This window comes from Microchirus variegatus (genome assembly GCF_963457635.1).
Source record: "Microchirus variegatus genome assembly, chromosome: 10".
Taxonomy (NCBI): domain Eukaryota; kingdom Metazoa; phylum Chordata; class Actinopteri; order Pleuronectiformes; family Soleidae; genus Microchirus; species Microchirus variegatus.
In genome coordinates, this window is record NC_139811.1 from 22631621 (window position 1) to 22692837 (window position 61217).

Sequence of the window (61217 nt, forward strand, 5' to 3'; positions counted from 1 at the left end):
CAATCAATTTGTGGCTTCTTAGGTCAGTTCAGGTCTGAATCCTTTATTTAATGGTTTTCTATAATGTGAGCTATATGCCATAACCATTAAGACAGACAAAAAAAGTTTGGAATATTTTGTTATGTGCAGTGAAAGGTAGACTATTAAAGTTCAACTTTTTGAATTATAAATGCACTGAATCTTTTCCAAATAGTAATCCTAACAAAGTCTCATTGTTCTTGTGGGCACCAGGAAAATGGTCCTCACAATGTCTAGTTTTAATTCTACTATAGTTGATAGACATTTGGTTCTTACTCACTCACATTTGCTCTCTTGCATTCTTTCTTCGTTTCTTTTTTTTTTTAGCCTGGAACAAACATGGTGGAGTATCTTCATGAGGCCAGATCCAGACCCTACACCTATGTCCTGACACTGGGGAATGACAATCACAATCCATCTCAGGCTTTTACTATTGTTGCCGGAGAGGCTTTGGAGCATGATTCAGGCCATTGATGTCTGCTTTAAGGCAATTTCATCTTCGACATTGAATATCCAAAGCAGTGTAAGCATGTGTGGAAATTCCTACAGAGCGCAGTCTATAAAATGCCAGGAGGGGAGTCCAAACAGGTGAAGTTCCTTCAGACAAGAGTACTTGCGTGCAAGTAGAGCTAACTACCTTTTCTAATTTAAAAGCTGTTCTTGAGGCCAACAGGTGTTGATTGTTGACTTATTTTATTGTTTGTGTTCCAGTGACCTGAAATATGCTGAATTTGATATTATATTGTAGATAATTTTCAATAAATGTTTTCCAAGATTCCAGTATTGTTTAAGTGTTTATTGCATAATATATGCTTTGCGTGACCAAACTCTGACCAGCTTAACCAGCTATACCACTGTGACCGGCTATACCACTGTGACCAGCTTAACCAGCAATGGTGCCCAGCTAGACCACTCTGACCAGCTTAACCAGGTATGGTGACCAGCTATACCACTGTGACCAGCTTAACCAGCAATGGTGACCAGCTAGACCACTGTGACCAGCTTAACCAGGTATGGTGACCAGCTAGACCACTGTGACCAGCTTAACCAGCTAAAGTGTCCAAAACCCCTCTAAACCAGCAAACATCCCATCTTAGGCTGGTCAGGCTGGCAGACCAGCCTAAGCTGGGATGGTTTGCTGGTTTAGAGGGGTTTTGGACACTTTAGCTGGTTAAGCTGGTCACAGTGGTCAGCAAACCATCCCAGCTTAGGCTGGTCAGGCTGGTCTGCCAGCCTGACCAGCCTAAGCTGGACCATTGTGACCAGCTTAACCAGCTAAAGTGTCCAAAACCCCTCTAAACCAGCTTAGGCTGGTCAATCTAAGCTGTTTTTTTCAGCAGGGTCATACGTACAATTGTCTGTAAAAAAAAAAAATGAACAACTGCAAACATTTTTTAATGGTGTGTTAAGAAAAATAATAATAATGAAGCTTGTTCAAATACAAACATATCTCTGGACAACGTTCTGAACATTCTCTTTTACTTGGAAACCACGGTGTGTGGACCACAGGAGAACGTTTCAGTTTTTTATTCCCTCAATGTTTAGGCAACATTAGGCTCCTACCTAACCCTGAGGGAATGTTCTCTAAATGTTCATTTTTGGTTTGGTTGTAACCAACCTTAGAAGAACCTTAGGGGAACATCAGTCTATTATGTTTGTCTGTTAACATTTTATAGTAGTTTAAGTCCTTATCCACACAGAAACAGAAATTATTTTCTGTTTCAAGAAATGTCTTCATCCACATAAAATCCCATCAAAACAACTCTGAAACACTGCAGTACATATGCCGGGCCTGTGATGGTGCTTTAACACTGCTACACCAAAAATGGAGAAGATGTTGAGCATGAGCATAAAGCTTGCTCTTGCTCTTTCTTTTTCTTTTTTGTTAAACAAAGCTTTATTAAAATACAAAAATCACATAAATAGAGAAAGAAAGAATAAAGACAGTTTGACAAATAAACTAATAAAATAAATGTTATCATAAAGCGAATAGACCAAACAATCGGCAAACACTAGAAGAAGATGATGACAAAGATGGCAACAGCGAATGCAAGGGAGAGAGGTGGGATTGTGGCTTAATGTAGTGTATTGGTTGTATTGATCCCATTTCTCCCAAAAACTTACTTAAAGGTGAAGTAAGTAGTTTATAGTGCCATCTAGAGGAGAGGCTGAAATTTACAACAAAGAACTGCTCCTCTGCTCACCCCCTCCCTTCCCTGAGCGATACTGTATCCTTAGCTGGTCAAATGTCGTCCTCGTTGTCTTTCTCCGTGTCAGCAGATGAGGTTCGTGAGATGAGGGAGAGGGCGAGCTACCACGGCCGTAGCAGACGAAGCGGAGAGAGAGGAGGCGGGACTTCCGCTACAAGTAAAGCGACGCTTGATTTGTTCTCTCGCGTTTGTCCTTACAGGCTCCGGTAGAAACATGGCTTCTCGCTGCTAACAGTGGCAATGCAGTAGCAGCCCGCGACCATGTTATTTTACATGACATTTTGAAACACTACGAAAATGAAACAAAAACTATTATACATCGACTAGACAATGCAGGAGCACATAATATGTATAAAAAAGTGGATTTGGGGTCATATAAACCCATAAATACTACACACTGTCACTTTAAAGCTCCCATAGAGTGGTCTTATCACACATATATGTGCGTTATGTCTACTTACATACATTAACACAGTCCCTTTTTACGACTCTGACCCGGAGTCAGACCCAGAATCAGAAGACACTATCGCAAGTGAAACACCTCCACAACGGATGTTATTCTTCTTCTGCTGTACAATGTACGCAACCGGATGTGTCGGACTAGTGCCCGGAGCAGGAGGATCTGCTGTTCAGAAGAACTGCTGTTTACGTAACGAGAACGTTTTTTTTCAGAGATCTCACTGAGCCAGACTGAGAGATCACAATACAACATAGTGTCTCAGCAGTGGCTGAACTGTGTGTTTCGAACCTTCAGGACTTCATAAACGAGGTAATGGCGCAAATACACACCATAAAAACAGCGTAACTTGGAACTTCCGTTCTATGGCCGCTTTAAGTGGATTCTCCTGAACTAATGTTCATGTGTCCAGCCTGTAAGTTCATGGTTTTGTAACAGAATTTCAAATACTTATTTTCACTATTGTTGTCTCTGATTAGCAGTGCTTTTCAGAAGCTAACATCTACAGAGAAGACAATCAACACTGAGTTTACACTTATCTCTGTAACAACTAACAAGAAAGCTCATATGCTTATTTTTCCTCAAAATGTTGACCTATTTCTTGAAAGTCTTTAAAGTTGTAAACGCAGAATTTATCATTTTTATGTGATCAAATTTTTTTCCAGCTTAGTAAAAACTGGGATCCACAGCTGGAAAAACAATTATGAATGTTTTGTTTATTATCATGATCATATCATTATCATAATTGCTATTCAAATCAAGGGAACGTTGTTATGACAGACGGACTAAGAATTAATAAATGAGGCCAATCAGGGGTTTGCCACATGGCATATATTGAATGTACCACCTGTCAGGAAATCCAGCATCATTACAGACTCCACCAAACACGCACACACCTTCTTTTCAGACTGTCCAACCTGGTCAGCTGAGGGAATCCGTCTCTGTTTGTTTCTAGATTTAATTCCTGGCACCGGACTTGGCCTGGCTCCAGCCGAGCAGCTTCCACCCTGCAGAGCCGCGGTTTATCCCGTGTGGCGAGTCTAACTGTGCTGATCCTCTCATATTAAATGGATTAGCCGAGTCCTTGTTCTACTGTTGGGGAGCCTGTGAAAATAATAGGGGTTTATATCCTGCTGGCGTTCAAATTTCAGAGTGTGCATGTGTGAAATTGTGCGTTTTCCAAACCTGCTCACACTGGCTTTTGAAAACAAGTCAATCAAATATTATATTTTTAAAGTATTTCTTCAGACGGGTGCCAGAAACATGATTCTCTGCTGAACTCTCTGAGTATCAGCCACTTTTAGCTCTTGTAGTATCCGTGGGAAACTGTAGCATTAGCAGCATTTAGCTGCTCACAAGCCTTTTGATTTCCCGCGGGAGGCGTCCGTGATAGGAGCAGGAGAGGTTTATGATCCAAATGTTGTGCGGTGTGTGTGTGTGTGTGTGTGTGTGTGTGTGTGTGTGTGTGTGTGATTGGGTTAGAAGAGATTGTGTTACAGATATCAGTGAGTGAAGAGTGTGTGTGAGGCTCATATTATGCCAGACTGCGTTTACTCTCAGACACATCTAAGTGGTGCATACCTCATAAGCATGAGCGCAGACTTTATCATGTGATTAAATGTCTCTTCCACCTCTGGACGACTGCACTTTAAACACAGTTATCATCACAGATCTCGTGCTCTGCCAGTCTTTGAATAGACACACGGCAGGTGCTCGCTCCACCCAGTCGGCTCCCGTCTATTAATCTCCTTCAGAGCGCGGCCGACCCTTCATCCTAACAGGCTCCCATACAGGCGCCACGCTAATCACACTGTTAAATAAGTGGCCGTCTGTGGCCGAGCCCTTACACCACACACAGATGTGCAGAGATCAGGGTGGGCACAAACAGTCCTGACCCTGGGTCAGTTCCCTGTCCCTGTTTCAGGACCAGGTCAGCCACAGATTACGCTTGTGCCGCCTGTTACTGACCACAGACCTGGATCTGTATTAGCTCTAAAGACTGCAGCCTGAACGCTTTTCTCAGGCAGCTTTATTTGGTGGTTTGTGTGTTTTTTCATGCTGTAATGTGAGTTATTTTGTCACTGCGTAGTCACAAATCTTTAAAATATGCCTTCAGAAATTGTTAAATCGTGGGCAGGAAGATGCATCTGCAGAGGTCTGAAACAAGAAAACTGTTATCTGTGCTCAGATTAAATCTCACTTTAAGACATGTTTGTATTCACAGCTGGTTTTTGGAGCCAGTATTTAACAGAAATATGAAAGATAAGACACTCTCGGGATTTGACTGCAATAATCAAGTTAATATGTATATATATTTAGAGATAAAATCATACCAGACATCAAATATTATGAAAAGCAGAGGATTATTAATGTTTCTAAATGTCCACAGACATGTGGTAGAAGGAAAGTTAGGTTGTTTCCACATAAAATTGTGTTGGTGCAAACTTATATAAGATTTGAATAAATCTCCATTTGTGATATTTTTTTATGCTGCACATTGCAGATGATAGAAAAACTACTAAAATGACTAACTACTATTGATAAAGCAAATATTGACTTGAACCTTCTTTTTCCTTCTTTTTTCCTTGCACGTGAGTGTGTGATAGGTTGCAGGTGTGTGTGCTTGATTGAATGACGTGTGTGTGTGTGAGTGTGGAGGTGGATCCTGGAAGCTGATTGGTCCAGCATAGGAGGTTCCAGTATAAGAGGCCTGGTCGTCACAGCTGCAGTGAGTGCACTTCTTTTGCGCCACTCGTACACATTTTCGGGTTGTTTTTTATTAAATGTTTAAAATAGGTTGTGTAATGTATTACTGGAAGTTTATTGGGAGTAGGGAATAGGGAGGTTTTCCTGTCGGCCTGGGTCGTAACAACTTATAAAGTAGAAGATTCTGCCTGTAAGATCTAATGTATGTGTTCTCTACATCATATGATCATTAGAGTGTGGAGAAACCCTTCTCCCAGCTCTGCTGGACTCAGCAGGAGCAGCCTCAGCCAGGCCACGCCCACTCACTGGCCCTTTCCCACAACCTCCAGGCACCTTGGAGGAAGTCATCCATGCATAACTGTGCTCCTTAATCAAAGCCTGAATGCGGAGGTTGTCCCGGAGGTTGGCTCGCTGCAAGTGCGGCATTAGCAAAGCACATGCTCTCCTTTCACGCAGAAACAATGCGCGCCATTGTGTCCAACCACAAGTGTCTATTTTGATGTAAACGGGGATCTCAAAAGGGCCCGGGAGACAATGAAGAGGGGATTCCAGGAATATCACACAGGATGCATTGAAGAGTGCACACCACCGGCGAGATTATCAAGCCCCGCGGCGCGTCAGCATCGTCCTCGAGATAAAGACAATGCATGTTTTACTGCAGCAGCACAAAGAACGTCCACCACTACAGCCCACAGATATCAGAGAAGTTAAGATAATATCAGCCGCCCAAGCTGAGGAGCATTTCCCTCTGTAGCTGCTCTGACAGGTTATCTGTTTTCTAGCTGATGTAAAAGGCTCCACTGGGCCTCTTAGACATGTCAAAATAAAAGCTTAGTATGACATATGGAGTCCTCCTGATCTGTGGATTCACTCTGATAAGAGCAGTCGACTGGTCTTGAATAAGTGCGAACCTGACACACCAAAAAGACCTGAAACATAAATCATAACTTCACAATAAAAAATGACATATCCTGAGTCCTCATCCCACTGGTTTATAAATAGTAAACCTGTCTTTAAATAGGACATTGTTTTGTCTATTGTCTTTCCATCCCTGTGCTGTCCTAATAGCTGATGCTGAAACGGTGCAGTAAACATCCTCTGAGTGACCCTCCTCACACTCCACTCCCATGGATGGAACTTAATCCTCTGTTACACTGTCCAGGCTGAAAAACAGTGTTATGAACATGTAGCCAAAACAGCTGCGTTAGTCATGAACTGTTTAAGTCCAGAGTTGAGCAGTGACGTGTTTTATTTCTATGATTTCACAATTTTCTTTGGCAGAGTTTTGAGGAATATGTTGTCTTTTTTGCACATTTTTAAATGATTTATGGTAGCCTTTACACACCAAAAAAGATGTTCTCAATTGTGTGTTGTAGCTTCAGCTTCAAAATGCAAAATGCATGTTCTGGCTGGTTTGTCCATTTGGGCTGCCGTAGAAACATGGCTTCACAATATGTTGGCTGCCTTTAAGAATGTATAGAATGTGTATTCTATTGTGTTTATGCTTTATTCACATAGAACCAATTTGAATGTGTGTTTCTAATGTGACATTAAAAAGTCATCATCAGACAGTTTGACGGACATCCAAAAGTCCATCCTGAAATGGCAAAGTGGTCAAGTTTAAGCGACTGAACCAAGCGATCCCTTCACTCTTCTTCAGTGTTGGCTGTCCACAGCTGTTTCTTTACTCTTTCTTTTTATTGTCTAAAACAACTGAGCACCAACTCATCGGCTTGATGAGGCTTCTCCTACTAAAGCCCAATTTATACTCCTGCATAAAGTGGTTCTGCGTCGACGCAGAGGCTGTCAAAGAGCCTCTGCGATTGGTCCTCAGGACAGGCCGAGCGAAGCTGCTCTGTGCCGGCTCACAGTGCACACCGAGCGTCCACAGAGGCGGAGCTGATCATCGCCGACAACGTCGCTGCCAAACTATAAATACGTCATATCTTAATACACAAACCACGTTTAGACTCTAAATGGCCAATTTCTCGCCTCAAAATTATCTTAAAACTGCGTTCCGTGACACAGAAAAGTGACAAACGGCCACTGTTTCAACAACAGTCTTTCTCTCTCTTTCTCTCTCGGACGCCATTGCTCACTGTAGCCAAAAGCACAACAAGTCGGAGAAGTATAATGTGGCCTTTAGTCGGACTAAGATACTTGGATAATGCGAGTCATAGTCCGATTACTGCTTCATGGTTAGACGGACCGGTCTTTGACTCAGACGTAGAAGGAGACAACATATAAACTGAGGCGCCATCTTTCTTCAGACAACACGGCAACCACAAGAGCCATTCTCAATCTAATTAGTATCACATTAACATGTAAATAGGTCTAAAACATACAGAGCCATGGCACGATCCATCTCACCACTCACTGTTTGTTTTTTGAGTGACATGAATGTCAACAGGAAACCATTTCAATATGCATTAGCTTATAGAGAGATACAACACCACCTATTGAGGCGGAATCAACGTACACGGCCAATAAATCGATTTTCTCCTCCGCATGTATACACGGACTCGGCAAATTGTCTGATTGCCTGTCTTAGTTGGACTAAGGCCTTAGTTTGATTAAACTGTGCATGCTTTTTTTCTCTCCACTGATGCCTAGCGTTTGCTCATTGTGTGAACTGTTTCTCTCTATAATATTGTCAAAGATTCTGCCTTATTATGTACAGTGAGATAATGTATGCTGGGATTTGGCGCTCTACAAATCAAATTTAATTGTGAGTGTTCTCATTAAAAAATGCCTTGTAAAATTGTTGAGAGCATTAATTAAATCTTTGGTTTGGACATTCCAACGTGATTAGGCTCAGCATCAGACTGTTTAAGAGGAGCCATTTAAAAGGATGTGTAGGGGCCTGGCTGGAGCAGGGGGTGTGCTGGAGTGGTGGCTCCCCATTCTTCCCATTATGATGCTTTCCATGTCCATTGGAATGAAGGCCATCTATCAGGAGCCCCTATGAGTCCTTTCAGAGCTGAATAAAAGGATCACTGTGAACAGACCTGTCTGTGGGTTTGCTCAGACACCGAAGACAACAGATGTGTTAAACACAGCCAGCTCCCTCACACAAAAAAAAAGCCCAGAGAGCCAGGGCCGCATGCTCCCTAATGGACAGGCAGCTTAACGTTAATTGGTGAAAGGACTCAGAGCTTGTGGTGAGCTCACTCAAGGAATCCCAACATCATAAAGGACACTTCACAGACTTCCCTCCATTTTCAGGAGAGGACAAGAGCAGAGGCTGTAAAACAGTTATGAGACCTTTTAACCAAACTGCACCTACAGATCACACAAAGACACACTATGCAACTTTATGTGTGTGTAAAACTGCAACTGAACCTTAAAAGTAGGAGTGAGCTGATTGGATCAATATTATTTATACTTTATACTACTGATACTATAATGTTAATCAATACCTAGAAACCTGGTCTTGGTACCAGACAATATCATCAAATCAACTTCTCTTATATGGTGAAATAATTTCACCATACTCATTTATTGCAAAGGAATTACAAAAAAATAGGGACTATTTTAGAAGAAGTGTAAGAAGAACAATAACAACAATTACCAGGTGAAATAAAGTAGTATAACAATCTACATACAAAATGTAACATTATACTGTTGTATCAGTGAGATGACTGGATTATTCCAGCCAAAAATAATTTACAACTTCAAAAAGATTGTGTGAGACCGGAAGCTCTTGAAAATAATACAATACCAACTCCTAAAAACAGATGTTAAAATACAGGAAATATCAAAATACATGTAATAGCACATGATTGTGAGCAGTGGTGACCAACTTGATAAAGTGCACACATGACAAATAAAAAATAAAAAAATCCACTGAAACCTAAAATAAACAAGAAAATACTATATATGAAATATAAATATAAAAAGTACCTTGAATATGTGCTGTAAAATTTAACTTTGACGAGAAATGAGTTATTTTCTATTGAATAACTTGGACGAAGTAGCATTCAACTCACTTAGCAACTATAGCTGTGATTCTGGCTCTGGTATTTAATTAAAACTTCAGTTTTCTGCTACCATGCACCCTTAATTTCTTAATTTTGTTGCTGACTTTCTTGTTTGTGAACAACAGAAACATCAAACATGAGCTTCTGCTCTGACAGCCGGCGGTGAGACGCTGTTGCAGTCTGGCTGCCGGGGCCAAGCTTATGTCCTGTATTCCTGTGGGAATCAGGCTAATCCACAGCTCAGAGATCACAGCACAAATATCTCCTTTTTGTTTTTAGCCGTGATGTTCTATATGGAATTAAAAGCTTTTTACAGATTAGACACCAAGCTCTGCAGCTTATTTAACGGACAGAAATGTTAGATATTTGTTTATAACACTACAGTCAGTGAAGCAGAATTCAACTTTTTCACCCTTGGTGTCCTCTTGTGACACTGGAGGAGGAGGAGGAGGAGGAGCAAAGGTCCCTTCATCAAACCCCAGAGCCTAAACAATGGGGGCGCTTGGCTTGGACGGCCCTGAGGCGAAGCCATCTGCCGCTCAGAGAGTGCAGTCCCTTTGTCAGCTATTGTGGAATGTGGAAGCAGATTGATGAGGGTCTGGGTGATTCCTTTAGGGCCGTGTGAGGCAGCAGGCAGCACGGCGAGGTCGAGGACGCGTCACAGGGAACACGTTTCGTCTCCACGTCCAGCTGTCACGTGATGCAGAAGCTATAACCTGAGAGAAGTTTATTGCAGAAAAGAGCCAAACGCATCCTTAATGAGACTGGTTATTCTCAAAATACCAGTTCAGATTTTGATGATTTGCTTTGTTGCAAAATAATGAGTCAGTTTCAGTTCTTCAAAAGACAGGAAAGACAATGTTATTCATTTCAGAATGATTTTCAAAATAAAAGCTGTTATTTTTAACCTATTTATCTTTAATGCTGCTGTTTTTTTGAATTTCCCCTATGGAGTATCAATAAAAATATATATTATCATGTCTGTAAGGGTGTATATGTGTACAAATATCGGAAATACTGATACTACTAGTACTACTACTAATAATGTGAAAATATTGATGTGACCGAAACAATTTCTTCTACCAATTTGAATTAATTGGAAAAAGCTTAATACGTAAAACTTTCTCTATTTCAAATAAAACAATGTGTGATCCTTCTCATTAAAAATGTGGAACAGGGTGAGAGGAATTCCTTTTCTTTTCTCTGTGTCTTTCTCAAAAAGGTATAAGCATTTCTATAGCAGAGTGTGATGCAGGCTAGAGGTCGCTTGGACGCTGACCTCTAACCCTCTCAGCAGGTGTGTGTGGATGGTCTTTATTGAGAGGAGCCAGTCCAGAAGCTCTCTGGCTTTTGGAGTGGGTGGGTCACAGGGAGAGCAGGGTGTGTCGGGGGGGGGGGGGGGGGGGGGGGGGGGGGGGGGGGAGAAGAACAGGGCAGATGTTGTATGAGAAGTCCCCGGGGGAAAGTGTGCCGCCACACAGGGAAGGGGTCAGGGCAAAAGGGCGGATCTCTGACACAACCAACACAACAGATAAACTCTGGTTTCCATGGCAGCTTGCTGCATCACTGAGCCGTCTGTTCTCTGGGACATGAAACAGGACTTCAGGCTCTGCGAGCGCTGACAAAACCAGGCTTTATTCAGCCTCTGATCGCAAAAGGAATGACAAAATCAGAGCCAGGATCAGATTTACCTTTCATGAGACAAGATATACCAAATGTCATTCATTTTAGAAGCTAAAAAATCATAACGCGATGCACTTAATCTATTATACAATTTACTGCTCTAAAGTTGTCAACAGAGTCAACAGTTTCATATTAGACTGAAATTGTACCCTAAAAATACATCTTCCTATCATTGTCACATGTTTTACATGTCTGCTCTGAGTTCTTAGCAGTCACTTGGACATCAGACACGAGGGCCTGATTGAATCAATAAATGCAAGATTAAAGAAAAAGTGAAAAACTCATAAACATAACTGTTCTTGTTCCTCTTTCTTATTCACTCCCTCAGATATATCTTGTGACCCATTGAAAAGACTCATGCCCGATGATGAGAATCACCAGACTAAACTACTTAATTGTGCATTAATTTGTTCCTGTGTTTATATTTTACAGCAACCAAATACATATTCGTAATTGATCTGATTCTTCTTCTGGACTTTCACTTGTGTCAAACCCACATGCATAAAAGTGGCCATTCGGTGGATGATGTATTCAATAAAGTACAAAATATCAAATGTAAAAGAAGTCATTTCTTTCTTGCAGTGTTTTACACCCAGACAATACAAACAGAATCCTAAATCTTGACCAGTACACAATGACTATAATAAGAGACTTTAATGTTCTGCGGATGGTTTGGCTGTGGAGCCTCAAAGCCACAGGGTGCAGCATAAAATAAAGACAAAGATAAAAAGCACAGCTTGTTGTCCTGGCTGTTTATACTGTATCTGGACTGTGACTCATTTCCTTTGAGGTGACGGCTGCAGAGGAATGTGTCTCTCTCTGCCCGAGTCTTTGATCAAACCCCAACATTCTTGTATTTGCCATCTTATCTCAGACGTCTGTGCAATAAACAGCCAACACAACTGTGACCCCAGTTAATTAGAATGAGTTTGTCACATCCTTATGCCAGTAAAAATGTCATGTGGTGGTGAGACAGCGTGTGGTTTCGTCCAAAATGAATTATTGCTGGATTGAAATACACAGTATGGACATCAGCCAATCACATGGCAGCACCTTAAGAATCAAGGCATAGATATGGTCAAGATGACCTGCTGAATTTGAAACTGGGAATCAGAACAAGGTAGAAATGTGGTGCCACCAAAGAGACATACAACAGCCAGATTATTAGGTACACCTTGTCAGTACCATGTTGGACCTTCTTTTGCCATCAGTACTGCTTTAATTCTTAATGTCATAGATTCATAGATTGTGAAAACATTCCTCATATGTTTTGGTTGCTATTGGGATGATAGCATCACACAGTTACAGACTGGCTGTTGTATGTCACTTTGGAAAATGGCCAGATTTTAGCACTGCATTGTACCCATCTTCAGATGAATACTTCCAGCAGGATAACAGCCCCTGTCATAATGATGATCTTAAACTGGTACTTAAATGGCTTTTTACTTTTTATTCTTTGTCATTGTGTATTGTATGTTTTGAGTAACATCTACTGCACGTCTGTCCGTCCAGGGAGTGGATCCCTCACCTGTGGTTCTCCCTAAGGTTTCTACTCTTTTCCCTGTTACAAGGGTTTTTTCCCCTGGTAGTTTTTCCTTACCCTGGTCGAAGGTCTAAGGACAGAGGATGTTACCAACCCTGTGAAGTTCCGTGAGACAAACTATGTTTTGTAAACTTTGGGCTATACAAATAAAGATTGATTGATTGATCTGTGTGATGCTATCGTATGAACACCTTGTTGAATCTATGCCATGAAGAATTAAAGCAGTTCTGATGGCAAAAGAAGGTCCAACATGGTACTTACACGGTGTACCTAATAAACTGGCTGCTGTGTGTGTCACTTTGGTGACATCATGCAATGATGATTCTTAATGTTGTTTAACACCGAGAGCTCAACACCTTGGCCATCAAAGTAATCATAAAGGGTGTGTTACAATATGACATTTCAACACATAGGACTTTGCTCCTCTGAAGTATGAGGCAGGTTGAGTCATAAATAGCTTGAAGAAAAATGACAAGAATGACAAATCAATCTGCAGAAGGACTTTTAAGTCTCATTCAGAGCAAAACCATTGTCCATATTTTTGGTGTTTTTTGTTATTCTGCCTGACCTTGACCGTAAAAACACCATTGTGCTTTTTGGCAGGGGTCTCTGTCCATCAACAAAAGGGTCCTCTGACAATGCTCGCAGGCCAAACGCTCGCCTCTCATACACGAGTTGTCAGTCCTGTGACATGACATTTGTATAACATTACCGGGGTCACAGCCCACGGTCAAGACGACCACGAGTGAATGAAAGGAAGTGGCTCAGAGCAGTGGACGAATCTTGAACTTCGGCCAACATGAGAAATGCAAAGGTCAAATCATACTTAGATATGCATCTTCAGTCAGCCACGGGCAACAATTTTTTTTTTTAAAAAGACCCGCTCAAAGTTCTTCTATGGAGCCATTGTCACAGAAAATGAAGGAGAAGCTCAAGTGGACAAAAAGAGTTTCGTATCATATGAGCGTGGGATGTTGATCAAAGGATTCAAGAGACAATGAACATGTTGAACAAAGTTTGTGTGATCTTGTAGCTTTGTGAGGACCAAAAATAGACAATCTTTGGTCCATGAATCGTAAGGAGTGAGGACATTTTGGGAAAGTGGGGACATTTTGGCTGGTCCTCACATCTTTAAAGGGCTTCTCAGGGTTAATACCTGGGTTTAGGGTTAGGGTTAGAATTGGTTTATGGTTAGGCATTTAGTGATAGTATTCTTCACGTTTTTGAAAAAGTGAAGCCCAGGAAGTGGGATAAAAGAAACAGTTCAACTATAACCAACTCCGATGGTTGTAAACAACGTGGTTGAATGGAAGTCTATGGGGAAATGAGCTTCTCAGTTGATTTGTAACAACATTTTCCTAAGTTAAAGGTGCATTATGTAATAAATCTAAATCAACTGGCCATAAAATCCTCCTAATATGTCACAGAGACTCAGGAATAATGTTCATATAACAAACTGAACTCACCAACAACAACAGTACAGACAAAATTTGCATTAAAAATATATATTTTGCAGACTGCAAATCATGTTTATGTTTTGAAATTATGTTTTGGCATGTGGCGCCACCTACCGCTGTCTACCAATCACTGCAGTCAGTAGAGTCTCAGCTGCCGAGCAACCACGGGTTGCCAGTTAAGTCAAAAAACGAAACAGTTTTTGGCCACATTCTTACATATGGCACCTTTAAGTCTCAATCACAAGTTTCAAGTCTTTTTCAAGACGCACAAGGTCAAATTTCAAAAATATGCTCCCATTTAATGGATACTCCAAAAACAGTCAAATCTTGAATCTTCAGGCTTTCTAACATTGGTGTCCATTGGTATATGCACTCTTTAAAGTATTACTGTCATTCACAATAGAAACATGGAAGCAATATATTCCGTTCCAAACACCTACTAAACCATTTCCCTTGGTCATATTCAAAGCTAGCTCAAATCAACTAAAGCTAAAAGCTAGCTCACAACAACATTGCTATCATGTGGAGATTTTACTTATCAGCTCAAAAGCACAGCAGACACAGATTGTGCTGGTATGAAGACACCAGTCTTAAAATTTGTCATAAAAAGAACAAACACATTTCTTATCAATTTAATTTCCCCTGAAAACTGTCAGTGAAACACCAAAAACAGTAAGATCCATCCTCCGGGGACCACAAACGCCAGCGAGGTCAATCCATCCTGTTGTTGTAAAAGATATTTCAGTCTCAGTGAAAGTATCAATAAAGGATGTTACACACATTTGACTGATGAATCGTTCCACTTTGTCTTTTCCATCCTGTTTTCTGACACCAAGAATAAAGGCACCTTCGTACCATCACGCGCCAACACAAACACGGAGACGTCATCGCTGCCCGAGCAGAGGTTCAGGGGAGGAGTCCCTTCCTCTCCAAGAATCTCCGTCTGATTAACAGGAAGGGGTCATCGTCCTCTTGACATCTCTTTGTCTCTGTAGTATTGACGGAAGCGATCCTGATTTCCCAGGTCATCCCTGCTGCTGCTGATTCGTCCCGTCGCTGCCAGAATTCGCTCGGCCCGCTCCTTCAACGTGACAACGTGAGCATAACCATGACTCCAGGAAGAGTTCCTCATTGTGAGTTTGCCTTTGTAGTACGCAAGCCATAAATACCATACTGGAATTTGTCCTACAATATCACCAAAATACTGTATAAATAAATACACAGTCCTGTGTGTCAAGGAGGCACTAGTGATGGGATCGGCAGTTCATTTGAGTGCAGGAGCCCAGTGCCGTGCTATGTGACTCTGCTCTGTGTGTCAGTTCGTTCGCGAGATTCACATCCACTGCCACAGTTCACCAGTTCTCTGTGTGTCAGTTCGTTCGCAAGATTCACGTCCACAGCCACATTTCACCAGCTCTCTGTGTGTCAGTTCGTTTGCGACGCGAACGAGATTCACGGCCACAGCCACAGTTCTACCAGTTCTCTGTGTGTCAGTTCGTTCGTGAAACATGAGTGAGTCACAGCAGCACGGCAGACACAGTTCTTCTTACCAGTCACTCCCTCTCCGTTCGACGCACGTTGGCTGGCGTCGTTTGCCGAAGATTCACGAGTGAGTGACGGTGTCGGCGAACGAGTGATTCACAGAACGTGGCAGTTCCACTCCCGGCCGCCACGCTCGCTGCTGAGCTCAACTGAACTAAGAAAGGAACGAATTAGTTCATGAAGTGATCCTAGTCAGTTCGTTCTTTCGAACAAATCACTAGACACAACACTAGGAGGCACTGCTAAATACGGTCTTACTCTGGTTAAACCATGAAAATCGCCAGTTTTAGCCTCAGATAGATAAATTCAGCAGAAGCCTGGGAATAAAATGATAAAAACACCTACAAATAAATCACAGAGGGGGTACATCATAGCCTATGGAAACAACAAACATCAGTGGTAGAGTCTTTAAATGCTTTTTTTCTTGACAATACAAGCTACCATCTTTCGTAGATGTCAAATGTCTGCTGCTTTTGTTCATCTGAAAACTGCCTCTGTCTATCTACTACTAACATGTCTGTTATTAAATCTTCTGGTTTATTGCGCGTCATTTCATTCTCTTATATTCATGTTTAGTTGAGCAGCAGAGAGGTTCCTTTTAGAAGATCCCCCAAAACATTATCCCAGATCAGTGTATCGGCAGAAATAACAGGACAAATAGTGAGTAGGATGTGAGCCACCCAACTCTGACCTCCATCTGCACAGCTTCCTCTCCAGTCTCCCTGGGTGGGAACTCTCCCCAGGCCACTAGAACTCACTCACTCACTCACACACCCATATCTACTGTTCCCCAATTTTTCCTCCAATTATAGAGCACTGTGGCTCTGGCTTTAGTGTTTTAGCTCTTGGTGCTGAGCTCTGGGACCCTCACAGTCGAGGGTTTGTTGCAGTTGGGTTGGTGCCACCCATGATATGAATCTGCAGTCATGGGGCAGGAAATCAAAAATAAGCTGCTGAAATGAGGTGAATTAGAGTGAAAACAGCTCGGCTTAATCCACACAAAAAAAATAAAGCAATAAGCGTGTTTCTCAGACATCATCATTAATCCTAGTGAGGGAAATTGTCACGTAACATAGTGGGAAAGTGAGCTATGATTGTGTTTTAACATTTGCTTCAAGTGAAATTCGGTCAGAATGACGCTTGAATTAGAGTTTGAACACCATGGCCCTACTACTGTTAATGAACTTCAAAATGTAAAAGTTGTCCTAACAAATGATTGCAATGACAGACGCATTCAAAACAAAGTTCAAACTCGCTTAGAAAAGTGAGTGAACCTGTTTAGAAAGAAATATAACATCACAAAAGCATCATTTACAAATGACCCGGGAGTGGATGCTGATTAGCGCTCACATAGAGTGGTCCTGTTGCACATATGTTAGTTATGGAGGTCTAATTACATACATTAACTTGTTTTTATGGTCAAAAACCTCATAGTTGCTGTAAACGAGCCGATAGAAATCCTCTTTTCTGACGCTGTTCCTCAGCCGCGATATTTCAGACTGAAATGTCACACCCAGAAGACAGAGTGTGTTGTGATTGGACAGCCAGCGTAGAGCCTTCCCAACTGTCTTGTGATTGCGGGTGTGACATAATGATGCACTGCTACTCATTATCAAAACATTGTTTTAACAGTGTTATAAAAAATAGCATATTCACGACTCCCCACCGCAGTCCCTTTTATGACTTTGACCCAGAGTCCGAAGACACTGTCGCTCGTGAAACACCTCCACAACGGACGTTATTCTTCTTCTGCGGTTCAATGTACGCAACCGGATGTGCCCGGACTAGTGGCAGGACGATCTGCTGTTCCGGAGAACCGGTGTTTACGTAACCGGGCCGGGTTTTTTCAGAGATCTCGCTGAGCCCGAGATTACAATAAAACACAGCGTTCTCAGCAGTGGCTGAACTGTTTGTTTTGAAAATTCAGGGCTTCGTAAACAAGGTAATGACGCAGATACACAGTAAAAAACAGCGTTAATTGGAACTTATGGTCTAGGTCCGCTTTAAACACTTCCCCACTGCTCCATGTTTGTTTCCCCTCGCACTGCCGCTCGCGTATACTCTCTCATGAGAGTGTGATGCATTTAATTCTCTTCAGCTTGTCGATGTACCTCTGTGGATGGAGGCAGCAGTGGATCAACAACTCATGTGAGCTGTGATGTTATAAATCACTGATTTTCTCTATGGACTTTGGTGTGGGAGAGTGAGAGGTTCCCAAACGTCAGTTTCCTTTTGGAATAGTCTGTTGAACAGTGAGATAAGGTTTGTCTAACAATGAGATAAAGATGTGAACATGTTCTTAAGATGTGGTAAACTTTAGCAGGTGGGTCTTTGTTTTACTTTTCTAACAAGGAGGTTCATTTTGGAAACCACTCACTCTCCCACACCAAACTCTGTAGAGAAAATCAGCAATGTAGGCTGGTTTTACACGACAACACTCCCAGGTGAAACCCACAAAATAAATTATCAGATGTGCTTTTCGTTTAGACAGCGACAGCTTTTTGGGGCTTAAAAATATAAAAAAATTAACCCACCCTCCATTGTGGAAATCTTAAAAATGCTCCACTGTCACGTTCCTGTCTAAAGGGTTAAAAAAGGAAAAGTGTGCTCTGAGCTGCTCACGCTGGCTATCCTCCCGTACGCGTTGATGTCAGATCCATGTGCAGTACAGACAAACAACACCAAACATGTCGGATTATATCCATCAGTCGGACATTCAAGTTGCCTTAGCTGCTCTGATACCGATCCAGGAGTTGTTTCAGAAATTTAGCCGAGTTGATGTTTTGGTTTTCGACTGTGGGCTACTCAGCGCTACTAGAGAGAAGTAGAAGGAAGTGTCGATGCATGCGCGCGCTCCTGGTGTTGTTGACAATATGAATGGCAGGTGGCTAGGTGGCACTGTGAAGCACTGCCATGCATACTACATCAAATTTCACACACTTTTGAGTCACCGTGTGCATGCAGATTTCCACACAAAGACGCTTGTCTAAACGCGAACAATCAAACCGCAACACTTTTGCGGTTTGTGTTCGGATCGTGTCGTGTAAAGCTAGTCTTAGGGGTTTAGGTGAATACGCATAGTGTTTTTGTTGGAGAGGTGTTCCGGCCACATGGAAACAGCCTTTTAAGGGACCTGAAACAGACACAGAAACGGCAAGTAAATGTATACAAACAGACCTTAATTCTTTCCCCTGGCTCAGTTCATATCTGTAATTTTGATGTAGCTTTACAGCGCAACTTACAGTCCAGGCATATGTACTGCGGCGCTTTGAGTCATTTGAGGGGGTTTTCCGTGGGTGGAGATATTTCCTGAAATGATGCCTTGTATATGGGGAACTTTTTGAACGTTTTCGTCTGGATGTGGCCTTAAGGTCACAGGGACACAGGAGCTGATGTCTACTGCTGCTGGACTAAAACCAGTTGCTAAGTGTGTACTCCAAGTCTTTTCAAAATCAGTAAAGTCTGTGAAAGTTGTGTAGTGTGTCCCCAGCTCTAGAGGGGTAATGTCCACAATAACAATTTTTGAATTCTGTGATGTACATGAGATTGCAGTGACATCATGGCCTGCTGAGTGTTTGGTTTTGATCTATGTAAAGGCCACATTCTCTGACTGCGTAATGCGTTATCCGACTGCGTAACCACGGAGACCCCTTGAGCCTTCATACTTCTCCGTCGTGGTGACGGATACACACTGCAATTTCCCACCCGATCAGTAAGAGTCGCGACGCAAGGTTGTTGTGCTTTTGGCTACAGTGAGCAATGGCGTCCACTCAACCAGTGGCCGCGTCTCACTTTTCTGTGTCACGGAACGCAGTTTTAAGATAATCTCAGGTGAGAAATTGGCCATTTAGAGTCTAAACATGTTCTGTGTGTGTTAAGATATGACATATTTATAGTTTGGCAGCGGCGTTGTCGGCGGTGATCAGCTCCGCCTCTGTGACCCTCAGTGCGCACTGTGGCCGGCACAGAGTAGCATTAGCTCGGCCTGTCCTGAGGACCAATCGCAGTCCTTGCCGTCTCTGTTGTCCCTTCACGGAGTGACGGACACTTAAAAAATATTTTGTGCAGTCGGAGACGAGCACTTTACGCAGGAGCATAAATTGGGCCCCCCACGTGCCTCCTGCCTTGAGCCCCTATACGCCTTTGACACGTCTTTGAATAAGAGAACATTCTGCTCTCTAAAAGTTCTGTACATAACCTAGCATCATGAATGTCATTAACATAAGAACTTTATGGAATATCTGATACAATAAAAGCACTACTTTCAGTAGGCTTGCATGCTTAAAACAAACACACAGATTTTTATGAATAACATCTTGAGAGCATGGGGGGGTGGGGGGGTGTAGCGTGATAAGCATGTGGCTTGAATTTGCTCGCTTGACCCGTTTGCCTGTCGGGTGAAACGCCTCCAGTCCTCGTAGAGATCGGGGTTCAGCCTGATGCATCGCTCAATCCCCTCAGGAAGTGTGTGCACCAGTGCAAGAGGAGGAAGTTTACTCTGCTGCTCAACAGATCGCTGTTTATGTTGGGGCCACTTCGTGAGGATCCAGAGCAACTTTGATTTTTTTTTTTCTTTTTTTTTTTTTGTCATTAAATGAGTCACTTTTTTCCACATGATAAGTGAAAAGCAAACAAATGTGATTCTGTTGTTACTGGTGGAGAGCAGGATGTTGCTCTTGGATGAGCCACTGAGAAAGGTTGGATGTGTGTAACCCTTCCTTTGTTACTTCAGCAGTGTCACATAGCTGTGTTGAGGCAATTTGTTGTCATTAGTGCAGCGATACGTTGATACTCACAGACGGCTGCTGAATATCCAGCGTGCATGTTAAAACATTATTACGCAGCGTGCCATGTAGGATTAGTTTGAGTGCTAAAGTAACGGAGTGAACCAGTTGCTGTCACAGCTCATTCAGTGTGTCATTCATTCTCTGGCTGCTTTGCCAAGTGCAATGATTTCAGACCCTTGTTACCACCACCTGCCCAGTGTTAATCCCAGCCTTTCCCGCCTTTTCAATCACCTGATTCCCCATGCAAGCTGTTTCCCTTTCCCTTATTAGCTCCCTTAATGTACGGGACCACTTACACTGTGCCAGATTGTCTATTGTACAAGTCCAAGCTGTGGCAAGTCCAGCTTTGTTGAATTCATCAGATGTTGACAAAGGAACATAGGATGATTTTGGAAAAGAAATAACAGTATGTGTTGTCCAATCATGTTCATATTAAAGCAGAAATATGGGGAGAATAAAAGAGGTCAACTAAACTGAATTCCACTAAAAACTACTGCTTTACAAAACATGACATTAACTCGACCGAATGAGAGGGGAAAACGAAACACACAATGACGACAACGCAATCCAAATAAACACAGATCCCCCCCTCATGCAGTGCTTGAAGTGGGTTATCATTCCATTTCATTGTTAAGTCTAGTGTTTGTTATAGTGTCTAGTTTTTATCAGGGAGATGATCTGCTGTGACGCCTCCTAAAGAGAGAAGCTGAAAGAGGTAAAAGAAGCAGAATATCTATTAAAAGTGTTTAAAGGTGCATTATGTAATAAATCTAAAGCAACTGGCCATAAAATCCTCCTAATATGTCACAGAGACTCATGAATAATGTTCATATAACAAACTGAACTCACTAACAACAACAGTACAGCCAAAATATTTGCATTAAAAAATATTTTGCAGACTGCAAATCATGTTTATGTTTTGAAATCATGTTTTGGCATGTGGCGCCACCTACCGCCGTCTACCAATCATTGCAGTCAGTAGCGTCTCAGCTGCCGCGCAACCACGGGTTGCCAGTTACGTCAGAAAACGAAACCTAAAAGACCTCTGTGTTTTGAATTTAAATGTATTAACCGTTTTTGGCCACATTCTTACATATGGCACCTTTAAATGTTATGTTCACTGACTTTTTGCCACACTTGTGTCCTGGAGGAACAGCATAATAACAATGTGAAATGTGAATCATTGTTGGAAATATTTAAGACAACCTAAATATAGGTTGGAAAATATGTAACACATTCCAGTATTTAGTTGTTGTTGTTTTTAAAAAATGAGATTTTAAGGTTTTCATAACTCAGTAATACAGATAGACATGCATGCATCATATGGCTAAATGGAGGACTGGCACCTATATTTTTCTAAATCCTGGGCCTCTGTATTTACCCTGGCTCCGCCCTCAAAAACAGAGAAAACATGAATTATTGCAACAACAACCATGCAGTGACAAAGCAGAGTGACCTGAATGTACATGTGTCATGTAGAATACAGTGGTGCCATGTCAGATGTAGAAATAAAGACAGTTTAAACCAAAACGAGTGATCAAGCACCTGCTCTTTTGGCCTCTGATTAAAAAAAGTTATATATTGATTGTTTATCCCCAATATATGTATTGCGTGTAAATCATCTTGGTAGAGGGCTTGACAATAAAGTCAAAGATACATATCTTTATATATCACACTATTATCTGACACATCCAGATTATATGAGATATCCAGTCAGTATCATATTACCATGTCTGTGTCACTGATCTATTGCACTGTCCTTTATATAACAGATGTCTAATGATATATACAGTACAGTACATAGGGGATACAGGAAATTGTCCTTTCTATTATAGAATAAGAGTAAAAAGATACACATTCACTTGAACATACATGACAAGACTTGTGTGGAGCGGGAAGAAGGAGTTTCAGGGAAATATCAACAGAGACTTTTATTGACATTTGCTTTCTCACGTTCATACAGAGCTCCGGACAATTTCAGGAACATGAACCTCAGACTTCAGAACACGTGTGAAAGCAACTGTTGTCACGCTGGACAGATAAATCATCTGTATGAAGAAGATCTATTTTTAAATTCAGCAAAATCCTTCACAGGACTGATGAGTACTTTATAATGCAGTTGAGAGAAAATGGGGATTTTTCAATTTGTGGCATTATTTAAGGGTGTAGTAAGTCTGTACGCCCACTTTTTCTTATGTGTTTTTTTTTTCCACATTACAAAATACCATGATACATTACAGGCTCATGCAACGATAACATTACACAATATCACAGTGTCCACTTGTTGTGTTATGGTGGTCTTACAGATGTAATCTGTCTGCAGATAAGAACGATTTGGTGTTTGTTTTAGTTGAGGAAAAATGTAAGATTTGTCGTTTCTTTTTTGCCGTTATCTCCATCTTGTTCTACACAGTGCAGTGTAGCATCCAGACACACAATGGCACGGGGTTATCAGCTCAGTCACTTCAGCTTCGGGGGGGGAGGGGGTCACAGAGAGGGGGATTTACCCCACAGTTTGTTTTTCCTGCAGAAAAGTCCTGGCAGCCACGGCCATAACTTCCACCGAGGACATCAAGGTCACGATCTCGGCTTGTTTTTAATAGAAATGCACATTGCAGGTTTTCACGCAAAGACACCATTGAAGTCAAGAAATGATCAACATGTGGAAGGAAAATCTTAATAAAAGCTTGATTGCAGAAATGTATTTAACATGACACATTCATTCTGTTGTTCACAATGAGGAAAATATCAAAATGTGCCAATAAATGGACAAACAACTTTCCCCCGACTTCAAATAATTTGTTGTAAAGAGGAAACCGTTCTTTGACAATGAAGTGGTGTGTTTTCTTACCGTTTTAAATATTAAAAAAGCAAAGAAAATCCAACGTTGTACCTGAGACATTTGTAAGTTTATTATTTCCGTTCAGTGAGGAAGTTTGAGGATTCACTTAACTTTGAAAATATCAGTTTTCTCAGTTTAATCAAACTTATATTTGAGCTTTTGGAAAGAAAAAAGGGGGGAAATAAAAAAAAAAAAAACCTTCAACATTACACATTAGTTGGTGTGCTTTTCTGCCAGAAAACACAGAAAGTCAGTATATTCCTGTCTCATAATGTGCTACTTTGTAACTCTTCGACTTAAAAACTACCACTTTATGAAGAAGAAACCTTTTCGTTGTCGTATAATCCAACTTCGTAACAACATGTTTGTCCCTAAATGGCAGTTTCCCTTTTTCTGTCAGTGGGAAAGTTTTACTATTCACTTGACATTAGGAAAATCCCTGTATTCTTAATTTAGTCCGGCCTACATTGAGCCTTTTCCAAACTGAGAAATTCATCTAATCCTATGATTACATAAATTATTTTAAAATTACACTTTCAGGGTGTGTTGTTGTTGGAAAGCGGGCAAGGATAATCTTTTTCCACATTTCCTGAACTGTGAATCATTAAGTTCATACGTCGAAAGTGACGTGAACCTGTATTAAATTAAAGAAAGCTTCCCTTTTATACAGTTTCACATCCTCTTTGAAGCTGCAGAAGTGGAAACGTTGACTGTAAAGTGACCTTCAATGAGGCCTCATCTATAGAAAAGCTCATGTGAAAAGCATATATGCTGCTTCTCCTCACATTGTCCGAGGACTTAAAGGACTTTCCTGTCTCTGGACTCCGTATTGATTGTCGCGACAAAGGCGACACAGTTTTGAGTCGCTCACACGGTAATTGGGTGTGCTCTTCCATTTGATCTCTTTTGTTCACCTCTTCAGCCGCGGTTTAGTGAAGCAAGAAGATACTGTGCACTTTCTGCTCATTTGGAAACTGGTAATGAAAAACATCATTGTGAAACTTCGCCCTCACTTCCTTCCCTTTCATTTCATCACTGCACAAGCACGACAGGACTTCAAATATATATCATCCTGAAACTGCGCTGCCCCGAGGACTGAAGCGACAAATGTGATATATGATCCGTATACGTTTTCCTCCACATAAAACCCAACAAGTATGGACAGAGCGGTCTTCATCTTCATTCTTTCTCATGTTGTTAAACATGATTTAACCTTTACCACTAGACTTTAGGTCATAAGTTATGTCACTTCTGTGAACAGATGTTTCAAATCTTCTTTTGTCCTTCAGGGAACTATGTCAAATGTCAAAAGTGGGTAGCAAGGAAGAAATTTCTGGTTCTTTTTGTGGCATCAACCCAGAAGCGTTTTATAGCCCCAATGCAGGTGATGCAGACCTGCTCAGGCTTTGACATGGGTGTCATTCACACTGTATGTTGATGTGGCATCAAAATAATCATTATTTGAAGGTTCAAACCCTAGAGTACATTGTGTAGCTTTAAAGGTGCCATATGTAAGAATGTGGCCAAATTCAAAATACCTGTATCGTCCAATAGGAGCCTGGTTGCAGGTGATGCCCTCTAAACTTGCATTTGCAAAACCTAAACATGGCACCAGCTAAATTCTGAAAGGCTCAAAAATGGGACTACAGAGTCTTATAACCCATGAAAAGTTCCAGAAATTAAAGGTGCCATATGTAAGAATGTGGCCAAAAACTGTTACTGCATTCAAATTCAAAATACCGAGGTCTTTTAGGTTTCGTTTTCTGACGTAACTGACAACCCGTGGTTGCTCGGCAGCTGAGACTCTACTGACTGCAATGATTGGTAGACGGCGGTAGGTGGCGCCACATGCCAAATACACAATTTCAAAACATAAACATGATTTGCAGTCTGCAAAATATATTTTTTTTTATGCAAATATTTTGGCTGTACTGTTATTGTTGGTGAGTTCAGTTTGTTATATGAACATTATTCCTGCGTCTCTGTGACATTTTCACTTTTTCAATTTATGGCCAGTTGCTTTAGATTTGTTACATAATGCACCTTTAAAAGATGACATTTTGATGCCACTGTAAAGTTTAAAATCATATTCTTGTTTCGTATTATATTGAAATTCATATACAGTAGCTTTGCTTACTCTACAGCAGGGATCACCAACGTGGGCTACCAGGTGCCCGCAGGCCAAAACGGTGCCCGCGGGCTCACCTCACCTGCATGTTCACATATGACCACTCAGTAAAATATCATTGATATTGTTTATAAAAACTGATAATCATTAGGATGAATGTGTATGCAGTTGAATGCATAATATTAATCATTTAAATGATAAAAAAAACAAAAATGGTTCATAAAATGTTAATGTGGTAGCTCCATTTTATTCTTTACCCTTCAGGTAGCTCTCGGTCTCAAAAAGGTATGGGAACTGACCAAACAATCATGACAAATCAAGCTTTAAGAGAGCAAGTTACATCATATGAGCGAGGGGGGTTGTTGTAGAATCCATGCAGAGCTCACATGAGGAGCCCATACCATGATTATGTCAAATGAAATGTTTGCCAAAGTGTGCGCTGTCGGCTGAGACAACACTGTGTGCAGCATCTGACTCATGTTTTGAAGCTTTCAGGTTATTCGTACTGATCATTATCGATAAAGGTAACAATGGGTATCTGTACTGGTTTCCAGGTATTGTAATGGCACCAAATAAATTCCAATGGCAATGACAACCAACTACTATAACAAACATATCCAGTTTAAACGTGTAAAAAGCGATATTATATCTCTCTTGCTGGAGATATCAACTTTTATTTTGAGGTCCTTTCACTATATCATCATGCTGTCATATAGGGCCACGTGGCGGTACAGTGGCTGAGCATTGTTGCCTCACAGCAGAAAAGTCACCAGTTTGGAACACAGTTCATCCAAAAGCCTTTCTGTTTGGAATTTGTGTTTATGTGTGAGCACGTCCTACAGTCAAAAAACATGCAGATTAGGTCGACTGAAGACTAAATTGACTATATGAGTGAATGTGAGAGTGACTCCAGCTCCCCTCGAGCCTCATGTGTGGAGGGTAAAGTGGTAGAAAAGTCATAAATGCTCAACAGCAGCTGAAACTGCAACAAACACACTATTCATTTCCACTTCCACACAAGGTTTCATTGAGCTGCAAACAAAGTGAAAGCTGATCTTCAGTTTGGCTCAAAGTTATAATGGAGCATGAGTGTTTTTTGACAGAGCAGGTCACGTTCCCATCCACAGCGACCGGCCGATGCTGAGGAGGTGCTGGTCTAAGATAAAGCGGAGGAAGAGTGTAATGAACGACGCAGCGAGGCTCAGTGAGAACTGGGCCACTGTGACGATATCTGACTGAGACGGTGGGAACCGAGGTCACGCAAGAACTGTATGGTGTTTTCTCAGCGGAGGAAAAAGAAAAGAAAAGAAACAAACAATACCAACAACAACAGTATTCTTCTCAACACTGTGGTTTGGTTAAGGAGGTTGTGAGAATTCCAAAATGCAACCAACTGTGTTTACGCAAGGCAACAAATTTATGGTCTTGCAGTTTATGAACTCTCAGTGGAAGAGGGACAGCGTTCTCACAGTGTGATGGAGAAAGGCAAGACAATGGGGCATAAATTAACTCATTAAATGTCATTGTTAATGGCTAATATGGGTTCAAGATTTTACATGACATCACTTTATTATTCTATTCTATTCTAACAGGATATTCCTGCTTTAATCAAATATCCAGAGGGGAAAGAGTATTGAAATATGTAAAAGTACCACTATTTAAAGGTGCCATATGTAAGAATGTGGCCAAACCCAGTTAATACATTCAAATTCAAAATACTGAGGTCTTTTAGGTTTCGTTTTCTGACGTAACTGGCAACCCGTGGTTGCTCGGCAGCTGAGACTCTACTGACTGCAATGATTGGTAGACGGCGGTAGGTGGCGCCACATGCCAAAACATGATTTGCAGTCTGCAAACTATATTTTTTAATGCAAATATTTTGTCTGTACTGTTGTTGTTGGTGAGTTCAGTTTGTTATATGAACATTATTCCTGAGTCTCTGTGACATATTAGGAGGATTTCATGGCCAGTTGCTTTAGATTTATTACATAATGCACATTTAAGTACAAGTTGTGTACTCAGAGAAAAAGTTACTTAGTTACTTTTTTAACAAGGTTCTATCTTGTGTCGTGCAAAAAGGACAAGGCGACACAAATCTCACTTTAATTTTTTTCAATTAAAGGCAAAACTTTTCAAATTAAAGTGCTGACAAAAAAAAATATGTAAACACATAATGTATCAGTCAACATGGGTCAAAGGTCACAAATGCTATAACTTTCTCACTCACTCAGGGACCTTGATTAGCGCCAATTCACCTGTTTATCCTCATCAATCAATATGAATTTATTTATTTTTGAATTAAAAAAAGTGAATTACAGTATTTACTTAAGTAAAGTAAAAAGTACACAAAAGCCCTACTCAATTACAGTAACGCAAGTAAATGTAATTCATTACTTTCCACCTCTGCAAATATCGCTTTGAAAACACAAATCACTACAATCTATGCCATAAATAAAAACAGTGCAGTAGCTGTTTGCAGGTCGCGATGGGAAACGAGATCCAACCAGACGAGTCGAGATGGAGAGATCGATTACGCTGAGGTTTTCCCAGGATCCCGCCTCTCTCCAGGGAGAACGAGCCTCTGCTCCGGCGCTGTGTGGGTCTCTCTACTGTCATTACCAGCGATGGGAGCCACAATAGGTCAGGGAGATGAGATAACATTGTGAACAGTGGAGCAGCAGGTGAGAGGCTCAACACGGCACGATTAGATATCCGGGTCCCAGGGTGTAGCATTGCCTGGGGCCTCGGGGGCCTCGGCCTCCGCCATCTGCCGGGGTGAATTCCTCCTGCTGGAGAGGAACTGCTCAGGAGCAGCACAAACTGTTGCTGTGGGGCGTCGCTTTGAGTTTCTCCTGTTACCTTTTATGGCGAGAAAGTGTTACACTTTGCATCTCTTTTGTTACATAGTCCCAAACGCGAGCTTTAAAGAATGCAAAAATATAAAGGCTCAGATGCAGACAAAGGACTGAAACTTGTGGTATTTGTGTGGTAATTCTCTGTTGTTGTTGTTGTTGTTGTTGTTTACTGTCATTAATATCAACGCGTAACTTTTAAATAGAAACTAATGTAAGTTAAATTCAAATCATTGCCAAATGAGGTTACACAATGGTGATTTAGCCTAAGAGCTCCAAATAAGAGCTCTCTGTGTTTGGATCTCATGTCACTGGGTGATATTCCTGCGCTGCACACAGGAAGTGATCCGTTTTATGACAAGACACATGGAGCATTGCGTGAGTAAAGCGAGGCGGCTGTAAACGACCATTAGCACTATTCAGACAGGATTATTTTGTGTAGGTGGTGAAGGAATGAATGTAATTTTACCACAGGTCATCTGATATTAACTGACCATAACTAAAATGCCCAAACCACAAAGGAGAACATTGGTTTCAGTTTGAGACCATTTGCCAAGAGATTAATTAACCTAAAGCAATCAGTGTTTCCTTTGTTCCTTGTTCTTTTGGTTCCAAACGGTGTTCGTCATTGGCCCAAAACACCAGAGAGATGCTTCTTCAAGTGCCTCCATGCGGGCAAATCCACGGAAAAAGTACTTGTAAACAGGATATAAATAATATAAATATTTACACACACATTTACTGCTCGTCTGTTTGCACAGGATTAGTTTAACCTGGGGTCATTTTTCCAGACAGTTTTACCAAAGGTAAAAGTCACCGTAATCTTTACTGACATTGTCCAGTAATAATTACTGACATGGCACATTCAGATGGGACTAAAACTACTAAGATGCACTGGTAATAATGACTTTACCCCACCTCTCCATATAAAACTAATCCCATCCAAATAGACTGTTATAGACTGTTTATAAAGTGGATACAGTCTTCCGGTTCTAACAAAAACACCAATGAAGAAGTAAAAATATACTCTGAAATATACCTGATTTATAATGTCAGCAATTGTCAAAAAGTTAATGGTCTCAACCAGTGTTTCACATATTCTTGAATAGAGTATAATTGTACATAATGTACAGGAAAACAGACGATCGAGTATGGCACATGAGTGGACACCAGTGTGACTGACAGCTGGTATCGTCCAATAGGAGCCTGGTTGCAGGTGACGCCCTCTAAACCTGCATTTGCAAAACCTAAACATGGCACCAGCTAAATTCTGAAAGGCTTAAAAATGGGACTTCAGAGTCTTATAACCAATGAAAAGTTCCAGAAATTAATTAAAACTGCTCATGAAAAACACCTCTTGGCCCCGCCCACCTGTGCTCTGCTGCTGTATACACTAAAAACGCTGATAGTATGCGTTACATCCTGTCAGTTCACCAATAAAAAGCACCAAAAGTTGCTCAGTGCAGCTTCAGAACAGTATGTTAACTAACTGCAATGCTTTTTTGCAGTAAGAACCACGGTCCTCAAATTCTCAGTGTTTCGCAAGCTTCCCCTGGTGGAGGAAAATACTGTGCTGCTGTGTAAATCACAGTGTATGTGATCATACACATGATCTTAGAAAAATGAAAGAAATAACAAAATGATAATAGTGAGAGTCACCTTATCCCTCACTCTATGTTAATCTATTGTCACTATACCAGTGTGTAAAATATGTGTGAGGAAGATGAGGATGATGAGAGAGCAAATTATCTTATTGGGAATAAATCTGTTTAAAAATCTGTAGCTGACATTGCTCGGACATATTTACACCACTGTATCTTAACGTTGGTATAAAAAAAAGTGTTACGATTGAGAACCGAAACGAGTTAGAACAAAGTGTTCAATAAATGTAAAACAGGTGAAGCCCCAGTTATTGGACATGCTAGAAACTCAGTCCAGATCCCGCTCGCTCTCTGGACTTGCAGGTTTTCCTTGGGTCTCCAAGTGTGAGGCCATCACTCAGCGAGAGCACACCCCCGGGGAAACTTTGGTGACAGCCGTGCTGGATGGTTCACACATGACCCAGGAGCACTCCAGGCACGCAACGCCCCACCGTCCTGTGACCCGCTGGCACCAGGCCGCCACGCTTTGATCTGACAAACCCTGCTGCAAAAATCGGAGATGCCCGCCACGCTCGCACATGCCAGACATACACTCTGTCACGCAGGCAGGCGTGAACACGGCCCGAACATGAGAATATTGAATTAGGAGCTGTCGTGCAAATATAGAATGTGGTTGCAGGGATCTTGGATTACCAGACAAGGCCAGGTGAGGGTCAATCAATCACGCTTTTGTAATCGATAGGCTTTGATATGAGGCTCTTCAGGAGTCGACCAGCAGCGATGAAACCTCACCCGTTGGATCAGTTTCATTCACATGTGCATAAGAGCCGGCAGTTTAAATGGTCGCTGTTTTCAGTCTCTGCAGTGTTGATGAGACTGAAGAAGATCCACATCTGGTAAATCATTTAAAAATCTGTTAACGGTGCTGCTGCAGACATCAGACACTGATCACTGTGACCAGAACCTTTAACCTGACAGTTATAGATCTCGACATGCTCATTATCCACCAGAACATATACACTTTCACCCTGACAGTAAACTAATCCAGCCGTAATATATATAATAAAAAAAAGCCTTTATAGTACAAACTGTGGTTTGAATCCATGGCCATTAAAAAAAAGAGCTTAATATGATGCATGTTTTTAACAACAGGATGTTTTCACACAGACGTCGGTGTTTGGTTCATATGAACAGTGTGTGTCTTTGTGCAGATCTGGAGCCGATGATGACATGCCCAGATGTGGACGGTGACCCTGTGCCGACCCTAGATGGAGGCCACAGTGCTCCTGTGGGGTGAGATGATGAACACTGATGGGTTTATGCTGCAGTTAAACAAAAACAAGCCAGAGGAAAATGGAAAATGACGTAAAAAAGGTTTTTATTTAAAAAGCTAATTTTTTTTTTACTTTTATCCATCACTTTTGCCATTAAATTAACAATAAAGAGAGAGATTATACTCAATCAGCAGCTGTTTGGAGTGGTTTGGCTTAGCTGAGCTGATTATTTTTCATGTAATGCAGTCATACTAAATGACAGCGAGGAGATTACTTCTCTCATAAATACATTTTAACAGCATTACACATACATTACAAACTGCTGCATAGATTCAGATTAATACAAGCTTTAATCAACATCAACAACGTCAAGATTTATACAGTATGATGATATGCAGTAAAGGAAAATATGAAATAAAACAATTATTACATTTTGTATGATTTTTTTTCTTTTCTTGATCCATATTCTGCAATGTCTGTGCTATGCAAATATTCATTATAGAACTTATCCTTAAAGCAGGGGTCTCACATATTGGAGACCCCTGACCTGGGGGCCACTGAGTGTCTAGTTTGGTCAGTAGGGGGCGGGTCAAGTGAAGAAAAGTCAATGTTTATGATGATATTTCACAGAATTTCTTTTTTTATATAACAAACAATAGTGTTTGGCTCTTTGCCCAGTCTGAGGTTGGTTGTGGCTCTTTTTTTGTATAAAAAGTGCTCTATAAATAAAGTTTGATCAATTATAATTTGATATTAAGTAGCGGGCCACGTGAAATTGGCCACGAGTTTGAGACCTCTAAAGTGTTGACACAGGGAGCTGGAGCCAATCCAAGCTGAGATGGTGTGAAAGGCAGGATACATCCTTCTTCGTGACTCAAAACACATCATCGGACACATCATCGGCCTTGAACAAGGCTAAAACACAGACAGACAACCATTCACATTTACTCACAAGCAACATCACCTCAGCACTACTGGGATTTACACTTATAAACGTTTGCTGTGAGGCACAAGTGTGTAACCACTGCACCACAGCGTGCTGCTCTTAAAACATAAAGGGGAAATAGGTACAAACTCAGATCTGTTTTCATGCTCAGCCTTTGTCGTTCTGCCCGACGACAGAAAACAGCCCAGAGGATGAAGGGCTTCATCTGTTACAGCCCAGGTTCCATCACATAAAATAATCCCCATCTGTTCAGTTCATCATCACAGTCTGAGCAGTCACTGCTGCCGTGTTCCTGTCGCAGAGCAGTCTGACGGGTGCTGCTGACGACCTCCACACAGGCCGGCAGCAAACCTCCCGCTGAGCCAGCAGAAGGCCTCTGTTTTGACAGCGGACATTTCCCCTCATTGGGTCGACTGTTTGAGCTAACATTGCTCTGCCATTAGACACACAAGTAAGCACGACTGCCACTACGATCTGTGACACTGTGTAAACATGCTGGCAAACTGAAGAGAGGCACATCAAAAGAGTGTGTGTGTGTGTGTGTGTGTGTGTGTGTCTGTGTGTGTGTGTGTGTGTGTGTGTGTGTGTGTGTGTGTGTGTGTGTGTGTGTGTGTGTGTGTGTGTGTGTGTGTGTGTGTGTGTGTGTGTGTGTGTGTGTGTGTGTGTGTGTGTGTGGTCTTGCACTTGCGGCATACTGAGGACCAGTGAGGGATTTTAACCAACAAAGTGAGGTCATTTTTACAGTGAGGACATTTTGGCCGGACCTCACTTTGTTTTCATTGAAATCACTTCCTTAGGTTGCTATAACATGCTATACTCAATTTGTCAAAAAGAAGTCAAAATTTTGGACGACATAGTATAGTATGACGTTTTTGTCAAATTTTTGGCCAAAAAAAAAAATCTAAAAAGTTTTCCAGCCCTTTTTGCTCTGGGGCTCCACCTGCAGACATGTTATGGTACTGCAACCAGTAGTTCTTTGTAGATGTCATTCATGAAGTAGATATTTGTAATTGTGTCGATTTATAAAGTGGAAATGCTGATCCTCACTTTGTCAGCAACCCAGCCCTCAGTATGCAGCAAGTACAAGTGTGTGTGTGTGTGTGTGTGTGTGTGTGTGTGTGTGTGTGTGTGTGTGTGTGTGTGTGTGTGTGTGTGTGTGTGTGTGTGTGTGTGTGTGTGTGTGTGTGTGTGTGTGTGTGTGTGTGTGTGTGTGTGTGTGGCTTGTGAGGACCAAAAAAACTCATAAACCATAGGGAGTGAGGACAGTCTGGCTGGTCCTCACATCTTTAATCTTTTTCAGATTTAAGACCAGGGTTAGGTGCCTAATCCTACAAAAAATCCAGTCCCAATGATGTAAATTACTAAATTACTACTACACTAAGGTGAAGACATCTTATGTTAGTGGTAATGATGGTCAATGCAATGTCCTCTGAAGTCATGGAAACCAGCGTGTATATATGTGTGTTTGTGTATGGGTGTCTTTGTTAGAAACCATAGGAAGTGAGGACAGTGTGGTTGGTCCTCACATCTTCAAATGGCTTTTTAGGGTTAGGTTTTAAGGTTTAGGTTAAAGGCATCTAGTTGTGATGGTTAAGGTCAGGGTTCAGGGCTAGGGAACGCATCAAGAATATGAGGGTCCTCACAAAGATATAAAAACAATTGTGAAGAGAGAAGAGATGTCCATGCATACTGAACAAATCAGTGTTTCAAGACTATAATTGGAAGATGAATAATCATTTCTGTCTGGATTGAGTCTCTAAATATGTTTTTTTTCAACTCTGACCTGAGACAACACACAGGTCACCAGTCTCTGATGGATGTTAGCAGTAAACCTTCATCTGTACAGCTCGCCTTCACCTTTTGGTGATGCCTCCAAATGGTAGAATCAGAGTTGTTTAGCAGAAGCACAAGATGGTTCCTCCATCACTGACACATTTTTACACTCTCAGACTCTTTTTTGGTCATTGTTTATTTTCAAATCCTCCAGAAATGTTTCACAAAAGTGAGAAATGATGACGTGTTTTGACCACTCTGCGTCTATTTATGATAAAACACAAGAAAAAGAATTTGTAACTGCATTGTCCCACACATAAATGGAGTTGTGAAAAGCCATTGCCAAAGAGTGGATAACAATGCCATTGTGTCCCAACAGTGAAGATAAACTGTTTTTACCAAACAACAAAACAATATTTGGCTCCAAACATATTTGTAAGACTCTGTCATGTTCAGTTTCACCACCGAGCAGCAGCGTCATCCAACCCCAGTGTATTATGGTCGCTTGGACTTTTTGAGGGATCTGACCTCTGCCCTCAAACAAACACTGTGGGAGCATGTATGGACTAATGTGGTCTCGGCGGCCTGCTGGGCCGTCATGCTCCCTGGAGTGTCTGCTCCATGAGAGGGCCCTGTTATTCAGAGAACATCCCGAGGCCCTCCCACCCTCCCGTAGTGTCTGCGCCTGTGGAGAAGAGGAGCTGGGAAAACCCCGGTACAAGACAAGGACATTTTGTGGTTTGAAGCTGCTGTTAAGGTAAATATTGTAGCCTGGGTGGAGAGCTGGGACAAGAAAAACACAAGTGATAACAGTCATTTGAGGGAAATTGTCAGAATACTCGGATCTCACATTCACCACTTTCTCCTATCTACGTCGTCACCATATGCTCCACGTTCACTAGAGCGTTTGAAAATCAACATGTACGACACATAATAATGATGTGACGCTGAGGGAACAGAAGGCCGAGCGGAGGAGGGGCTTCACATGAGTCCCATACAAAAAAAAAATACCCGCTGCCATGGTCTGAAGCAGAAATAAAGACAAATGCAAATGACTCTGCTGATGCAGACAAGGACCAGAAAAACACTGAACGTCTTTATCGGGACCTCAGACGCTGTTGAGCATCAGTGTGGCTGCAACTTTACAAGAGAATAACGTCGCAAACAAAGCACTTTGTTTTCTTTGACCCCAACAATTTCAAGGTCACTTAAACATCTCAAACAGGGAGTTTGATTTCATTCACTTCTTTCTCCTGTGTGTGTGTCTTATGTCACTTGGGATGAGATTGAAATAAACTCATTTACGTTCTTTTTTTTTTAGTTTGTAATTCATTACTATTGTGAAAGCATCATACAGGCCTCACTGTCAGTGAACATTACATGAACAAAAGAAGTCATAAAACGAAATAAGGGGGGCTGTTACATCCAAATTAAAATATATATTTATATTTAAGACGTGGCTTATTTATGTATTCATCCATGACATGTTGAATTCAGGTATGTGGTTGCTTATCAATATTTTTTTTTAAATTGTCTTTTGTCGCCCTCTGCTGGTCACATATGCTTTGTGCAAATAACATGTTGAAAACCACTGGGTGGCGCTGCCGGGTGCATTGCAGTGTGAGCTGTAAAATAATACCATCATTTTGAACTAATCATTGTCATTGATAATAATAATAATACATTTTATTGAATTATGCTCTTTGTTGCTGCAGACCCTACCAATATAATCAAATACAGTATACATCGCATTTCCGGAATATTGTCCCTGTAGTGTCTTCTTCAGTGTGTGCACAGTTCTGTTAATTATAAACATTGCTTCATGATACTGTACATCAGCTGACTGAGCTGCTGACAGTTTATTATTTTATACTGAAGCTGATTGATTAAAGTTTTAATTTTCCATTTTATGTAATCCATTATGTTGACATGATGTTACAACACATCCAACCTACTGTGCTGGAATATTGCAGTTTACAAAATGAATGTCATTGTCACATGCCATACTTCATAATCATAATTTTATAATATCATTTTCATAACTGTCCTTATGGTGGCGTTAGGGCACAAATCTAAATATCATGAGTTGAAAAAAATTCCCATGTGTGTGACTTTCACCATAGTACAACCTCACTTGCCAATTCCTGTATTAAGAAACTCGGCAAGTGAGGTTGTACTATGGTGAAAGTCACACACATGGGAATTTTTTTCAACTCATGAAATTTAGATTTGTGCCCTAGCACCACCATAAGGACAGTTATGAAAATGATATTATAAAATTATGATTATGAAGTATGGCATGTGACATAATGACATTCAAATTGTAGAATTATAAATAGATCCACAAATGCATCAAAGTTCAAGTCAACTGTAAATAAGCACAAAATCCAAGCTAATTTACCCATTCCTAAATTGCCAAATATCTTGATCAAGCAGCCAATGTCTTATTAAAACCAGTTCTGATTTCTCTATATCTAATAATATAAATGTCTTGTACAGTTGCACCATAAATCATAAGGAATCATTAAAACTAAATTAGTCGGTGGACCAAAACACATAAGTTTGAGAAATTGACTACATTTTTATAGTTTAAAAGTAATTTTGCTTTCATGGTTGACTTATCCCTTGTGGTGCAAAGTAAAAAAATACATATATGTAGTTCACCTCTTCAAACTATAAAGCCATCTTCTGACCTCACAGATTACTTAACCACTTAATCTTAACCTCTGAAACAAGGGTTATTATGGTTCAGTTGAGTTCAAGCTCCAGGTAACAGATGTCATTGTTTTAGTGAATCAAAAGTGTTCTCATAGTCAATGCTGCTTCCATGTTTAATTCCATCTACTGCACCAACAGGGTCTTTATCCAGTGAGTGTTAAAAGCAGTACTTAAACGTCCTTCATCAACAAGTCTGAACTGTACAAGAACATCAAATTAAGCATTTTAGTTCAAAAATTAAGACTCTTGAAAACCAACAATAAAAGGGCAATTTAAACAAGGATTTCTTTATTTGACAATGGGACAAGTCAGCAAACAGCAGCCTTCCTGTTCATAGTCACACCTAAAACTTCTGGAACTGCTTCTTGGCGCCAGCAGCCTTTGTCACTTTGAGGACATTGAATCTCACGGTCTTGCTGAGGGGCCTGCACTCTCCAACGGTCACAATGTCTCCGACTGAAACGTCTCTGCAGGAGGGAAAAAAAACATGCGATTTAGACATGTTAACAGGTGGTTAGAGGCGCGGTGTTTCTGTACTGTGTCAAGGTAAAATGTGGCTCTCTATAAAGAGGTGTAAAAACTGCATCAGTGATTGCCAAAGGCAGTGTCGTCAGAGCTCCGAGAGCTTGGAAGACCATCGTGAGAAAAACATCATTTGCAGTGAATTATTACTTAACCAAGTTCTAGCATCAATTAAACTAAGATTTATACAGGTGCAAATTCTGATTATTACTTTCTTAAATCAGAACATTTATACCACCTAGAAGGCATGTTTTAGAGCCGAATTGAAGCAGAACATCTTTGAAGCAATATTTTCCTTCAACTAAATTTGTACCAGACAATATCAACTCATTCCAATTTGGTATGTCATACCTGAAGCATGGTGACAGATGAACAGAGAGGTTCTTGTGCCTCTTCTCAAAACGGTTGTACTTGCGGATGTAATGCAGATAGTCGCGTCTGATAACAATGGTCCTCTGCATCTTCATTTTGGTCACCACACCTTTGGAAGAAGACAAGAAAAAATCTTTAACAGCTTTCAATGGTCATGATGAATAATTGACTAAACATGGAAATGGAAACTATGAAAGGCACACATGACATTGCACCTTTCAATGTGTAATATTTCACAGTCACTTGACTACATCAGTGTTGCCATTAGGCGTTGTCGTCAGAACCCAGAGGGCTTGGAAGACCATCGTGAGAAAAACATCATTTGTAGGACAGTGACAAACAATTTCTGAAACAGGGTTAATGTTAAGTCTGTGGTTCAGGCTTGGATTACTTCAACCTGCATTATGGAATTGCACACTGGTCAGTGTATATCAATATTGACAGTTGGAAGTCTTTAAATTCCATGTAGTTTCATTACCAACAAGCTGAATTAATAATGAAACAAACAACAAATTTAAAAGCAAACAAATATTTACATAATCTATTGATTGTTTTCTAAATTGATTAGTTGAATCGACTTGTCAACTTCAAGTGCAGACGTACACTGCATTTAAACAGTAGATGGGCAGATTTCATAGAGAAAATATACTAGAGCAATCCAAGCCTGTGTCAACAGGTGAGTGGTTCTAGTATGAGATCAAATATTGAACTGACCAGAGAGGATACGGCCACGGATAGACACATTTCCAGTGAAGGGGCATTTCTTGTCAATGTAAGTGCCGTCAATAGCCTAGAGAATCCAAGACAGAGTTGTTAGTGTCATATAGTAAAACATCTGTAATATAATAAACATTTAAGGATTGCATCAGTTTAGCCAAAAAGGCATTGTCGTCAGAACCATGCAGGCTTGGAAGACCATCGTGAGAAAAACATCACTTGCAGTTAAACTTAACTCTTTCAAAGATTTGTCAAAGTGCCTGGACAATACATCACCTCTCTTGGGGTTTTGAAGCCCAGCCCGACACTTTTGTGGTAGCGGGGTAGCTTCTCCTTGGCCTCCTTTCCACCATCAGTGGCCAGAACACGCTTCTTGTTCTGGAAGATGGTGGGCTGTTTTTGATAAGCCCTCTCGGTCTGTAGAGAAACAAAAACAGGAGCATTAAGACATCTTACATTACAATATGGAGACCACATTATGGTTACGCTCCACACTCGTACACCAGGGCGACTCATTTCAATAATGCCAGCTTTAACTCACATGCTACTACCGCTTCTTAAATATAAAGTTAGCACAGCCACCACATCCGCGGTTCGTGACTAGCATTTTGATAACATCTCAATAAAACAAAAGCTGAGAAAAAGAAAATTGACAAAAGCAATGTTTACCGAGAAAAGACGTGTTACTTTATGGGAACGAGTAATACCGGGCTAAGCTAACAAGTTAGCATTCCGGCTAGTACAACGCCACACGAGGATATGCGATCGGCAACAACAAATGTCAGCTGTAACGGGGTAAGTGTGTTCATAAACGACTCGGGATCGTGTGTAAACACCGTATAATAGCACATACTCAACAAAATCGCACTCGTATGCTTAGTATAATGTGTATTTTTCGATTTAAATTCGCCACGCCGTTTTTCCAAACGTACTTGTGCGTCCGCCATCTTTGCCTGCCGAGTCGTAAAGAGGCCTGTGCATGCGCGCGACGGACGGAAGACGAGCGCACACCGGAAGTGACGTTTGCGTAAAGACGACGCACAACAGAAAATAACCAGAAAATATTACTAATATCACAGTTTATTTATTTATTTATTTATTTGTTTGTTTATTTATTAAGCAGCATCGACTTAAAAGGAAACAATTTAGCTCTCTCAGCTTCAGAGTGCAGGCTTTTTCCTGTCACATTGAACACAGTGTTTCATGTGACTAACAACACCTCTGCTTTTCAAAATGGTCTACTTTTGGTGATGAAAGTTACTATTTTATTTCAAAATTCAGTGACAAACATATTAAACACTGTATGGAGAAAGAGGATAGAGGGAATCCCTACTGAGACAGCTGGTTTACAAGACTATTGACATACAAAATCTGTATTTAGTACTTATATTTCTTTTACATTGAAAACAAGTGCAGTTTGTGTAACACTGATCCAAGATAGAATCTATATAAAACAGTGTTGTGGATTTAGAAATGACATTAAAAACATTCAAAGGCATTTTCTTTGGCTAATTGGAAGTTGCACCTGTGATTTGTGGATCGCAGCTGTGGCTAATTAGCAAAGTTAACCACTGAGAGAAACACAGGTGAGGCTGATTAACCTGCCTGATATAAGGAGGTTCCTTTTTTCTGTTTGGGTCTGTGCTTTCAGCGGGAAAAGAGCTAAGAGGGTTTTGTGTTTACGAAAAAGCAAATCAGTTTCTGTTTTTTTTTTTTGTTTCTTTCCTTGAGTATTGACCCATGCTGTTTAGTGTTTGTTGAAAGCAAAGGCAACAGTAGGGATTTTAACACTTATTTTACCAGGGTGCACATTCAATCTGTTTCTGGACTTGAATGGGAAAATACACACAATATCATATATCATCTTTTTTCATGAATAGTTACAGTCTGAGTGCCTCCACAGACTTTCACTTAGCCTACAAACTGTATTTCTCCAAAATGTCTCTTGTTTAAGATAGCAAGAATATTTTCGTAGTGGAATGGTGTGTTTTCTTTCCCTCCTAAATATTTATTTACGTATATTATTACTTATTGTGTTATTACTTAGTTTGTTGCCCTTATAACCCCCAAACAGTTATTATGATGCCTTGCCTCCCTCTTTCACCACAACTGTGATTCTCAAACCTGTTGATTTATTCCCAATAATAATTTGCTCTCATCATCCTCCTTTTCCTCATATATACAGACATTGGTATAGTGAAATTAGATTAAGATGGGGTGAGTGATGAGGTGACTCTAATTATTGTTATTTAATTTATTATTTCTTTTACGCACTCTGATCACATACCCTGGTATACAGTGGAATAGTATTTCTGATTTTCCTCAGAAGCTCAGATTGAGAACCAAAGCACTAGGGCAGCTGTTGCCTAGTGGTTAGGGCTTCAAGCTTGAGACCACAGGGTAGCCGGTTCTATCCGTGGCTGAAGTGCCCCTGAGCAAGGCACCTAACCCCCTCACTGCTCCCCGAGCGCCGCTGAATGCAGGCAGCTCACTGCTCCGGGTTAGCATGTACTTCACTCTTTCACCTCACTGTGTGCTGTGTGTGTTCACTAATTCACGGTTGCAGTAATTGGAAATTCTTGGAAATATCTTAGAGGGTTGTGGTGCCTTTCCACTTTACAGTTGTAGCACAGCATGGCTTGACTCGACACGGATTGGGTCTTGTTCCATTACTACGGTACTCATCGTTGGCGGGGGCCATCATACCACGGCTGCATGAAAAAACCCCTCCAACTAGAAAAAGTGCACTGGAATCCCTGTCGAGGTAGATCCTCGTACCAGCGAAGTCGGGGCTGATCGGCCTACCCCCACTTCACCAAAATGAAGCTGGAGAATAATGGCGGCACCCATGGAGTCACATGAATAGGCTATAAACTTTACTTTTCTGCGTGTAGAGTTGTTTTAGACACAGCAATTTTATCACAACTTGTTTTTCATGTTATGGCGTGAAATTATGTCGTTGTCATTATCTGTTAGCATGAAAATATGTAGAGCTACGGTAAAAGTATACTCATGACGTTACATATAGATATATATCGCTTTTGCATATATGGCTCGCTTGTGTATGTAAGTAGACTGAATTGCTGACAGTCAAAATGCCTCTTCAAACAAAGCGAAAATGCCGCGATCGTCCATGTTTTCTAACATTCGACTTCAATTGCTGGAACGTTTTGAAGTAGGATCTAGTACTATTCGGGTAGGATAAGTCCCACATCCCATTTGTTTGGATGGGCTCTGGAACACACCATAAATGGTGGAGATTAACTTCATTTCTGGATTTTGAAGTCTTTGTAACCGATTTACACTTCAGCATTGTTCGGTTTAATTCCAGTGTCAGACATTACGCTCATGACATCCCATTTTTAGTATTGGCTCAGCTCACCTGGAAGAGCAGAAGTGGGGCTGCCATCAAAACTAGGGGCCTCCAAACAACATCTTGCATGGGGCCCCCACAAAACTAGAAACGGCACTGTTTGAAATGTTTACATTTTTTAACAAACTAGAGTAAAAATCAATGTAGGCACATGGGCTGAACCTTGTTTTATAGGTTTTATATCATATTATTAATATTATTGATATTCTCTTTCCAATGTAATGTAACATGATTCTACACACGCTGGGTGGCGCTAATTGTTTTTAAAAAATTGGCTGCGAACAGTACAATGAAGAAGAAGAAGAAGCCCGTACGGAAGCAGAGGTGATCTGAATCTGATCTAAACAGACGACAAGATGGCATCTCGTTCGGGAGGAGGCGGTGAAGGTACGAGTTAGCATCACCAGGCATTACATTAAATGGACGGTGACAGTGGCGCCAGCGATATGGTTCACATATATAATGTTATTCTTAGACACATGACTGTTGTTCTGTGGCTGTAACATTAAACCGAACTGAGATGAGCTCGGGTGTTAGCGTCTAACATCAGGCTAACGCTTAGCACGACGAGCTACGACGATGAGTTAGCAAACATGTTCGAAACGAAAAGGAAACGTGCATTTATATTAGCGGGTTAAGCAATTTTAATGTTATAATGCCAAACACCGCATGCCTCTCTCTGGCTCGATATATGTAATATACGACGGAGCTAATACTGAATTTAATGTTGGTTATTAACTTGAGTGGACTCAGCCTTTGTAAACCGTACAATGTCTCTGAGGGTTTTCTCACGGTAGATGGAATAACAATCACACCGCAGTGAAACCCGATGAAGTCACGTCTTGAGAATTTCCCACAGTCAACGCAGTAATTTAGTTCAAAATGTCAAATGATGCTACTATTACAATTTAGGCGAACATCTGTATCCCGATCACCAACTACATCATATTATTTCTACCATGGGTGAACAGTCCTAGAACATATCTTAAAAAAGTTGATTCTTAACTTTTCGACGTATTCTGCCCACATACAGATAAACTGCTATTTAAAAAAGAACTGAAAACGATTTAATGTGTAATAGGGACACACTTTATTGGACATTTGCCGATATATCCGGAGACCTTGGGCCGGATACTGATACCTTTCCTTTTGCCCAAATACAGGGGTCATGTGTTCTTAAATACCCGTATTGTACACAAGAAATAGGCATGCAAATAATAGCTGTAGTCATTACTCGTATTAGCGTGTTTTTGCTGATATTTGATGATACATTTTTAAGACAATATCTGCCTATAATGATATCAGTAAAAATGTCATCCCCAATTTGTAAATCTGAATGTTTGGTTAATCCAGATGAGCTCTGAAATGTGATTTTAAGATAAGTCATCTGTTAGCAATTTGCATATCTCAAAGGCTGTTGGTAATCCCATGTAAATTAAGAACAGTAATACAATCAACATTGGAAAAAACGTATCTCAAAGTTTCCATCTTTGTATATCAGTATAGTCTTGTTTTTACATCCACAACAAAGGGAATATTGAACTGAAGCTTGCCATGTAAAAATTATCATATAGCAGTCACAGTCATCCAGTTTTTACCTAGTTAGAATCCTGTGAAACAGTGAATATTTTTCTATATTGTACATTCATGGTTGTGAAAATATAATATTATCTATTGTTGTGTGAATTATAAAGGATCATCATATCTTAGTTGTGAATAAGCACAGATTATTTGGTAATTAACTTATTTACTTTTGAGAGAGCTCTCATTTAATGATTTAAGACTGATTTTTGTTTTACAGGAAGCACCAGAGATCAGATTCTGGAAGTAGGAGCTGTTTTGTTAAAGGAGTGAGTGTCTACTCTTCACCTTTCCTACTCATTATTGACCTGACTAAGTAGTCATATCATACATGTCATTGTTTGTCTATGCTCCCTCTTTGAAGTTTCATATTTGAGCGGGTTCGCCGGCACGGAGATGGCAATGCCGTCCTGACCAGGACACAGCTGGGTGGAGGAGGAGAGCTGTGTGACCCCAACCAAAAGAAGCTCGCTCAGTGTCTGCAGCAGATTGGAGACGAGCTGGATGGAAATGTCGATCTCCAACGGTAAACTAACCCTATCACGGTTTTGTAAATAATAGTTTTGTAATTAACCTGTTAATCTCATTGCTTTTTCTAGGATGATAAATGACTCTGCACTCAGTCCCACAAAAGACATATTTATGAGAGTTGCCATAGAGATCTTTTCAGATGGAAAATTCAACTGGGGCAGGGTGGTGGCACTCTTTTACTTTGCCTGTCGACTCGTCATCAAAGTAAGCAACATAGCTGTCAAATCGAAAGAAACTGAGCCATATCTGTGTCATGGGATTACTGCGGTGTAACAAAGCATCTTCCCTTTATGCCCTTCTCAGGCTCTTGTGACTCAAGTTCCTGATGTTATCAAAACCATCATCAACTGGACTTTGGACTATCTCCGTGAAAATGTGATCAACTGGATCAGGGAGCAAGGTGGCTGGGTAAGGAGATACCTATGCAAGCAAATTGGTCATTGCTGATTGCCTGTCAGGCATATTCACCTCTTTTTATGATTTTAGGAGGGTATTCGTTCCTATTTTGGCACTCCTACATGGCAGACGGTGGGGGTTTTCTTGGCTGGTGTTCTTACCACTGTGATCGTCATTCGAAAACTGTGACGGGTATGAGAAGAGGAGAGAGGAGAAAGAAAGAAGGACCACAACTGATGGCTATGGGGACAGGAACAAAAACATGATGCACATAGGAAGAACAACAGAAAGACGTTAAGGCAGGTTTGAACTGGAAGAACTTGAATCGAGCCTCTTCTGTCTCCTATTTGTTTGTAAGGATTGGGAGGTTGACTGAACGAGCAGTCGCTCCCGTGATTCCTACGCCACTGAGGAAGTGACCATAGAGCTTTGCATGATTACATGCACAAAATGTGGTGGGTGGAAAGTTTGTCATACTTCAACAGGGAATATGTTTTAGGTAATTTATTTTTTATTTGATACAGATTAAACAGACACTGTACTCTTTTGTTTCCCACCTGCTTCTACTACCACTTCCCCATTTGCGTTCATTTCATTGTTTTCTTTTTGTTTCACCCAACTTGCTTCTCAGATCTTCCAGCTCTCTCCATCCATGGCATCATGGTACCTGTGTGTTAATGCATTTCGTCTTCATATGTATTTGTGAGTGTTTACTGGTGTGAATCTGTAATGATCTGCTGGCAATGAACACAATAGTGGGTGGGTGGTCACATCCTATCAAGTAAAAAAAAAAAAAGCAGATATTGTCTCAAAAACAATTGTCCGATTTAGTGAGAACATGATACAGATAAAGACATGACACTGCTGAGCCAACTGTTCCAGCTAATGCACAACATAGCCTTATATCAGTGCCACAGCGGGGCGTCATGTCAGTCGGTCTAAATTCCTGCTGTGCATCACATTCAATGATATGATGCTGTCTTTGGGTATTTTCACCAGTGTTGCAATCTCCATGTGGCTCCCACTGAGAAATTCTGCCGAGAATATCTATATGGTGAGCGGAGCCCCACGTCATGGGCCGACGCTTCTGCCGTTTATGGACGAGGTTGCACTGCAGACACAGAAAAGCACTGGATTGCTCACAAATGCTTACCTCACTTTTTACAGTACTGTATTTTTACCTGAATTGTTCGAACTGCAATCTTCTACACACAGCGAAAGGCTTTTTATACATTTTTCTTGTGCCTTGGTGTTTTTTATTTTATTTTTCCAATGGAGTCATTTTGATATTCTCCAAATTTTCACTGTTTTCTATCACATTTGTAAAGCCGAAACAAGTTTGAAGCCTCCCTGAAAATCCTTTTGCAGTGACCTTGTATGTTTAAAAATATGGAAAATAAATCTTTTAACTGTTTACGTGGATGAAGACATGTATTGGTTACTTTATAAAGATGCCAAAAGCAGCATGAATACATTTGTATAAAAGTCATGCTCTTGTTAGGAAGGTTATAAATGTGTTTTGATATTCTGACCTTTCAGATTAGGGTGTATAACAGACAGGATTCACACGTGTTTCATGAATGTAAATTACTTGCATAACATCCACCACATCTTGTACTTATGGCTCATGTCAGAAACATGAGCGGCATTAATGCAGTGTTCATGATGGTGAATAAGGAAAATATCTCAGGGAACTGAGTTAATGAAATATTTTTGACAATCTTATTTAAGGACTGCACAGTCTAAAGAGTAAAACATGTAAAGCCTAGATGTCAGTCGACACAATTGAAGGGATAACCAATGATTAATTTATAAATGGGAATCAAGAAATAATGTATCACACTACATATAGGTCAATACAGTTTATTGACTTGCATTATATGCAACAAACGCACCACAGAATGCTCAGAAATTTCAGTTGTAGATACTGTAAGTAAAAAACAAAGGCTACAAAACAACATTGTCACTATCACATGAGGTCATTCTACTGAACTTGCAGTTCAGGTCTTTTTACCTCGTACAAACGCATGGTCCTCGCAACACGAGACAAACAAAAGGCACAATTCAGCACAAGGTGATATTATCAAGAGTTAAGGTAACAGCTGCTGCCAAATGGAAGGAGAGAGAGAGAGAGACAGAGGATCTATCTTGTCTCCAACACTCCGTCTCTGATCCGCCACCTCCAGACGGGGCTGAAGTCAGGCGCAGGAACACAGCAGAGTTCCAGACCGGATTCCTGCACCTCCTCGTCATGAGCAATCTGCTGTCCCTCTTCTGTCTCCAGAGTGAAAACTCTCTCTGAGATCTAAACAGAGAAACACGCATAAGGATTCAAACAAATACAAAGATATTTGCACTTTAAAAACAGCCAAATGATACTTGACACATGAGAATGTGATGCTGCGAGCCCCTCACCTGGTCGCTAATTCCAGTGGCGATGTGGCCCACCTTCACTCGGCGTGTCTCTCTGATCCGGATGCTTCTTCTGCTGAAGTCTCTGATGCAGACATCCACCCCTGATCCAACCACAAAGCAGACAAGAACATGATGTAAGGGGAATTACATTATATTTCACAAAAGAAGAGAGAATATAATGACGATCTTACCTTCAAAACAGCAGGGTGGTGGTAGCTGTGTGTGACCCAGCAAATCCATACTGAAGACCTGCACATCTGGCTGGCTGTTGTAAGAGAAGACGCCAGAGCTGAAGTCGTCTCCTGGGCTCAGGGACCAGCGGCCAGAGTCCTTAGATAACATAAAACCAAACATATACGCTGTTTGCATGGTGTATTTCTTTTTTCTAAGTAAATACAGTGTATCTTAGGTTACCTTTTTGTCCCACGGCTCCCAATTTGAATATGCTTCACTGCTGAGGCAAGACAAGAGCTGCACCTGCATCTCCGCAGACTGAGGCTGGGACAGACTGCTCAGGTAGAAATCTGCGAATAAACCAAAAAAGCGCAATGAGCATGGTTCAAACATGCCAGACCGAGGCAGAAGAACGAAGACAAACCCTCACCTCGTTCCAGTTTACGCAGCTCAAGTTCAGACACGGTGGTGATCTTGTTGCTCCTCTTGTGGTTTGGCTCGTAGATCAGCGTTTGTGGACAGAACAGGGAGTTTGGCTTTGACTCGTCCTCTTCTGCATAATCTAGCTCCTTTGTCTTCCCTGCTGTGATAAGACTCTCTTCGTGTTCCTCCTCACCGCTGCAGTCAACGCTGCTATTGATGATTTGCAGGGTGTCGGAGGAGTTGCTTGTGACGTACAGCGGCTCTGTGTAGGGTCCCTTTACTGGACTGGTGAGGCCTCCAACTGCAATCACACAGACACACAGACATTACATTACTTCTTAATAAACTGCTGACAATCATGCTTACAAGGATCACTTTTATTTGGCTTGACTTGATTAACCCGATGAGGGGTCACCATATTTGTTACTGCCTATTGTTCCCGAAACGAAAACCTAAGTAAGTTTCACATTACAGCAGTTTGTACTTAAGATGAGAATTGGAGTTCTCAGAGGTTTGTTTTTATTTGGAAAGCATAGAAATCTATAAAGTCATAATGAATTGCTCTATCTGTGTGTTATTGTTATGTTATGTTTGTTAGGCAGCCAACAGGGACACAATTTAAAAAAAGGTTTTACCTACATAACAAAAGGCTAACCTATGTGTCTAAACTATTTTAAGAACATATTTGCCACTTAATATCACCTTATTTTTCCATCTGGTAACATTAGATTATAAACCTCTTAATCTCTTGTACCAAAGTCCATAGTGCATTTTTTACCTTTGTGTGGACACAGCAACTGTTCATTTTGTTAATTTGAAGTTAAATCCAAACAAAGGATTTCAGACACCAAATCACAAGGTAACGTATTTGAACTTCGAAAAACGATCAAAGACTCCAGTGTGCTGTGATGTAAAATGTCTGGTTTTCTCTATGGACTTTGGTGCACGGAGTGATACGTTTAAAATATTCACGACTTTTTCTGCAGGTGTAGATTTTATTAGATGAGATAAGTGGCTAAACTGGCAGCCATCTTATCAGAGTCCAGTTCTCAGGCTGGTTCACAGAAATGGTTACGCACTCTATAAAGTCGTCAATGTTGATACTGTATTAATACCTAATTCAAACACCTGACATATTCCTTTAACTTAGCTATTTCCTTCTTGCATTCACGAGTTAACCACAAAATCACACTGTGTGCACAATCATTTACCTTCTTTCAGAGCTCTGTCAGTTATTTTTCTGAGGTCTGATGCTGACGATCTCTTGGTTGGATCCTTCTGCAGTCCTGCTTTTAGCACTTCCGCTGTGATCGGGCTACAGTCAGGGGGGGTCTCTCTCAGAGGCGGGGGCTCATTAGCAATCTGTAACCGAAGTGACACGGGTCATGGTTTGACATGGATACTGTGAAAAGCACACAGCGCATAATGTGATGAAACAGCAGCGCCTGCATTTCACCGTGAAATGTACCTTCAGGTAAAGTCTACAGGTGTAGTATCTTGTCCAAGGTTGACACCCGTTGAGCATGTGCAGTAACATGCAGCAGCTGCTCCACACATCTGCTTTGGCTCCGCGGGGTTCCCCTTTTACAATCTCTGGGGACATGTGGGTCTCTGTGCCCTTTAGATCTGCATTGGATTACATTAGGAAAACAAGTGATTCAGACGTGGGATAAATTACTCGCCATCTCAACAGAAACGGTCATGTTACACAGTTGCATATTTACCGTTGGACACGCTGAGGCTCTGTCCCTGATTGTCCAGTCTCTCTGCGTGTCCAAAGTCGCACAGGAAGGCGTGTCTACCGTCCTCCGACAGCAACACGTTGTCAGCTGTGGGGAAAAAAGAAGCAGAAACAATGCATTAATCTGCATTAAGCACATCGGTTAACCTCTGCTGCTCTTGAACAAGCTTTATAAATACATGTCTGGATACAGTGAATTAAATAGACTAATCTCAATTCTGTCCAGTGGCACTTTTTCCATAACTTGAGCCGAGTATTTTACAGCATGGACGACATTATTAGACACAGGGAAGCTGCACAAATACTGAACACAGCACAGAAACAAAGGAGCTAAAAGGAGGGAAATATGAAGTCACTACAGACAGCTGCTGCAGAAAACTAATGTGGAATGAATGTGGAGACTGATAAACAGACAGCAGATACAGAGATTTGGCTTTACTGCCTCAGTTTTCCTATGCATTACAGACACCAGGTGGCGCCTGAACTGCAGAAGCAAAACTCTCCTTTTTGTCTTAAACATTTGTCTTCCTTTTATGCAGTTCCACTTCTGTTTTTCTCTTTCCTTCTTTTTTTTTGTTATTTCATTTTCATCCCCTGCCTCGTCTCTGTCCAGTTTCTCCTGTCTTGCTCTCTCTCTAACTACTTCCTGCTCCTCGTCACACCCACGTACCCCTAGTTTCAGTCTCCCTTTTCTTCTCTTGCTCTCCCGATTCAGCGCACATGCGCCGTCTCTCAAAGGCAGCGGTGAGTCACACTGTGGGAAATTCCCAGCTCGTCGTTTTTTTTCTCTGTGGTAGTCTGGTTTCATAACACAGGTGCTGGAGATCAAATCTACACTGTGTGACACTTGTGTTCCACACAACAGCTGCACAAAGAACCACAACCTTTTAATGACAACTAATTACACTTAATGACTCTGTTTGTTTTCATCTTTCACTAGGAAACACAAGTAAAACATTTTGGTTTGCGTTGTTTGTTCACTTTGGGCCGTGTTGAAATGAAGCTTTTAAGCAATACTATGCAACTTTTTGTTGCTGCTTAACAATAAGATTACACTAAGAGAGGATTTATTAATAGTTTATAATTAGGGAGTCATATCACATCAGATTAAGGACAAGAACAGTGGTTTGTTGCTTACCAAATAGTGAGACAATAATATTGTGTGAAGGCTGGATTTATAAATCCTTTACAAATGTTGTTTTTATGTAAAGTTGTATAATTTTCTTTTCACCTTAAAGTAATTTTCACTAATTTTTTGCCCATTTTTTTTTTTTATAATCATTATTAGGGCAAAAAAGGGTTTGTTGCTTGGCAAATAGTGAGACAATTTTAAAATGTGAAAACTGTGTTATAACTCTATAATTGTGTTTTGTTTATTTGTAAATCTAAAGAGACTAAAACTTCCAGAATTCCAGAATGTTTTTTTCTTTTGTTTTCAATATATATATATTTATATATATATATATATATATATAGCTCCATTGTATATGTTCTTTCAATGTAGACTATGAACAAGAATTTATAATTTATTTTCATATTTTGAGAAAATAGCTGCTAAGAGGAAAAGAGCGCATTAAAAAGTGCGGGTTCCCGCTCCTAGGATGGACATAAGACTCATAGATGTTGAAATCAAACCTGACTGGATTATTAGTATACTGGAGTATAAGCATTGTTACAAAGGTATAAATACAGGTTTTCATTGCAGCATAACTATTAATTTTTTGACTTTTCAGTCTTAAGTCATAAGCAGATTAGACTAAAGTGTGGCGTTCTGTTTGCAGAAATATCACTTTTGTATAGCATACCTTTAATATCTAAGTGCACCACTTTTTTCTTCACCAAGTACTCCAGCGCTGCTAAGATTTGCGAGTGATAGTGGAGACTTAAATCCTCTGGCAGCCGGCCTCGCTCCACGATCAGCTGACCCACAGAACCTAGAACAAACAGATCGGGTCAGAGCAGGACACTGACTGTCGTGTTACCAACACAGTATATGATTCATCTTCTCTGTCTTTTATTATGAAGCATGAGGAAATGTCTGAAGCAGAAGCCAAGACTGATGACAAAGGAAACAAATGAGAGCCAAGTCGTGTTTATCGAGCACACATCTCCCTTTAAAGCTGTTTGGTGTAATTTGGAAGCTCAACAGTCATTTCTACCCACAGGGCCGCCCACTTTCATATCTCGACATGAATCGTATCAGTATTTCTGTACACTTTGTTATCCTCACAACACACCAATTCTACAATCTCAATCCTCCGCATGAGCAGCAGCACTGACTTTTATCAGGATGTGTTTGTCTAAAAGGGAAGAAACATTTACCAGATTTATGGTCCATAAAGAGGAAAACATTTGGCCCCTCTCTGACCACTCCGAAGAGCTCCACCACATGAGGAGATCTGAGGGCACTCCACGCACCCACCTCCTCACTGTTGAACCTCTTCCAGTCGATCTGTGAGAAATCAAACCAAGGATTAATCACTTATGACTAATAAACTGGGGGAGAAAACACAATAAGGAAGCTAGAGTTTGTGTTACCTTTTTGACAGCAAATCTGAAGCCTGTTTTGACATCTTGAGCACTGAGCACTTCACCACATGATCCTTCCTTGATAAAGTGTGAAAGTGCAAATTCCCTCCCTTCTCTGTACTCAGAGTCCACAGGCTGGATTTTCTGTCAGGAAAAAAATTTATTCATATTTTTTAACAGCATTTAAAACACGTAGGACATAGGACAGGACATAAAATCTAGTGAAGCTGAACGTACTTTATTGTAAAAGATTAGCCCCTCGTTGCTGACAGAATCAGCTGCTGATAGCTCATACTCCTCTTCTCTCGCATCCCTCTCCACAGCTTTGAAAAAGGGTCCCGCGTAGCATGGGTCCCCCTGACTCACACTGCCCCTGAGGCCAGCGAGGGCCAGCGAGCAGTCTCCCAAACTGCTGAGGGAGTCAGAGTCGCTGTCCTGCCCAAAGGAATCGAGACCAGAGAGGGGGCCACACACCTGGTCCCTCCAGTTCAGAGGAGAGCAGCTGGAACCTGTGTTGTAAATCTGCTGGCTGTAGAGAGGAGGCCCTCTGTCCTGCTCCTCTGAGTTTTCAACACTGCAAGAACAAGAGGCACTGAGGTTGCTGTCACCTTCAAGTGATGATGACTCCTCCTGTATGAAACAAACAAAAAACATGGTAGATGAGGCTACATGGTGTTTGCATTCTCACGGTTTATTCAGAAAGCTGTTGAAAGTCAGTGATCCACTTCCACGTCACAGGGAAGCTAAGGGAATGTCAACATTTCGAGCCTCCAGCTGCCAAAGAAAGTCTCAATTTATCCTTGAAGATTGTCGAAACACTTACAAGTACTCTAACTTCTTTATAATCCTAGCACATAGTACACACACACTAACTTCTTCTTCTTAGCAGTTTCGATACCCTTTTCACAACACAAAGAGATGTAGAAACCACATTTCTTACCAGGATCTGGACCAGAGAACTTCCACTCTCCTGTTCAGGGACTCCAGAGGGCATTCGATGTCTGTGTGGCTGCTTCTCCTTCTTCTCTGGCTTTTTCTTCCCTTTGCGTTTCTGTCTTTTCCTGTTCTTTTTCCTGGGTTTGAACTGCGCTGATGCGGCACCCGGCTCCTGGATAGAGGCTGTTGTTGGACACGCCACATTGTTGTGCTCTGAGGAAAGACTGATGCAGAAAAAAATAAAACAAAATATGAATTTCATCCCAGACAAGGCATTAAACAATAAGGTTAATAATTGGGTGCAGGCACAGTTGTGGCGCTAACGTCATACCTGCTGGTGAAGCAGTTAGGCGAGGGAACAAAAGAGCGTTCAAAACAAGATGGACTAAATTCCTGCGAGTCCTGGGTTTCACCTGAAGAGAACAGTGTCAATGTTAAACCCTGCGTGGGTGTAGTTATTCATTGTGTTTATGTTTTTAAAGAAATGTATAAATATATGTACATTCAGCCTGGGCAATGAAGGTTGAGGTCTTCAGTGGCATTTCCCCAATTTGCTCTGCAGTTCCCTGTGTCAGGAGTTTATTGAGTAAAGGGCTTAAGTGTGCGTAGCCCATTTTGATGCCCTTCCCCTCATCTTCCTCCTCCTCCTCCTCCTCCTCCTCCGTCTCCTGGTCAGCGACCGTGCATGATGGGTAAGATCTCTTCAGCTCAGCCTGGGGCGACCCAGAGAATGGTGTCGTTGAGTTGAAAATCCTGTGCCTCATCGCCATTTCATCTGCTGGATCTGGGAAAAGAGAATCAAACACTGATCATTTACTTTCCACAAATGCATCCTATTTAGAATAATGATAATTTTGTTGATTAATCTATTCATCATTGCAATCGTGATCAAATATACTGCATGTGTGGATTATTAGAGTTGACTGAGGGCATACTGGTTATTTCATGATACCATCGAAACATTTCATAAGAGGACTGTAACAAATTAAGCAGCCAATTATTTTCTTGATTAATCTTTTTGTTAATAAAATGTGGAAATAAAAAAAAACTCATTTATTGTCATATATGTATGATTATTTTGATAACTATTTTGATAATCGATTAACCTGTTTGTTTGTTTGTTTGTTTTTCAATAATTAAAAACTGCTTTCTGTTTTTTCAGCTTCTTAAATGTGAATATTTTCTGGTTTCTTTGCACCATATAACAAAGAAATCATTAAAACAGAATCATTTTGTTTCGTGTACAAAACAAGACATTTGAAAACATAATTATTTCCAGGTTTGGTAAACACCAATCAACATTTTTCAACATTTTCTCACAAACAAGTACTCCGTTAATCGAGAAAAATAAAGACAGATTAATTATGAAAATAATTGTTAGTTGCAGCTCTACATAGACGATAAGAACATTATTTGAATATATATTCGAGAGGCATAAATAGCATGTACAGAAAAACGTGATTATCATTATAATCAAATTATCAACTGATCACTACAGCACTTTCAGAGGATATACAGTACAGTTGTCTGTTACATAGAGCTAGTTTTATTGTAATGGTTTTACTGGTGACGACTAAATGTTGGTTATTTTCAGGTTAGCAGAATAATGGAATTTATTGGTTTGCTTGTTTTCATTCATTTATATTTATTTAGTTTATAATCTGGTTGTATTTATTTTAAAATGCATGTGACTGAAACCACAGGGCTCGGTCTGTTTCAACAGTAAACACACACACACACAGACACTTCAGCGCAACAATGACATGTTTTGTACTGTGGCTTCAGAGCATAATATACATCTGCCTGTTTGAAGTTGAGCACATTGAGTCGTGTGTGGTCAGTTCAGGAGCGTGATGGTCACTTGATTATCAACATGTGCTGAAAGTTTGCAGTCAGCAGATGAGACAAAATTCATTAAACCCCAGCCTTGTTATACCAGTTGCAACCATGTTAAACATAAGTACTCTGTTTCAGTGAGAGAACGTTAAGAATTACAGCTTAGGCACAGCTGGACTGATTCTATGATAAGGATCTGCCTTATTACCTGCCTGTGGCTCATACTTCATAATCAGCAAAGCATGTGTCGCAGTAAAATCACAGTCAAATCGACATTATCTCCTCTCACCACTAGTTATATGCATTAAATGAAAGAACTTAGACTCCAGTTGCAGCTTGTTGCATCAGTGCCCTTCACACTCGATCACAGCGTATCCCTGTCGCTGAACTTTTAACACTATCTGCGCCACAGCGCTTTATCGAACAGAGGTCATACAAGGATAAACACCAGAAATCTACTGACGTCTTGCCTCTCTACCAAAAACAACATGAGCCCGGCAGTGTTTGTGCTTAACAACGCAGACACAATTGATGCAGAGGAGACAATCTGACACAAACTGCCAAATTTCAGCTAAAGCCACTTAAGTTCTGTAATGCCATTACCTTGTGCGACGACTTCACGCAATGCAAGATTATCCTGAGCGAAGAAATTCAACTGTCACTTCCTGCTTGAGACGATGCATCGGTGCTGTGAAACCATGGCACTAAAACCGCACCATGATGAATTTAGAGAAAGGAAATATAGAAAAACGCCTCTGAAATAAACACAAGCCCTGTGTGTGTTTGTGTGAGTGCCTGTGAGGGCGAGGGGTGTGTGTGTGTGAAGACATACCACTGGATGCCAGTTTGATCTGCGATCCTCTCAACCGGCTGAGAATAATGTGTCATCTACATGTGTAAAACTAGGTGCTCTGTTTGTCTGCCTTCGTCCTTCATGGTCTGATTCTCAGTAACAGTTTGGCTCCGTCCCTACTACTCTTCTCTGATGCTGGCTGTCAGCCAACTAGGGGGAGGAGCTGGCTGACTTATGGGAAATGCATCTCCACTTCCCCATATTCCCCCCCTCCCTGCGGGCAGGCTCACTCGCTCTTTTCTCCGACTAGGTTAAAGTATAACACACTCTGTTATACTTTTGATGTTTACGATTAGTGGCAACACCAAAATGTTAGCTCTCAAGATTTAGATACAAAGAAGTAGGACAGAGCAATATTTAATGACAATAAATATTTTGTTCATTATACAGTACTGTGCAAAAGTTTCAGGCACCGCCAGTTCTGTTGATTTTTTTCTGTCTGTCAAATTCTGTGATCGCTGGAATTTGGAATGAAGTGATGCAACTTAAGTTGCTCTTATATATTAGTGAGCTGTCAATGAGTTTGACTCATGCAACATGTGTATGTAATGCTGAAGCATGTCTTGTATAATCCTGGCATAATAGACGTTTACAGCAGATATTTCTTTAAATGAAATAGTAGGACAAACATATGATTTACCAGTAACATTAATTAAGGTTCCACTCCAGTATTAACAGAACTGTGATATTGTTCAAGTGTAAGAGTAGATCACATTTTCACATGCATACATATTTTCTGGATGTGTTCCAGTACAGTGAAATAAATATAATTATCCTCTATTGTCGTTATAGCATTGCTAAAACAACTAATTTAATCTAAATCCAGGCCTAAGACTTCTGCACAGTACTGTGCTGCAATGCAATGAGAAAACCGCTAGATTCAAATATCAACAATTTATTCAACTTTCACTCAAGGCATAACTACATCTTTAATTATTTGACATTTTACAAAGATCAATCATTTAAAAGGTTAACTTTTTGGATCGTCATCGTTAAACGTCCAATTAAAAGCAGGAAAGTGGCAAATAACGATGTCAAAAACTCCGCAGGACTTTTTCACTCCATGCATGTTGTTGATCTTTTGCATATACACACACACACCTACAAGACTATAACAAATGTAAAGACTTTTGTGACCTTTCGTGGCTACTTTCGTGTGATGATAAACCCCACAGTCTTCACTAGTTTTCATGTCATTAAAATACCAACACAGCGTTTGATGATAAGACTTTAAACTTTAGACTTTAAAGCAAGTGCAATAATTGTCGACTGACAAGTGGGTGAAGTCAGGAGTTCTCAAATAATCTCACTTGCTTTTCCTCTCAGCAGCAAAAACTCTGCAACTGTGTGAGAATCGCTACAGAACACAGGAAGTTTAGAACACCTCTTGAGAGGCTCTGCTTCTTCCCGCCACTAAATGACAAGCTGCTTGCTGCTTCCTTTATCAAACTGCAGACACTGTCACAGTCAGTTAAAAATTGATTGTGCAACTCTATAAGCCACACACTAGATTCTAGGAAGGAAAAACTAGATTGTTTTTGAATTTCCAGCAGTGATTAATTTTGAATCAACAGAATGTATGGGAAGTGTTTATCATCAGCAGTAGCCACCATTGTCTGAACACAAGTTCAAGCAGCAAGCAATGTTAGCGCAAATAGCTAGATAATGTACATACTTATACATAACAATTACATTGATTAGTCTACCATGTACCTCCTAAATTAAGATAAAACAATATTAGCCAAGATGAGATATAGTTTGACATCCAAAATAGACCACCAAATATGTTGTGTTTTTCATTATTTCAGTTAAAAGTATGATTTTAGTCAAAAGACAATAATTTGGTTTTCTTAATGTCAGGTAAACACATTAGTCTGACTAAAATCGAGATAGTCTGAGTCGGGCTAACATACGTGGATAATGCAATTCATCGTCCCATATAGGCTAAGGCAGACTTGGCGTTATGCGCATGCACCAACATTTCTTCCCAGATATTTGACTCAGAAGTAGAATTAGGCGACGCATGAACCTCATGACTGTTGACGGAAAAGAACAAACAGCACAACAGTGTTGGCGAGAGCGAATGCTATGGAAAATACACACTTTTGGACTGAAGTAGAGACAAGATTTACGCTTTAGAACCACAGCACCATCCATCTCACCATTTGTTTTTCTGCGACGTTAAGGTCAACTAGAAAACGGATTCAATACGCACATGCTGATAGAGAGATACAGCACAACCTACGGAGGTGGAGTCAGATGTACACGGCAAATAAATCGATTTTCTCCTCCGCATGTATACTCGGACTCTCCAAGTTGTCCAATTGCCTGTGCATGGATGTTGCCTTGGACCCTGAAATATGGCAATGGGCATTTTAGCTGATTAAATTTAAGTTTGGTCTTTCTTTCAAGTTTTTCATTTTTCTGTCAGTGCAATAAAACATAGCCACAAGATACTAACTTCAAATACAATCAGATTTCACGTTTAATAATCAGTTACGACTTTGCGTTGCAAAGAAACCCTGACTTTATCACTACTTAGAGTTGGTGGTCACTCTGAGCCAAGTTCTGCTGTACACCCACACAGATTGATGAAATTCCAAAGCTTTTAGTAAGGAAAGTGAAAAGGGACTCAACCTGAAGTTGGCCACAGATGAGACGCAGGCCAGCATTCCTCGAGAGAAATGCACACAGATTCTCATGAATCTCATCAGAGTGCAGCAAAGAAAACTGGCACAATTTTTTCGCATTTGCAAATTAAACATTTTGTTATTTGGACTATTCTGTCACACCCCTCTTACCTTCCTCTTTTCCTCCGAATTACTGAGGAAATGAAAAACAGGTTGCATTGCGGTCAACAACAATAAAACACATGCATGTTTGGCAGCAGACAGACAATAGTCATCTGTTCCCTCCAAAGATAAGTGAATGACTGTATATTAATCTGAGGGGGTTGAAATATTGTTACTTCCACTGACATTGACACAATCAATGGAAGTATTGACAAGCCAAAGACTGGTTTAATAGTTCATGTTTCCTTCCTGTCTAGCACTAAATTAAGATAAAGATGGATAGATTGTTCAGAAAATAATGTGTTGGTGAAATAATTGAAAATAAGTTGCAGTCCTACATTAAACATTGTAAAGTGAATGCATCCGTTTGTCTGCTGCACATCAATATCTGCTGATATTCACCTTGTTTACTGTCATCAGATTATCAGCATCAGTATGATGATCAGCGATATGGATGTTTAACTGGGCTATAATACTGATATATTGTGAATGAAGGTGGTGTTAAAGGTTATTTAAAGGTGAATTTGTATGAAGTGCAATAGAGTGAAGGGCTGAAAGACTCAAAATTCAGCATCTGTATATTTCATCAGCAAAACAGCTATTTTAAACATTATGTGTCAGTATTTACCCAAAATTTCACAATCAGTCCTAATATATTCCTACATTTTATACATTAAATCACGCATACATGTATGTTTAGCAGATAAAAGTGAAACCTTTTCAATCATGGACTCAGGTCAGTGAAGCTTAGCTACAAATCCAGATCCTGGGTTTTGATTCTGACCAACAAGAGGTCAGTTGTACTGTGCATGTGCGATGCAAAGCAGCAACAGAACTTTGGGATTGACTCATGTGAGCAGCTAAATCTGGTACGAGTTTATGATGGCTTAAAGGGCCGAATAAGAGCTGACAATGGCATCACATTAAACAGTTCAATATACTGGAGTGGAAAACATTATAACTGCTCTTATGTGGACTTATGAGGTGCAGTTTAGGGTTAAACAACGTATTGTTTTTTTAAAGTGAAATTGCAATTTGAACCCCCACGTTAATTTAGTTCAGTTCACTTAGTTGCAATGATAACAATGTAATGGAATTAATCAAATAATTAAATAGTTGATTATTCGAGTAATCGTTTGGTCCATAAAATGTCAAAAAATTGTTGATCAGTGTTTCTCAAACTTGGAAATAATGATGTTCTGAAATGTCTTGTTTTGTTCACAAACCAAAATTATTAGTTAAATATTCATTATTAATGATTCATTTGTCATATGGGGCAGATGAACCTCAAATTACTCACATTTAAGAAGCTAAAAAAAAACACTCAAACCGATGTATCGATGATTAAAATAGTTGACAAGTTGATTAGTTTAATAATTGATTAATAATTGTGTAATTGTTTCAGGCTTGATACACAAATGCTGGAAGCTGGTTATACATTTACATCAGAAAACAGAGTAGTTTGTATTTTGAACTTTGAACTAAGAAAATTAAATTACAAATTGCATTGTCTGACAGTAAATTTGCAATAGGTTTCTTTCCCAAAATCTTTCAGCCCCAGCAGAGTTCATATATTTGCTCAAATAAATTAAAATAAAATAAATCACTTCTTTACTATTTTCTTGTGCATTACATGTACATCCGGGTTCTGAAAGTACATCTGACATCCACTGACATGATTCTTATGTGTTTATGTTCTGGTTATAACGAGCCTGTTCCTTTGTTTTAAGATAAAGAAATGTGATTGTAATTATGCAGTTTTCAAGGGGTCCTTGAAAACTGCATAATTACAATCACATTTCATAGCATTTAATAAGCAACAGCAAATGACAACCCGACTTAAAAGTAGATGCTGTGTTTTTAATCAGAGACATCTGGCTTCAATAGGCGTACTTGCTGTTTAAAAAAAAAGAAGCTAGATGACCTAAACTGCCTTAACTTCCAGTAACAACAGCTTAACAAACCTACAGTTTGTGGTGATTCGTATTCGTTATTACACATTCATGTACCAAACATATAAAAACGCTTGTGTCGCATAGTGGCTATGGGTGTGTGAGTGTGTGTTTATAGATTTTACAGAACTAAAACACTGAACTTCCTTCTCGACGCATTCACCGCCATCCCACGTAAAACTTAGCACGACATGTTTCGCTGACACTCGTCCACAACACAAAGATTTGAATTAACCATTCGTTATGTCGAAATACAACATGTTACACGTTATGTACATTCGACGTTTCTCTGGTTAAACACTTAAATAAAGAGTAACAATAAAGTTGTTTTCTGTCTCTCTCTTACCGAGCTTCCAGTTCTTGTTGTTAGAAGGCGTCGGCCGATGGCGAGCATCAAATCTGTCAAGCTAACATAATGGCGACCGCTTAAATTTCAAAATAAAAAATATGTTCCCTTAATTTAACAATACAATCATTAAATCTCATGTAACTAATACATTGCAGAAACAGCGGGCATGTTTAATGTTTGCTCACTTACTGTACATAAGTAATATGTGGTATATTTATGTGAGTTGAACATGCTTTTAATTTGTAGTAAAAACCTCAGTACTTCTTGACTGTGCTTGTTTTACTTTGACAGTTCTGAATGGTAGTGTCGCAAACTCCTGAGGGGCCCCAGAGCAGCAAAGGGCCCCCAAAAATCCAATTAATATCTAACAGTAGTTACCCTTTAGTTGAATAATCAATTAGTGAGTTAATGTGTTGATCATTTATCCTTTCCATTTGTATTTCACCACAGGTCAAGAGAAGATGTCCGTTCCATTTATATTGGAAGTCAGAACTGAGGTTGCCTCTGAGTTGACTGTGTTCCAGTTGAGAAGCTGGAAAATTTCATTTCATATAATTTAATAAAAATGTAATAGTACTACGTGAGCGAATCCGATGTCAGAGTTTGCGAGGTTGCTCCAACTTTCTTAGTTGGGAATCTGAGTTCAACGAGGAAATTCCGACTTCCAACTTCAAACTACAACTGGAACGTACAAGTTGTGGTCGGCAGTTTAAAGCTACACAAACCAGAGCAGCCAGGACGTATGTTCTGCACAAAGAGGGACAAACTTGTGTTGGCAAAGTGACTTTAACTTCAAAGACGTCTAAATCTAAAAAAGTGGAAACATGGAAAAAGGGTCATAAATGTCAGGTGTGTCCTCTCTAACTGTAGTAGTTTGCTTCACTTATTTAGTGACTCTTTTCATTCTCATATTGTTAAGTGATCTCTCTCTCATTAGAACAATTCTGGTTACATGTATTGACCAAAATTTGACACAAGATGGCGCCAAAAACTATGGACTAAAGGCATTTACTGCAGACATTATTGCCCTCTATTCACACATGACAGTCTGTTCGGTGTGAAATCTAAGGTAATTAAATAGGAGATGGCTTGATTATTCACAAACCAGTGGCACGCAAGCTTCCTCTGGTGGTACTTTGGTGGTACACAAAACAAATCACACAAAAAACGTGTAATAAATAAATTAATAATAATTAGTCACCTTATCT

The 61217-nt window shown here is 40.4% G+C and overlaps 3 protein-coding genes across 4 annotated transcripts; 1 reads left to right on the plus strand and 2 right to left on the minus strand.

Moving 5' to 3' along the window:
* Nucleotides 1-36777: 36777 nt before the first annotated feature.
* Nucleotides 36778-39108, minus strand: rps11 (ribosomal protein S11). Its single transcript, XM_083896157.1, has 5 exons — nucleotides 39061-39108; nucleotides 38405-38545; nucleotides 38126-38201; nucleotides 37391-37520; nucleotides 36778-36984 (listed from the first exon to the last, which is right to left on the minus strand). Exons 1-5 carry the CDS (start codon nucleotides 39073-39075, stop codon nucleotides 36861-36863), a joined length of 486 nt encoding a protein of 161 aa, XP_083752283.1. The 5' UTR covers nucleotides 39076-39108; the 3' UTR covers nucleotides 36778-36860.
* Nucleotides 39109-41857: 2749 nt separating this feature from the next.
* LOC310932557 (apoptosis regulator BAX-like) lies at nucleotides 41858-45370 on the plus strand (the record flags this gene model as incomplete). Its single annotated transcript, XM_083895883.1, has 6 exons — nucleotides 41858-41888; nucleotides 43303-43351; nucleotides 43447-43608; nucleotides 43682-43817; nucleotides 43917-44021; nucleotides 44100-45370. The coding sequence occupies 6 exons, from the start codon at nucleotides 41858-41860 to the stop codon at nucleotides 44196-44198; spliced, it is 582 nt and encodes a 193-aa protein (XP_083752009.1). The 3' UTR covers nucleotides 44199-45370.
* Nucleotides 45371-45898: 528 nt separating this feature from the next.
* Nucleotides 45899-60011, minus strand: map3k14a (mitogen-activated protein kinase kinase kinase 14a). Of its 2 annotated transcripts, none has more exons than XM_083896660.1 (16): nucleotides 60007-60011; nucleotides 52730-53011; nucleotides 52559-52640; nucleotides 52232-52451; nucleotides 51529-51921; nucleotides 51301-51435; nucleotides 51085-51214; nucleotides 50568-50696; nucleotides 48746-48850; nucleotides 48490-48647; nucleotides 48233-48383; nucleotides 47029-47322; nucleotides 46839-46948; nucleotides 46616-46754; nucleotides 46425-46525; nucleotides 45899-46314 (listed from the first exon to the last, which is right to left on the minus strand). In XM_083896660.1, exons 2-16 carry the CDS (start codon nucleotides 52995-52997, stop codon nucleotides 46153-46155), a joined length of 2577 nt encoding a protein of 858 aa, XP_083752786.1. In that variant the 5' UTR covers nucleotides 52998-53011; nucleotides 60007-60011; the 3' UTR covers nucleotides 45899-46152. The 2 variants fall into 2 exon arrangements, with proteins under 2 accessions (XP_083752786.1, XP_083752785.1); XM_083896659.1 differs by lacking the exon at nucleotides 60007-60011 and adding an exon at nucleotides 54896-54991.
* Nucleotides 60012-61217: the final 1206 nt, after the last annotated feature.

Excerpts from the sequence above, each read along its gene's own strand:
- rps11 (XM_083896157.1), bottom strand. Across the intron at positions 37,521-38,125 it reads CCGTGGCCGTATCCTCTCTG|GTGTGGTGACCAAAATGAAG; the intron begins GTCAGTTCAATA and ends CTTCTTCCAAAG. Across the intron at positions 36,985-37,390 it reads CATCTGTCACCATGCTTCAG|AGACGTTTCAGTCGGAGACA; the intron begins GTATGACATACC and ends TCCCTCCTGCAG.
- map3k14a (XM_083896660.1), bottom strand. The coding sequence starts at position 52,997 with ATGGCGATGAGGCACAGGATTTTCAACTCAACGACACCATTCTCTGGG. Across the intron at positions 48,851-50,567 it reads GGTGCACTTAGATATTAAAG|CTGACAACGTGTTGCTGTCG; the intron begins GTATGCTATACA and ends TTTTCCCCACAG. Across the intron at positions 48,648-48,745 it reads GAGCCTCAGCGTGTCCAACG|ATCTAAAGGGCACAGAGACC; the intron begins GTAAATATGCAA and ends AATCCAATGCAG.